Source organism: Microtus oregoni, unplaced genomic scaffold (genome assembly GCF_018167655.1).
Source record: "Microtus oregoni isolate MIOR12 unplaced genomic scaffold, Mior012 000007F_ref0000211, whole genome shotgun sequence".
NCBI lineage: Eukaryota > Metazoa > Chordata > Mammalia > Rodentia > Cricetidae > Microtus > Microtus oregoni.
In genome coordinates, this window is record NW_024543066.1 from 18530725 (window position 1) to 18602813 (window position 72089).

A 72089-nucleotide genomic window follows, 5' to 3' on the forward strand; every position below is an offset into this window, starting at 1 on the left:
TTTGAGTCTATCCTAAGTTTTTATCACACAGGACCATACTCATGTCTTCAGGCTTGGAGGCAAGTATCATTAATTACTGAGTCTATCCCAAAATTAGCTTTTAAGGGAGGAGACAATGACAATGGTATGCCATATCTCAACTCAGGGCCAGAGGCGGATTTAATTGTTTTGGACAGGAACAATAGTTTTGTCTTGCTAGGCTTCAATAGAGACCCGATGTCCTTCAGAACCATGGTACCATCCTTCCTTCTGAAGAGGTAACTCTAACATCATTTAGGAGGTTGAAACTGGAAGATAGATATAACCCATTTCCACCATGAAAATCCAGACCTCTAGTTCTAAAGTTATTCCCAAGATCATCTTAAATAGCAAGATTGCTCAAATGGTAGGTTTTACATCTTCATGGGACTGGAGCGTGTGTGTGTGTGTGTGTGTGTGTGTGTGTGTGTGTGTGTGTAATCATGCATGTGTGGATGTGTTCAAGAGTATGCAAGGGGAGTGAAGGAGTGAGATACCCAAGGAAACCAGAAGGCATCAGATCCCCTGGAGCTACAGTTGCAGGTCACAGAGAGGGGGCCTGGGGCCAGAGCTCAGGTATTCTGCTATAGCAATATGTATTTCCTGACACTCCACCCCACACATTTCAAATTAGGCATGTCAATAATTTTAATTTTTATTATACAGAAGATTCAAAACACAAAAGTAAGCATGAAGTGGCAGCATGCTTGTTACTGAGGTTTTATTTTTTTTTTCGGGATCCATAGAAACAGATTAAATTTTACACCATGCTATTTTCAAACTCATCATATAAGTTTAGAAGAGGCTAGCTAGCCAGAATTCTACTTGGGAAGTACCAAAGTAACAAACAGGTAACATTTTCCTTGGTTACCCAAATGACAATCAAGGTCTCTTTAACTCCCTTGTTCCTCCATCTGAAATGACTCAACAAATCCATAAAAAAGGGCAAACATTTCTTTATTTTTATGGCAGCCACCCAAATAGTTCATCAGAACACTGTATAAACTGTATAAACCATACCACTCTGTGGTATGGTTAGGGGAGATTTTTATTGTAGATATGAGAGAGAGAAAACAGCCAGAGGCGTCTGGATGAATTCAGAACAGAGAGAGAAAGAAGTAAAATGTACATGGCTGGCAGTCTGGACCTACTCAGAAGAGAAGCAAGAGCAGACTAGGGGAAGGGAGGAGACAGGGAGAGCATATTGAGAAATAGCAGGGTTATAAGAAGGATGAGCAGCTGTCGGGAGGGAAGCCCATGAGATGGAGGGAGCTTAAGGTAGGGGAGGAGGTGAGAAGAGCTAGGATGCTAGCTCATATGGACTTTGAAGGAATGTGTAACAGGTGCTTGTGGCACTGAGGGAGCCTGGAGGCACACATGTGCTTTGGTATGTTGATAGGCACCATATATATCCCTTCTGCCTTTTGGGATTTGGGGAAATGGAGTTTCTTTGGACATGGTAAACACCGAATGTGCTTCAAAAAGCCATCAACTTGGTGGAGCCTGTCACCAAAATAGAATGGTGTTGATGGTGTTGGATAGGAACCTACTGGACAGCTTAAGGACAGGAAACCAAAAGGAATGGCTTCAGGAGTACCGTTGCTCGAGACTCAAAATGCTCTGACTTCTGCTCTTCCTAAATGAATATCCCCTCCTGGAGGTTACATGTGAAGGTGTAACTGAAATCCAGTACAGACGCCAATGCCTCCTGGTGAAGAGCCTTAGAATTAGATCTTAAGATTTTCTCTGTGGAGATGGGATACATTTATTCCAATTTCAACCGATTTGGTAAATGATTCTGGAGTTACCTCCTCTACAATGGAAATGTTACTGTAGACTTAATAAGGTTCTGTTGATGTCCATTAAACCAAAGCTATTCCCTACTGGTTAAAATAATGGAATCTATTTCCAGGCTTAGGTGGAGACATACGATTCCAAGCTCCTAGAAACACAAAAATTAATCCATTTGGGTCTGTCAATCACCTAGCCAAGGAACCATTTCTCAGAGAAGCAATTGCCGAAAGGCGTGCTAAAGATGGGAGGAAGAATCACCCCTTAATAAGATGAAGGACTTTTCCTTTGCAACATCTTACCCTGGAATTATGGACCTGCCTTGAAACTCTGTCTGTCTTCCCAAGCCTTGTTGTTTTTTGTTTGTGTGTTCTTGCTTGCTTATTTTAGGGTTTTCAAGACATGGTTTCTCTGTATAGCTCTGGTTGTCCTGGAATGTGCTCTATAGATGAGCTTGTCTTCAAATTTAGAGACTTGCTGCCTTTCCTTCCCAAGTGCTTGCATTAAAGGCGTGTGTCATCACCTCCTGGTTTGTCTTCTCAAGTCTTAACTCAAAATGACATTTTTTTCTTTTTCTTCTTTTCTATTTCTTCAGATATTGACCAAAGTCTACATCTACATTCTCTGTAACTGAGGCATATTTACTCATTGTCAGAAGCTATCTCCTTTCTTCCTATGTGGCTGCTTGCTGAACTGTCCTATCTGGCAAAACCAAGACTTTCCTTGATCCTTTTCCACATCTCCCTTTCCCACAAGATAGAGATTTCCACCATGCCTGTCTGGTGGTTTTTCCTTGAAAATCTAATAAAATTATTCCTGAGCTTTTTTTCTGAGTCTGTTATTAAGTCCTTTTATTAATGAGACTAAGAACCCTGAGACAGGACCTCAGCTTCCCTGGTAACGCACGGCACCCCAGACGGGACCTAGCCCTAATAACAGCATTATAAGTGATATATTATTGACGAGCTTGTAGCCACCTGGGCAGACGTGCAGATGTTATAAGGAGATGCTGGGACCCTCCCTTTGAACATCAGAGGACTGGAAAAATGCTGCACCAAGAAATTAGAATTTCTTATGGTAACAGGAATCCAAATGGCTCAGAACTCTGAAAGGCAAAGCTGGTCATCAAAACTGTCAAGATGGCTCATAAAGAAACTAAGGAGGGATACAAACTAAAAGAAATTCAAAGTCTGACGTGCATCCATTGCGGAGTAATTTACCAAGGGTCTCTGTCAAGAGTCAAAAACAAAATCTCTGCTCCATTAGATAGAGGCATAGTTGGCTAACGTGAGCTGAAGTGGGAAGAGGAATGGAGCTGTTCTAGGTGGTGCCTGAGCCGTTCACTCTTTCCTCTCATTGTCAGCTTCCAAGTGTCTGACAACCAAAAGTGTCTTTTATCTTGACAATAGAAAGGGCAACTTTTCTCCTCCTCCTCTTCTTCTTCTTCTTCTTCTTCTTCTTCTTCTTCTTCTTTCCCCCCCCTCTCCTCTCTCTCTCTCTCTCTCTCTCTCTGATGCTAAGTCCTGTAACAACATGAGAGCACAGTCCATTACGGTGGGCAAATGGGAGCTGCCTCCCTGTGCCTGCTATCAGAGGGAAGAAAGGGGTAAATGCTGATGTTCAGATTTTTCTTCTCTTCCCTTCTGCACCCAGTAAGGAACCAAGACCATGGGACAAAACCTTTTCCATTCAGACTGGATTTTCTCTTCATTCCTCCTCTCAACAGCTCTGGAAACACCCTCATAGACACATCCAGAATTGTATCGCCTAGGTGATTCTAAAGTCCAGTTAAACTGACAAGGAAGACTGACTTGAAGGGGATTTTTTTTTAAGAAATCATATACATAACAGATAAATAAAATATCTATCTGAACCTCAATTCTGCACTACGCTTTGCAATTGCCTGGAGTTTATGATCTTACCATAAGAAGACAAATCTGTTGGTGGTAAAAGCCTGCCCTTTTCTGACCCCATTTGGAGCCAATCTTAAGAATCCTTGTGATCCCTGCCATATGCTCTTGGAAACTGGTCTACACGTGGGGTCCAGTGGTAAAGAAGGAATAGCCTGACTTCCCTGTCTGCTAGATACCTTATAATTTAGGTTACCATATCCTGCCTATTCTCATGGGACTAATTGAAGGTGGTATACCATGTAGGGAAATCTAACATCCTTCAGGGTTCAACTGTACAGTGACAAGCAGTGATTTGGAGGGGAGGGCCTTTTTTTATTTTCTTAACCTTTAGACCCAGTGGTAAGTTTTGTTTCAGAGATGCTTTGAAGGAAAAATGAGCAAACCTCACATAATTTTCTTCATGACCATGTGATGAATTTGAAAGGCATGTCTCTCCTAAAACAGCTTTCAACAAAAGCATCAACACCCCTTTCCGCCTCACCGCAGAGTGTAGTCGTAAGTGGCTTTGCCAGAACAAATTTGAGCAGTGTTTGTGGGGGTCTCATCATTGGATGTTTGCCCCCGATCTCGTGTCGTTGGCGAAGCTGAAACTTCTGTTCTTTTTTAGTAAGAAAGAGGGGGAAAGAGCCACGATAGAAAACTGGTTGGCTCTGTCCAAATGATTTGCTTCCTGAGTCCTCAGCTAGCAATTAGACTGTGTGGCCTTGGGTCAACTTCTGGTGTATCATCCCCCTAAATTGAAACTCTTCATCCCAAACTGGAGAGGAGTCAATAGCTTTGACCTTGCCTTCAGGACAGAAAAGTTGAACTCTGTCCCTGTCTCGCAAAGTCAGACCTCCACAGCTCAGAGAGAAATGGACCGGGTGATGGGTATAAGCAACTCCAGAAACACCCCAGCATGAAGAGTAGAGGACCACCCCAGGGGGGTAGGATGGACAGGAATGTGAGCCTGGGAAAGAGCACTACTCCAAACCAGGGTTAATGCCACATTCTTACAAGTCTAATCGGACAACCTCTCCAGAGCACTTAGTATTTTGCAAGGAAAAACTTGAAGCTATGTGAAATTAGGCACGTTTTAAACCTCTCTCTAGTCTTGGTTGCATTTGGTTGATGATAATGATGATGATGATGATGATGATGATGATGTCATCTGTCCTAAAGATAGGCTGATGATAAATTCCAAAAAAGGATGTGGGAAAACCTTGGTCCACAATAGGTATCACACAATCATCATATTCATTGTCAAACAAATGCCATATAGGTAGACATATTACATTCCTTCATATCACCACACTGATAAGTTATTGCAACTAATAAGTTACCCTCGGTGCAACTGAAATTTATTGGAAAGATGAAATAAAAACATCAAGTAAAATGCTTTCAAATGCAGCCCGTACCCTTGCTCTTCCTACTCACATCGTTGCCAGTCACCGTCGCTCAGACATCGAGACACAAAGACTGTGTTTTAGTTCTGTGTACCTGTGAGTCCCTGTGTGTGGTGTGGGGATATGCATGCGTGCCTGTGGTGCCTGTGGAGGCCAGAAGAGGCCATCAGATGCCTGGGAGCTGGAGCTACAGGTTGTCATGGGCTGTTTGACTGTAGTAATGGGAAACACACTAGGGTCTTCTCCATGAGTAGTAAATGCTCTTACTTGAAAGGTAACTACCATCCCGACCTTTGATCCTGATCTGATAGGAATTTGACTATCTCAGATTCTTCATGTAAGCATTCAGTGTTTGTCTTTTCGTGCCTGGTTCTGTTTGCTTCTTTTTGTTTCCTTAACATGTCCTTTAGATCCATCTGTGTGTGACTTGCTGAATTCTCTCTTTTGGTTAAATAGCCTTCGTCAACTATTGCATTTTAGCAATATTTGGATTTTTGCTGATTCCTTTTAATGGCAGTTAACGAGTTAAAGCACACTATAGCGTTACTTTCTCATTCTCTCTAGAATCAAGTCTCACGACTTTAAATGATATGCACATACCATATCACTAGATAAAGCCTTGCCCCAGCTCCTACAGGTTGCAATCAAATGTCTGTGCCCACACTGAAAAATCTTTTCAGAAATATCATAATTGGTTTTTCACATATATGTTTACAGGCTCCTATTTGTGTGGTACACACGTGTATGCAAGCGTATGTGCTTGCATGTTCCTGTGTGTGTATGCTTGTTTATATGTGCATATATGTATGTGAAGGTTCAGAATTCTTATTGGGAGTCTTCCTTGATAATCTCTATATTTTTTTTTAATTTTCTTAGCCCCCCCCCCTCCTTCTCTGAACCTGTTGCCTAATGACCCCAGCTAGCCTGGCTACCAGCTCGATTGGGCTCCTCTGTTTCCAGAGTGATACGATTACAGGTGCCATCTGTGCCCCCATCTTTATATGGATGCTGGGTATTCGAACCCTGGCAGTCTTTGTTGGGGTCACTATTACTGTGACAAAACACTGTGACCAAAAAGCAAGCTAAGAGGAATGGATTTATTGGGCTTACCTTTCCACATTGTCATCCATTACAGAAGGGAGGCCGGACAGGAACTCAAACAGAACAGGAACCTGGAGGCAGGAACTCATGAAGAGGCTGTGGGGGATGTTGTCTGCTTTTCTGATAGAACTCAGGACAAGCAGCCCACGAGTGGGTACCACCCCAATGGGCTACGCCATCCTCGATCAATCACTAAATCAAGAAAATAGCCTACAGCTGGATCTTGTGGAAGCATTTTCCTACCTGAGGTTCCTTCCCTTCAGGTAGCTCTAGCTTATGTCATAAAACTATCTGGAGCATGCCTGCCATGCACAACACACATCGTCTGCTGAGATAGTCCAATGCCTTCATGCTTGCCCGGACTCTCTGCCTACTGGCCTTACTATCCTGTGCTTTGCAGTTTCAAGTATTTTGTTGTTGTTTTGTCAGGAAATTGGGAAGAAGGCCGCAAACTTCAGCCAATCTGAGGCTGTAATATAATTCTGTTTGGGACCACGCCTTCCGTACTCATCTTCCAATGGCTCGTTTTTGTTTGTTTGTTTATTTATTTATTTATCTATTTAGTTTTTGAGACAGGATCTCACTGTGCAGCCTTGGCTCTCCCAGAACACACTATGCAAACCAGGCTGATCTCGTACTCACCCAGATCCACCTGTCTCTGCCTCCAGGATCAAAGACATGCAGCACATCCAGCCACAGTGGCCTCAAAGTGTGACCGTCTTGAGGCTCAGCTCTCATTGTATATATATATATATATATTAACACATTTAGCATCAGAGTCAGCTTGCTGATGAGCCCTGGAGTTACAAACAATCTTGTAACTTTACTGTCCCATGTTTCTATCTGCAATATCTATACTATTTTGGGGTTTCATGGGCCCCCTCTCTACCCCTAGTCAGGATTGGGGTTTATTAACCTCATTCTCCTATACACACCTCACATTGTAAAAAGACACAGATAATAAGATATCAATAGGCATTTAGTACACTCTGTTGGGAGCCCCGCTCCTTAGACCTACAGGATAGTTCTCAGTCCTTGGAAAAAGAGACTTCTGGATATCTCTAGTGACACTCACTCGTTGAGGCCCTTTTGCAGACCCTGCATGGTCTGAGTTCTGGGCAACGACACAGGGAAGGGTTAAGAAAATGTAAGATGAAAGGAGCTAGGGCATTCCTTCTCAGCCTTCAAGCTTCGCCTGCAGCTCTTTGGTTAGACCTAATGCACACAGAAGACTTGGACCGACTCACAGTCTAGATCAGTAGATACCAAAACTAGGGGAATTTTGATAAGCTTTAGATTCTTAAGTTTTCTTACCCACTTGTTTTTATTTACTTTTCAGAGTCCCGGAATTGTTTTTTTTTTTTTTTTTTTGCTCTTCAAAATGTAATTTTATTTGTACTTGTGTGAATGGGACAAGGAGGAAGCCCGTGCACGCGTGTGTATGACAGGGCATGCAGGGAGTTCAGAGAACAGCTTTTGAGAAGTTTCTGATTTTGTGTGGGCTCCAGAGACTAAAGTTAGGTCTTCTGGAGGCACCGACAATGCTGTCACCTACTGAATGAGCTCAGCAACCCTCAAAGTGAGTTAGTTTCCTTAGCTTGTCTCCAGGTTTTACGGCTGCAATCAGAAGGAAAGTGTCTCAGTTAGGGTTTCTTTTGTTGTGATAAATCACCCTGACTGGAAACAAATTGGGGAAAAAAGGGTTTATTCCAACTTACAGTTCTCAGGTCCATTGTCCGGGGACTCCAAGCCAGGGACCTGGAGTGGGTACTGAAGCCGTGTAATGGGGGAGTGCTGCTTACTTACTGGCTTCCTACTCACGGCTTATTCCACAACTTCCTTGGAGCATCCAGGGCCACCAGCCCAAGGGTGGCGCCGCTCACAGTGATCATGGATCATCAATCAAGAAATTGCACCACAGACTTTCCCACAGGTTAATCCTCTCAGTCAAGGTTCCCTCTTCCAACATGGTTTAGCTTGTAACAAACGGACACAAAGCAAGCAGTCAGGATTGTATGTGTTGATTTCATTTTATTTCAAGTATCAACCTGGGAATTCTATGAATGTTATTGAGAACTGGCTATGAGAACTGTCTGGGAGACCACACAGGGTCCATAAGGATAGGTTGGCAGTGTGTCCTGGAGGGATGGCACCCGTATTTAAATAGAAAAGCTTTGTTTATAGTGACACAAAGCATTGTGATCATTGTATTTGTTCAATACATATAAAACAAGAGGCAGACCGCATGGTACCATCAGAAAACAGCGCTTTGCTCTCGCTCCTCTGAGTCTGGTTGTTGAGCCATAGTCTCTGGCACATAGTTCTGATTATTCTCTTTGCGTTGGTTAATATGCATGAGGTAAATGATAACTTTCTGTCTTAAATGTAAATCTGTCATCTTCATCGGACCTAGCTATGGGAAACCAGACAATCTATAAACATGGACGAGGTGTTTCTGTTTTCACGTATCTACAGGTCTGAGACAGTGAAGCCGGAATCCTTGGGAGCACAGTTATCTTGGAACAAGATAAACCTGGCTGAACTGGCCAGAAGAGGTTTCTGAGTCCAAGATCTCAGAGAGAGGCTGGCAGGAAAGCCAGGGAACCCGGCCATAGTGGTCCAGCAAGTGTGGGTTCCTCCCCACTGCGATCCTTCCCACAAGAAGCTTCCTCCCAGCATAATTTCTACCCTCTGGTTCTTCTTTAGCTCTGAGATCTTTAGCACAGATGCTGCTTAGCACCAAAGCCCCGGTGGCTCTTACGATGTGAAGCCTCTGGGAAGTAGGAGCGGAGGAGCATTTCACACTGGCACCGAGAGGCCGGATGGCAGGAGCTGAGCCACTCTGCATTTGGACCTCGTGTGGTCCCCAGTGGATGCGAATCCTGATGTGTTGAGTCAGTCCATTCATGAGGTGCTGTCCTGTACTGCCCACATGATGAGCCACTCTGTTCTGACAGGAACGGTGGCGCCCAAAGGTCACACACATCCGCACCAAACTGGAACCCTATTTTAGCTGCAGGCCAGCTTATGAGAATCAGGCTCACCTTGCTAACCGAACAATGGCCTGGTGTTTAAGTGCATTGTCTTGTTACCAAGGAAGACTTAAACTAAGACTGCTCAGTCCGCATGCATGCAGAGGGCTAAGCAAGCAAACGACTCATACAAAGAACAAAAGTGGTACCCACTCTGTTCTTGCTGCTTACCAACTGGTGCGTGCTCTTCCGCCCCAGACTCTCAGCTTGGCAATTGCTGCCTTCCCAGTTTGGTGGCAACTGCTAGCCCATCCCTTGTCTCTTAGCTGGACTAATGGTCTGTCTAGTTAGTCCCTATTTCCAGTCCTACTTGCTCAGGGTAAGACGATCTACTTTGACTTCTGCACGAAAGATCTCTGGCAAAGGAAACAAGGAGAAATTGGAATTGGCGCCCTCCTGTTCCTAAATCTAAATCCTGCACAGGCTCTACCTTCCCAATGGGAGGGCTGTGTTCCCAATAGAGGTATGCTATCCACAGTTTAGGAGAGCTTGACTCAATTTTTCTGACGCTCTAAATGTCAAGATTGTATTTTTTTTTTTTTCTGGAGCCAGTGCCTTGTGATGTGACCTCCTCTTACAGGACTGAGCAGGACAGGAAGCACACCTGCCACTCAGCCCCTCAATCCCAAGAGGAATGGCCACCATTCTACATGGTACTGTGTTATCTGAACTGGAACATGGGATGAGCTCACTCAATGCATTTGTGAGTCATGATATTTTCTGACAACAATGGATTTCATGCGCATTATCCAGCTGCACGTCTAGAAACACGTACCTGGCCCATGCCTTCCAAGGACCCAGGAGATCCTGTCTATTCTGTGCTCTGTCAGCCTCACCGTTTATGTTATCCTTTCGTGGTTTAGAGTCCATGAAAAGACATATAGCAAATACTTCCTTACAGAAAATGTTTAGATAGAGTTTCAATCACTCATCTCATAAAGTAAAATCATATTTATCTGACTGAACACACACACGCTTATAGTATGCATTCATACACAGTGCAAAACAGGGATGCAGACAGAGTAGACAGTGCACACAGAGGCCTGCATTCTCTCTCTCTTTCTCTTTCAGGAACCCAGACAGAGTGGACAGCCCATGTCCACAGAAGCCTGTGTCCTCTCTCTCTCCCCGCCCCCTCTCTCTTTTCCAGGAACTTGGAGCCTAAACCATAGCCATTCTTCATTCCTGCTTCATTCCACTGCCTGTCAAGCTTTCTTGGTGCTGAGAGAAGGAACCCTCAATTGTCTACCAGCCTGATTTATGCATCAGGTTCTACCCATCAGCACCTCTTCTGGATGTTGGAGAGAAGGAGGTTCCGGGTTCCATGGCTGTTCCCTGAGCCAGATGCTCCTCCCGATGATGTCTCTCTGGTTAGGTCCTTTTCAGGGGATAAGCCCCCAGGGATAATGCTGAGGCAATTGCACATAAACCTGCGGGAGCGCTTCACCGGCATGTGATAGCATACCTGGGTCCAGAACCTGGAACCAGGCTGGACTGATTTTAAGCCTCTCCATGTGACTGTGGGGAGAACCCGGAGAGCTTTTTTGACAAGATACGGGAGAGATTCTGGCACTTGGAAGGAACAGAACTTAATTAAAATGAGTTTCAAGGTCTGATCAACCAAGGCAAGGTTCACGGCTGCTTGCAGTTCAAAGACACAAGGTCCATTGACATAGCTGGGACTCAGGATAAATATTCCCCTTCGGCTTTTCTTAATGATGCTCACAATGTCATCCGCATACACTGGAAACAAAGTAAATTAATGACTTTCAATGGGTACTGTTAAAACTTGAGTCACAACAACTTTGAACCTCCGAGAGATGCCTGACAGGTTTCTTCTAATTTGGATATTCTTGGGCAAAGAGATAAGGAGAAGAGTTTCCTCTGCCCTTCCATTATCTCCACCCTGGACTTTTAAAGATACACACCAGTACCCAGAGACGGTCCCCATATTCTGCCTCCCTAAATCACCATCTAAGCCACCTAAATCACACTGGACTATGACTGTGGCGTATGGTATAGCCCAGGCTACTTGTGGATGTATCTGAGCAGGGAAGGGTAGCAGGCCATCTGAGGCTTCATAGGTGGCATTCAGCTGACTTGCCTGCTGCACTGTATGCTGAGAATTTGAAGAGTAGAATTCTAGAAGTTAGGAAGGCCAACTGTTTGGGATGAGAGAGATCATTTCCCACAAAGTACACAGGAAAAGTCCCTTTGTCCTGGGGGAGGGGAGTCTTTCCAGAGCCTTCTGTTATTTATTATTCTCCTGAAAATAGATGGTTGTGGAAGACAGGGCATGTCTCTGGAACATACTTTTCTGTATTTCTGCCCAACATGATCTAAGCTAATAAAAAATAAATAAATAAATAAATAAATAGAGAAAGGAAAGAAGGAAGGAAGGAAGGAAGGAAGGAAGGAAGGAGAAGGAAGGAAGGAAGGAAGGAGAAGGAAGGAAGGAAGGAAGGAGAAGGAAGGAAGGAAGAAGGAAGGATGGAAGGAAGGAAGGAAGGATGGAAGGAAGGAAAGAAGGAAGGAAGGAAGGAAGGAAGGGAGAAGGAAGGAAGGAGAAGGAAGGAGGAAGGGAGGGAGGGAGGGAAGGAAGGAAGGAAGGAAGGAAGGAAGGAAGGAAGCCAGAAGATCCCAGAGGCTGCATTTCACACAGGGGCATAGAAAAGGTTTTGAGCTACAGTGGTTACTCTTGCTGTTCTAGTCAGTTTCTTGGCAGGCAAGACCTACCTCCTCCCGGGGTCACATCCCTTTCAAGCAAACACAGGGTGTATCCGTATTTCTTTTCTAGTACTTCAGGGAAAAGATTCAGGGCCAAGTGCTCCTCACTCGGTGAGCCGATGGCTTCACTCTCAGGAGAGCTCCAGTTTGCATAGGATATGAAGGCATCAAACTCCTTCTTGTCTGAGAAAAAAGAACAATGCATTGCCAACATCCCTTTTCTTAACTATTATGGTATATGCAGATGCTCAGAGCATATGCTAAATGGATGAGAAATAAGATTTGGGATCCTTACAAAAACAAATCATAAACAAAAGCAACAAATGAATCCATTTTAAAATCACACCACCGAGTGGTTTTGATTGTCCATATAAAACCCAATGATTAATTTATGCAGCGCCCCTGTGTCTTTGCTGGGGCTAGATCAAACAGCTGGGGCCTCCCGTGATTGCACTGAGTGTGATTGGGAGGGCGTCTTTCCTTGCATCTGCAGTGTTTCTGGCTCATTAGTTACACATCAAAGAGGAGTCTGCTCCATTAAAGCATGGTAATAACCAGAAAGCAAGTTCTGCTAAGACCAGAACCTCGTATCCAACCAAGAGATGACGGCACACTTAAAGCCATGCGCTAGCAAGTGACAGCTCAGTCCACAGTGGGCACATGCCCAGTGGAGGTCCTGTAAGGTGATAACGCACAGTTCATCCCTATATCCCAGTGATGCTGTTGCCATCACAACACTGCGATGCATCACACTCCTCTCAAGCACAGGGATGCTGGTGTGGTCCACAATATGTTGAACACACAGAAGCCTAGGTGTCCAACCACGCCCAGTATATCATGCTGGACAACATGTACCTGTGTGGCTGGTCTCACATCTACTGTGTTACACTAGCCATCACTGCACAATACATGCCCACTGCGAAACAGTGTTTGCTCTAAAACAGCAGCCCCGTATCGCTGGTATTTATCAAGCCTCTTGATTGGATAATTTTTCTCTTCGGCTTAATTGAATGTTGGCTGCTTTGCATATCATCAACCCGGGAATATTAGGGGTAGATCTATATGCATCTGCATAAATAGTACATGTGTGTGGGGTCATAGACTTATATACACACTCTCCAGAGAGCCCTCAGCCTACACCATCTAGATTTATCCAAGTACAGTATATTTGGTTTCCACAAATCAAAGGCGCCTAAAGGATACATTTGTTAAGTGCCACGTGACAGCACTTGATCTGAATTTGTGAGTGTCAGGTGAGGTCAGGAGAGGCTCCCCGGCGGGCTGCCAAAGGTTGCTTGAGGTACGCTTTTGCTCCTTTGGAGTCTCTGCTCTCTTACCCCGCCCTCCCCTTATATTTGAAAGCTACACTTAAAGAGAGGTCCCTTGTGAAGGTTTCTTGTGCTTCTGTCAGGCAGACAAGTTATGAGACTTGTTAAAGAACTGCCTAGAAAAGACAGAAGACCCCACAAGTTAACTCTCAGGCTCTGGGAGAGTGCGCCTGGAGTTTATATTCCAGCCCGGTTCTTAAACTCCACCCACAGTGTGGTTACAGGTAACTCATGTCCAGGCTGTGTGGGCAGTGCCCTTGCCCAGTGTGGATCCAGTGAGAGGCCTTAGGGATTGTCAACCACTAGGAAAACCAAACACCAAGAGAGAGGCACGGGGCCAAAGTTCCAGAAGCTGCTTTGATTGAGAGGTGCTTCATTGCCCATATATAGGAAGAAGACGGAGACTTTGGAGTCTGAGCTGCTGTAAGTGCTAATGTATTTAAGTGTGTAACACACCTTGACAGCCTCTGTTCCCCTCATAGTCTTGTAAACACAAAACAAAACAAACAAACAGGGTTTTCCTATAACGCAAAGGATAAAGTTATTTAGTAGTGAAATTATGGGATGTGGTGCTTGTGGTGACAGAGGGCCTGCCTATGTCCTCCTAACACTGTTTCTTTCTAAACTAACTTTAGATGGTCACAATAAACTCTTGGGCGTTCATTTTACAGACAAACACCAGTCTGACCAGCAGAGGGCGCTAAATCCCTGTGCCTGAAAATCCAATTCTGCCGTGCAAATCATTGCATTAAAAAGTAAAATGGCAAAGGACAAATTTGAATAATTCCCAGTCGACCGACCCTTCCTCATAAAGTCTAGACTCTTAAGGTTAAAAAAAAATAAACATTGCAGTGAAAGAAGTGTGACGTCATCCACGGAAGATTGGTTAGATGTTTGTTCCATTCCAATAAGGAGGCTAACTAAACAAACAAAAATTCTGAAAACATTCTTTGTGTAAGAATTTCAAAGAATATCATCAATAATTAATCTAAAGAGAACTGTGACATATACACTTTTCCTCCTTTTTTCTTAGTTTGGTTCTAGGTGATTCTGTTTTGTGTTGTCAGGGGTTGAACCTGGCACCTTTTTTTTTTAACTTCCCTTTCTGGGGGATGTTACTTCCTCCTGTAGAAGCCCCTGGCCTCTGGAAGAGCCTGCCAATGAGAGAGTTGTCTTTGTCTAGCACCCAGCAGGAAGTATTTCTGCTCCAGGCAACAGAATCATTCACTGAAACTGTAAACACACCGACCCAAGGTTTTCTGGGACCAGCAGAAATTAGAGCAGTATTCTGGTCCCGTGTGACACTGGAGAGTATTGTGATCATGGCTTGTGCACAAATGGACAGAAGCTTCCTCAGTAATAATGGGACTTGTATTTTGTGCAACTTCCCAAGTATTTGAGACAAATACCTGGCCTGGAATGTCTTCTTTTCACATGATACTACACAGATCTAAGACCAAGCAAGATACAGCTGTCTCTGGTGTTCTAATCTGAAGCTCACACTTCATCCTTCCCTGCCCAAGGGGGCTGTGAGAATGACAGTGGTCAACCCACAGGCAAGGCATGAGCTCCAGTTCTCAAGAGATACCCGATGCTGACTGCACTGAGTTTCCATACACTGCGGTGCATGCCTCGGCTGATCTCAGTGAGCTCACACACTATCCTCTGCCTGCTGCTGTGACAGTCCCGTTTTATGGATGAGACACCTAAGACACAGAGCTGTCGCTTGCTGTACTGCCTCAGATCGGTTAGCAGCGAGAATACTTTCAAGTTCCATGAATCCCACAAATGCTTTCTATAAGGTTCCTGGTAAGAGGAGTGAACTAGAACTGTTTCTTCCTGGAAGAAGATCTCAAACCTGAGTAATAAGAAGCCCCATGCATCAGGCATTAGCTTCCTTTGACTTCCTCTCTAACAAGCTGCTCGGGTCAGCAGGAGGCTGAAACCAGACCAAAGACAACGCCAAGAAAAGAAAGCTGGTAGGTAGGAAGTAACATGTGTCTTGTCTTGACACTAAGACAGGGAACAGCATGTTAGGTGATCTTACCCTTCAGAGTCTCGTCCTTGCTCCGGTAGGCTCGGCACAGCAGGACGATCTCAATCCAGTACCAGTAGAGGAAGGCAGCCGAGACCAGAATGCCCACCAGCGCCATGGCTGTGCCGAGGAGGATGTATACAAATACCACTGAAGGAAAGAGAACAGTGAGAGGGCCGGTCTGGACCAGCATGACCTATCCTGCTGCACATCCCTGCCACTACCTGCATTTGTCTCGCATCCGGGATCATCTTAAGTCTGCATGGGACTGTTCACAATTAACTTTAGAGAGCCAAGGGGAGTGGAAAGTTCCCGGTTGAGTGACCTTCAATACTCAGCCATTTTACTTATATTTACACCTATGAACGTCTGCAGAGCTCATTTGGACTGCTCCCTTTGCCTGTCATAGATTACCATCTTGTATTATCATCCTCACCGCCATCTAAACATTCCTAGCATGGGGATGACATCAGCCTCACTCTGCACCCTCTGTGATTCCTTCTATAAACAGGGGAGCTACAGAGAACAGCCACTGTTACCAGACACTTACTGAGGGCCAAGCCTGAACATTGTCACTCGATGGCTCAAAGACATGTTCATGTCCTTGATCATGCTACAATCATCCACTCACTGAGTGAATGAACTGAGGCCAATCTCATCTCGGGACATCTTGTTAAAGATCAACTGGCTCCTCGGTGGCCATTTCGACCAGCTGTTTTCTTATTCTCTGGAAGCCAGCAAAGGCAACCAACAAAGAGAGTGATGTCTGAACACTGGCCCTGCCTCAGTGGGTGTGGTAGGGTGGGGCTAGAGTTTCTTGTAGGTGCCAGTGGAGTGAATGAATGAGTTGAGTGTATTCACGAATGAATGAATGAATGATTGAAGAGAGTAAATGAATAGGTGATGGAATGAATGAACTATGTGAGCAGCGAGAGAGTTGAGCAAAATGTCTTCAGGCACAGATTAGTAGGTCAAAATTATGGCCATGGTCAAGGCCTTCAGTGAATTAGCATCGCTTCAGTGTCTGGAAAGCAATGGCTGCAAACACCGCCTCTTCTCTTTGGGAAACTACCCTCCCTCTTTCGGAAAGAACAGCTCTCAATCTGTAGGAACAAAGTTCTAGGCTTACCCCCCTTCTTCTCCCTCAGCTGGATGGTCCGTGTGGTGTTCCCAACGGAATTCTGGGCAAAGCAAACAAACTTGCTGCTAAGATCTCTTTGAGTGACTGTAGTCAGGACAACGGTGTATTCAATGACTGTGTTCTTGAAATTGGATTCAGGGCTAGGAAAAGAGGAGAAAACATGGCGTCCTCGCTCAGCAACATCAATTGCCAATCACCCAGGTGAGCTGGGAAGACTGACAAAGCTGGTGGGAATTTATCCGAAGACAAGGAAGAGCATGAGGAGATGGAGGAGGCTCTCACTCTTGAGCAAGTGACAGACTCTGTTAAGGACTTACACTAAGGTCTAAGTAACTTGTGGCCCTCATCTGAACTTTATTCTAAGAACTTCCCCCAGGAACATATAATACCAAGAATTTAAGAATAATTGCAGTCTGTAAAGTGTTTGCTTCCGAAGCACGAGTCCAATCCCCAGAACACACGTTAAAAAAAAAAATACATGTAACATGCATTTGTAAACCCAGCATCAGGAAATGCAGAAATGAGTGGATTTTGTAGCTCCCCGGCCGGCCAGGCTAGCTTAGTCAGCAAAAGACTCTGTCCCAACTCCTACCCCACCCCGAAAAACAAAGTTAGTAGCATTTGAGGAATGAAGCATGAGATTTACCTCTAGTCTCCATATGTAGGTACTCATATGTGTACACACACATACACACATGTGCAATTGCACACACAACTAATTCCTCTTGCAGTTTGCTATCAGGTACTTTACTGAGCGCTGACGCCAGATTCTTTAATTCCTTCCTTGGTGTGGGAAGTTCTTCTGTATATGTGTTGCTTTTATTGAATAGATAAATTAATGAATAAAGAAGATTTTTCAGCCAGTGGTTTAGCAGAATAGAGCTAGGCAGGGAAAACTAAACTGAGTAAAAAGATGCGAGCTGCCAGTTGGAACCTTGCCAGTAGGTCACGAGCCTCATGGTAAAATATAAAATAATAGAAATGGGCTAAGTTAAGATGTAAGAGCTAGCCAATAAGAAGCTAGAGCTAATAGGCCAAGCAGTGATTTAATTAATACTGTTTCCATGTAGTTATTTCGGGGCTGAGCAGCGGGAACCAACAAGCGGCCTCATACAACCTCACTGCACACAAACCCTGAGGAGTCATGCTGTGAACATCCTAACTTGGTAGCATCAGGGACAAGGCTCAGAGGATGGATGGGCCGTACTGGCTCACAGTGGTGACACCATCGTGAGGAAAGTCTGGACTCCAGCCTGGCTCCCAGATCTCTGCCAATCTGCCCTGCTGAGAAAAAAATGTGACCCTCCACATTTATCTGTTTCCTATTGCCTACAGCAATGGCATCCCTTGAAACTGTGTCCAAATGGGTATTTTAGGTTATCCTTCTGTGAGTCTACAGTTAGTCCACGGATGTATCCTGCCTGTCACACAGTGTGACACACGTGTGGCTTCTACTGCATCTGTCCCTTCCCGTGACCTTGCAAGGTGAAGGTTTTCAGTCACAGAATATACACAGGGAACCAGGGTCCCCTTGCCGTGCCCTGGAAAGCAGATAGAGACCTGCAGGAAGGTGACTTGAGACTGTGTCCTTGCCTCACGTGTCTTGCTCAGACTCTCATGCAGTGTCAATTTAGGATCCGATGACTTCCTCAATGTTAGGGCTTCTTGCTAAATTTCAGTTTCATTAGCAAAATCCTTCTTTTATCCTTTTTCTGTGGTTGTCAAAGCACACATTTGTTCAGTGAGCAGTTATAAAGAACTAGAGGGAACATTCTGTAGGTGCTTATTTTGGGTCCCATGTGGAAATGGGAGGACACATCTCCTAGTGACCTACCTAACTGGTCATGACTGAACCCCAGCTCTTTCGCCTAGGAGTATAGACTTGTTTTACTGGACATTGGATGGCTTGTCTCGGAAGATCTACAACTTCCCTTTCAACTGCTTCACTTCTCTCTCTCCCACAAAACTCCAGGGTTTGTGTTAGTCACAGACAACAATAAACAAAGTCTAATCATTATAAAGAGTTGCAGGCTGCTGGATTCCAAGACAGATGTCTCCCTTTTAAGGCTCCACCCCAGTGGAAGCTGCATCTCCAATTCTCCTTGGTCAGATTCTGTGTTGCAGTGCCATTTCCTTAAGGCTCTGGATGAAGGCACAGTTGAAGACTGGGTGGGGGCAGAAACCACCCTCTCCCATGTGTTGAACGAGATACTTCTAGACGAGTATTCTGAGTGAGTGTATTCACCTACTGGCTTATCTTGGCTTTTGAGGCAGTGACCTTTTCAAACACCTTTATGAGCTGAGGATGTAAGCTAGTGATGGCATGCTTTCTCAGCACACTGGGTGTCATGGCACCAAAAGAGAAAGAGAGGAAGGAAGGAAGGAAGGAAGGAAGGAAGGAAGGAAGGAGAAGGGAAGGGAAGGGAAGGCAAGGCAAGGCAGGCAAGGCAAGGAAAGGAAGCTTTGACTGTGGTTCAGTGTGTAGAGTGCTGATCTAGCATCTAGGATGTATTAGATGCATTAGATCCCCAGCCTCACATATAGAGGGCGTGGTGGTGCATGTCTGTAATTCAAGTCTCTCCTCATCAATGTAGAGACTTTGAGACCAACTTGAAATACACAAGACCCTGTCCCAAAAAAATTAAAAAATAAGTTAAGTTAAATACACTCGAACATGGTCTAAGGGTGTTTTAAACCCTTGTGAAAGCATCATGGTGTACTTAACACAGGCAAGATGTGCCCAACATAACTAAGTCATGCGGTCTTAGGGGGCCATTATCATACATGGTTCCATCATTGACTAAGTTCCGTGCATACCTGGTTCACTTTATGGTCTCATCAGAAATGGAGTGCTTGCAAGTTTTAAATTAATATGATAGATAAAAAATAAGAGATGATAGATGATAGATAGATGATGGATGGATGGATAGATATATGATAAATGGATAGATATATAGACAGATAGATAGATAGATAGATAGATAGATAGATAGATAGATAGCATCTGTGGCCTTTTCTTTTTACTGTTTTCTGAGGCTTTCTGTCCTGCCCGATTCCCGCAATCGTTAAGTCCCAAAGAAATCACACAGAGGTCTACATTAGTTATAAACTGGCTGGCCCATTAGCTCAGGCTTCTTATTAACTCTTATAACTTATATTAGCCCATTATTCTTGTCTATGTTAGCCACATGGCTTGGTACCTTATTCGGCAGGGCAGTCACATCTTAACCACATGGCTGGGACAGGACTGCTGAATAGGTCCTCTTCCCAGAATTCTCCTGTTCTCATTGCCCCTCCTCTACTTCCTGTCTGGTTGTCCTACCTATACTTCCTGCCTGGTTACTGGTCAATCAGCATTTATTTAAAATATAATTGACAGAATACAGACCACTGTCCCACTCCATTTTACCACTACCATTAACTATCTGTTATAGCAATTTCTAGCAGGTTGAAAGCATCTATTTTGGGTTTCAATAACTATAGTTCACAAGCGTTTTCTCACCGTTTCTTTTTAGATCCTAGAATTTCCTGCTCCTGAGTAGATTCTTTGGCATACCACTTCATTACAGGCTGAACATCTTTTTGGAAGCCAAACTGTGCTCTGCAGGATAGAGTCAAAGACTTTCCTGAAAATGCAGAGGTTGAGAGAACAGGAAGACAGCATATCAGAACACTCATATGACGGAACGACCAGAAGCTACATCCGGATGCAGCCAGGTGCCAGGCAGTGGGAACCAGGAATAGCCAAGCATCAACACATTCCACTTAGCAACATACTTCCTGTTATGGTTGTCCCTTGTGGCTAATCTGTGTATCCCAAATGTCCTTCACACGAGAATTTTACAATCATACCTCTGGGAGAGTAGGAGCTCTGGGAACAACTCAGCCTTTAATATTAGTGACGAGAGGTACGATCCATCAAAAAGATCAGTTTAACTAATTGATGTTTACACATGGAATAAACATGAGGTTACCATGAATGGAAAATCCTGAAGAAGAAAAAAAGAACACCTGTACACACCTTATCTGAACCCTCTGCAAGGCCAGTTAGTGATTAGGACCTCAGTGATCACAGAAAGCCTGGGATACTCCAGGCCCGCAGCCTCATCACAATGTGTCTTGGGCCTTTTCCCCTCCTTAGCAGTCATTCCTTGACCACCTCCTCAGCTGACTTAATGTCCTTATGGTTATTAGGATGTATTAGATTTCTTAGAACGTCTTAGTTGAAGAGGCCACTGGCTTTCATCAACCACAATGCTACACCTGGTCTGTGATGGCCCCTGAGCCTGCAGCTGAGGCCTCTCCCTGGACTGTGACCTGGCATCAGATCTCTTCCCCAGTGGATTGGAAGAGTGTCTTCGTTTACTATTTTCTTTTTTTTTTCTGTTACCATGTTGAAACATGGACTTGGGGTAACCCAAATCTGTGCTCCAGGGTCACAGCCACTCATACCCTCTTGTCACCTTAGAGTTAAAAGCTGGCCTTTCCTGTCAGCATTACAGTGCAGGGAGGAAACTATAGATTCTCAGCTGCTCTGCATACTGCACAATGGGTGAGCCGTGCATGCTCCTGGACCACCCTTCCTTTGCCCACCACCCCTGTGAGAATCATCCTCCCCTTGCAGTTGACTTCTGGATAAACAGGGAATCCATTTGAACTCCTCTTTCGACCTTATTCTTTTCCCAGCATCAATGCTTTAAATACACAATTTGGCGGTATATTTTTAATGAATTGTTTTTCTTCTTTCCATTCTCATGTTTTCCCCCCTTTGTCACTATTTCTAGCCGCAGAATGTGTCACTACCGCCACCTACTGACCTTCTACTGTAATAACAATCTGTTTACCTTTGCACAAAATGAAATCTTTCATTAGCATTTGAAATGGTAAATATGGCACTGAAATACCACGATTTGCTTTCAAATTTGCCTTCTCTCCTTGGCTACGTGTAAAGGAGTAAGAGGTTGAATTTGACAAAATAAAAGGCAATCAGATGAAAGTCAATTTCCCCTCTACCCTAAAGAAGGCACCATTTTGGAATACATTTGAGCATGAGATGCGGTAGTATAATTTTCTTGAGGAGTAGCCCAAGTAGCATATTCATAAGGGTTAGTGCTACATTTGCTGTAAATTTGCATGCATAACTCAAATGGAAGCATATGCACATATATTCATATATGCATGCTGCTTCTTGGGAAGAATATAAAACCTGTTCGTCTTGTTTAGTCCACCAGGCACTTAGAATATATCTCATCCCTCTCTCTCAGTGGAAGATCAGCGCGCGACAGTGAGGGGCAGATCTAATAATGACTGGGGCTCAGAAGGCTTACGAATCTGCGCATTTTGACAAAACTAGCTGGGTTCACAGGCACAACTCTAACTTTCAAGTCTAGTCACTCTTTCTGTCACACTTTGACCTAGTGCCTGAAGCATGGGGTCATCCGGCATGGTAATATTAGGCAACTTACCAAGCTCCGCTTCCAGGGTGTCCGTGATGGGCTCCAGAATGTCTGGTTTCTGGTTGCTGTCCTTAACTGCAAGATGAGAACAAAGATCGCCCTTTGCATTAAGAAGTCTGAAGGTGGGGCTAGAGAGATGGCTCAGAGGTTAAGAGCACTGGCTGCACTTCCAAAGGTCCTGAGTTCAATTCCCAGCACCCACATGGTGGCTCACAACCCTCTGTAATGAGATCTGGTGCCCTCTTCTGGCCTGCAGGAACATATGCAGGCAGACCACTGTATACTTAATAAATAAATAAATTAAAAAAAATATATAAAGCTCTCTCTCTGAAAAAAAAAAAAAGAAGTCTGAAGGTTTGCTTGCTAAAGACTTGGGAGTGTTAGCGCCACACCAGTTTAAGTTTCTAGTGCTCTGTTCGTTCATTTTACCCAGAATGCATCCAGCTGGGAATTGAGATTGTCACTTAGGAAGTTGTCTCTTCGGGGCTGGAAGGATAGTTCCGGCAGTGCAGTGCTTGCCACCCAAGCCCAAGGATCTGAGTTTGATCCATGGAACCCACAAAAGAAACCAAAAATTGGGCATGGTACACATGTTTGCAGTTCTAGGCTGGGGAGGGAGAGGTAAACGGATAGCCGGGGCTCACTAGCTTGCCAGGGTGGCCCACAATATCAAGTTACAGAAACCTTCAACAAACACGGATGGATTATACCTGAGACGTAAAACCCAAGTTTGTGCTCTGGCCTATACACACACACACGCACACACACACACTTACATACTTACATTTGCACACACACACAGCTCCCCGTACCACACTTGAGACATAAGCCTGTGTCAATTACAAGATTTCTTCTTCTTGCCATCTGGCTGAGTCACCAGCCAAGAGGGACAACCTGCCCAAGGAACTGAGATTCAAAACTAGCCACCCACAACCTTAAACTCGTGGTTTATCTTAGCATAAAGGGGCAGGCAGCCTCTGATTTTACTCGGCCCTTTTCTTTCCTGCCACAGAGTTTCAGAGATGCCCTCCTTGTTCTGCTTTCTTCTGAGGGCATCCTGTCTCCGGTGAAAGTGGCGGCCTGGACTGCCAGCATCACGACTCTCACTTCTCATCAGCTTCTCATCAACCCCATCCCTCTTGTGCCATCGGCACCCACACTCCTCACCGCATCCGACTGCTGACGGCCTTGGCCTCCAAAGGCAGTTGGCTAGCACAGCATCAACTCCTCCCTCCCCCTGACAGCGGTATGCATTCTGTTCTGTGAAGTTCTTGCTCCTCCACTCTCTTTCCATGTGTTGGAGAAACCCCAGGGCTCAGTCCCAGGCCCCCTCTTCACATTCAGCCATTCTTACACTCCTGACCCTAGCCCTGGCATCTCCATCATTGAGCTAAACAACCCTCTTCATTACAGCACTATGAGTCAGGTCCTTTCATATTAGCACTTACCGTCTCCCTTAGACTCCCTTCTCCTTGGCCTTCCTGGTTATTAAGAGGTGCTAGCATTTACTGACTTACCTCCTCAGAAAACTACAATGTCTGCTCTCTCTTTTTCCTGTTTGTTTGTAAAACACACCCTGTTCTGCTGACTCAGGAACACCACTCCCTCCACCTCCTGAGGTGTCTTTCAATACCATCGATCAAGTTCACTGACCCCCACCTACCTCCACTTTGCCCTGTATTAGCAGAAGACGACTCAACCCTGACTCTCATTGTTCACTTTTCCTGTTCCCCAGCCGTGAATTCTCATAGAAGCATCTCCAATATACGTCTAGATTCCCATCCCTTTCAGGTCATGCCCTTTGTTACATCCCTACTGGTGACTGCCTGAATTAATGATGTCTTCTCTGCCTCCATCCTTCTCTAGAAATTATTACTTCTTCATGTTAGATCTAGCTGGACACAACCTGTTCATGGTGCTTCCATGCATTGCAGTACTGAGTGGTCCCCCATTGTCTTTTGGCTAAAACTCCAAACTTGTCAGAAATGGTTAACACATGCCTATGATGCCAGTACTAATCAGGCAAAAGATCACAGGTTTGAGGCCAGCTTGGGCTACATGTAAATTATAGGCTAACCTGGTATACGTAGGGAGACCTTGTCTCGAGAAAAAAAAAACAAATGAACAGAAATCTCCACATATAATGAAGAATGAAATAAAAACTTGAAACTAGCTTAAAGTATGAAGTGGGTCTGGCTCTCAGGGTCCCACCCTCACCTCCAACCCATCCCCACCCCACCCCCCACCTGATCCCAATCCCCACTCCATCCCCACCCCCATCTCATCCCCACCCCCAACCCACCCCACCTCCATTCTCTGATGTGTTCTCCCTTATCTTTATTCTGTTTTCTCATGATTCCTGGGTGACAGTGGCTCTACTGCCTCTTCCAGAACAGCCAGCATCACCCCCTCTTCTCTTCCCAGTGGAGTGAGTACCATTGTTTATTCTTCTCTTCCCAGGGATCTTACTTGGATTTGCTGCACCAAGGTTAGACCTGGTGGACCTTACGCATGCCCACTGCTCCTTCTCCTTCTACACTGGGTGGTGCCCTCCTGCCTTCTGTCTCTCTGACCCATAATAGACTCAGTTCTTAGGGGTAAGAGCCCGTGTCCGGGCACTAATCCTTAATCAAAAGTTACCACAAAAGCTTGCTGTCTATTCTGTGGGAATGTGGGAATCATTCAATGAGAAGGACAAGGCACAGTGATGGGCAAGACAGGAATGACTGATGTAGATGCAATGACCTTCAAGCGGGAGAAGGAAGTAAATTCCATCACTGAGAGTTTAGGGATTGCAGATGACTGATTGGAATAACATTTACACATCACTTGTTGGAGAAAGTGATGCTGGCATGGTCTGTACACGGAACTTCTCTTCTCTTACACAATAAAGCCACGGGAAGAGCAAGGACCGGGAAATAAACAGAAGTGTTTCCATCTTAGTGTACTCCAACTGGACCGTGTCTTGCGGTAAGAAAACTGGATGTAAACTTCATTAATATTTTCACTGAGAATTGAGTCAGCTACCCTGTTGCTCTTTGGCACAAGCTCAAATGACAGATTCTGTTATGCTTTGCCCTTGGAAACCACAACTGAATTATTTACAACTACCATTTAGTTATGCTATTGTTTGTAGATCTGGTATAAAAAAAAAATGACCCAAGGGAAAAGCTGGGGAAGAGCCAATTTAAAAGGGTAACAACTACAGGATGAGACATTTAACTTCCTTGTTAGTCTGGGAAGAATAAATTAGGAGAAAAAAACAAACAAAGAAACAAACAAACATTAGTCAAAACATCCCATACCCCCTCCAATAGTATTTAAGAATATTGAAAACATTCCTGGCAAGCACCACCTTAGTCTGTGTTTAAGATGCAAAAAAAAACAGAATTGTATTTCATCAATGGATGCATCCATGTGTGGGAAAAGCACAAAGCCTAAATGCAAAACATCTGGATCAGTGTTTCTCAAACTGTGGGTGGCAACCCCTTTAGGGTCAAATGACCCTTTCACAGGGGTCACGTAAGACCATCAAAAAACACCAATGTTCACATTATGGTCTGTAACAGTAGTTCAATGATTTATAGCTGGGGGTCACGACAACATGAGGAATGATATTAAAGGGCCACAGCATTAGGAAGATTGAGAACCACTGATCTTGTGTATAGTCTATGGGTTTCTCACTGGAGGAGGATGGGGCACAGATCAAGCTACAACATCAAGGTTCCTTCTCTTTTATAAAACAACAAGATTTTAAACACGTGGAAATACATTAACACGCTTTAAGCAGGCGCATGTATGTCTCTTCAGGTTTCAAGTATGAAATAACTAATGCATACTTACATTATGAAATATCTAATGCATATTTAAATTTATTGCAAGAAGACATCTGCGAGAAAGGAATAGCCCAACTTTTGAGAGTATGAACATGACCCAAACTGAACCTCTTTGTGGGATGGGACCTCAGTTGATGGAAGCGCTGGTGCTTTTTCAACTCAGAGCCCTTTAAGGGTTCCCAGGGGCTGAACAAAAACAAATAGTTATTTTTCTTCTCCAAACAGAAATAATTATTTAACCAAAGGAAAATGATTTTCACCGGTCAGCAAGAGTTCAGAAAGAAAAGAAAGACCTCACTTACCAATGGTTTTTACATGAACGACAGCTCGGACTGTCCAGGAGCTCACATTATCCGACTGAGTATAATCACACACATACAAGCCCTGGTTATATATAAAAACATCTTCCAACTTAAGGATGCTGTTCTTATGCTCAGGCAGGAGTCTTCCATCCTAATCCAAAAGATAATAATTAAGTGCCTTTCTGAAACCTCAGAGTTTCTATTAACATTCATTCCACACTTAAGAAAAGTTTCGCCAATTTGATGCAGGTAAAGGTCAGTCAGTTTGAAACACGGGGTTCCAGTGGATGAGGATGCTATAATCTGAGATCACAGAAGAAGAATTTCCTGATGCTGCAAGGAAAGCTGACTCCAATCAGCTCACAGAGAGCTACTGACTTCGCGTTTCTTAGAGCATAATTTGGCGACCCAAGAGTGTTCTAGAATATCCAGTGTTCTCAGGAATGATGCCTAACTTAATTTTCACTAAATTATATGCACATGTGCTTGAGAATGGCAATGCATGTGTTTGCACACATGTGAGTGCATGTACTTTGAGAAACTTGTAGGTTGTCGATAAATGCAATATACAAATTATTCTCATCAGTAAATTTAATTTTAATATAAGAGCCAAGCATGGTGGCACACACCTTTAATCCCAGCCCTCAGGAGGCAGAAGCAGGTAGATCTCTGAGCTTAAGGCCAGCCCTGTCTAGTCTACAGAGCCAGTTCCAGGGCAACCAAGGTTACACAGAAAAACCCTATCTCAAAAAGCAAAAACAAAGATTTATTCTGAATATAAGAATAGATCATAAGTAAAACACACAAAGTTAATAAACTGGACTTACATAAGAATTACAGAGAACGAATACAGAGAATGCTAAGTATCATTATTTGACTCTGAACTCAAACAAGAACCTGTCTCTTAGAATCCTTCAGTGACTGCCTATGCCCTTCAGATGACGTCTATAGTCTTCGAAAACAGGCCTGGTCTCATTCTCTGGTAGAGCCCCTTTATACCCCGTCTTACCCCCAGGGTCATGCTCTATTGGATCCCTGCCTTTGCAAGTCCTCCGCGGCTTCCCCCAGAGCACAGGCTGCGGCTCCCTCCACAGCTCCACCAGAGCTCAGCTTTGGGAAAAAAAATCATCACTTGCTCCCAGGAGAATTGCCACTTCACACATCCTGGACCTTGTAGGCAAACAGCCGCTACAGGCACTGCCTTTTTCTAAAGTATGCTATGCAGCAAGGTCTACAGCTGTTAAGTGCAGACATGGTTTACAAGCAGTTAACAAATCCTGGGTACACGGGAAGGAATAAACAGGGGCCCCTTCTCTAGGCAGACTCTGAGCCTCCAGGCCCCGAGTCTTGGGCCTTTCTGTCACACCACATATAGAGTGCTCGGGGGGCAGTTGTTAGCAAATCTCCGAGTCTTTGCAGAGCTTTGGAGAATACAGAGGGACCACGTACATGCAACGGCCACTTTAGGAGGAGGTGACCTGTAAAGTGAAATACAGGTGTGGGGCTTGAGACCAAGGTGGGCTCTGAACATGTTTGCTTTATATTTGTTCTAGTGGACAGCTTCATTAAGGCTGTGTGAATTCAGGAACGCACCATTCAAGAAAGGTTTCCAAACAGGAGAATTGTATAATAGGGACATTTTGAAAAAGGTGCCTAGCAGTGGCTGTGAAGCTCATGGAGTCTGAAGGACAGCCTGTTTCGAACCACCTTCCTGTCACCAGGGGTTCTGGCACAGTAGGGGTCAGTCACTATCTGCAGAAGGGTGGGTCATCACTGCCCTGACTCCAGCAGCCTAACTCATATATGATATTTCTGTAGTATATGACCTTCTAGCTTCCCATGAGTCCCCAAAGCAGATCTCTGACAGTTAAAATCAAAAGAAAAGAGGTAGTAGAAATGATGAGATGGTGAGAATCTGTTCTCTACATAGACTGCAAAATTCTCTCATACGCGATCATCTATGCTTATCAGTAGATCACAAGCCTTCCAGACACCACTGTCTCACACATCGGGCCATCTGCAGTGACCTCCAATTTGTTTTTCTCCCAAAGGGCCAAACATCTCTGCTGCCTCCCGGGTGAAGGGCACAACACCTCCCCTCAGGAACCATTAGGAATGGACCCCTCACTTTGTCTTTGCAGACTGACAGCTCGTTCTTCAGAAGTTTGAGTATTGAGTGTGGTGTCGCCCCCTTAGTAAAGTGGTCACTTAAAGAACAGTTTATCTCTCTTGAACCATCTCTTCTCTTCTTCCCCATGTGGACGATCACTGGTCCAAAGGAGTCTCTGACTTGGGATTTGATTGGATTTTATTCTTTCATTTTACAGATGAGGAGAGAAATACTTCCAAGTGTAAAGGAAAGCCAGCACAAGAATGCCTAGTGAATGAGAGAACTGAATATCAAACATAATTTTTCTAAGAGTTTCGTTTACTGATCTAGGAATTTCCCTTCCATTGGCCTTCACACAGGTAGAAGCAGGAATTCCCCCCACCCTCCCCCACATACCTCCAAGTGTCTGGGCCAGTTCCTGGGGCCCAACAAAGAACTTCCCCTACGGTGTCACAGAGACTGAGGGGGCCACACTGATCGTTGAGAGTAACTACAAGACAGGATGGAGAGCCAGGGCAAGAGGCAGAGACAGCTCAAATTATTTATCAGGTGATGGCAAAGATCAAGAACGCTCCAGCCCGAAGTGAAGCTAAGAAGAAGGAGGAAAGTCCAGAGTTAAACTCTAGAAAACCCAGTAATATCATACAAAGAACAGAATGTAGAGTGTGGGCATGAAGTAAATCTGCTGAGAAGCTGGTGGAGCGAGGACACAGAGCTCCATCACTAAGACCTCAGTCAACCCACGGAGGAGCGTGGATGGTAGCCGAGTAGACCTCTTCCTCATTTTATAGATGGCGATCATGGCTTGGTGTGTGTCATCAAAGTCTTTGTGAGACAGAACTCACCAGAGATGTTAAAGAAATTAGGGTGAAAAAAACGTATGCAAAGAGATAGGGAACACACCTGATTATTCGATTGCAAGCAAGCCTGGCAGGAAAGAAGCAGAGGGTCCAGTGTGATGCTCAGAGGTGAAACATTAAAAAACACAAACACAGAGGAGGAGCAGCCACAGTGTGATCTGTGGGAAGAGTTAGAGTCCCAGAAAGAACAAGCAGAAAACCTGAGGGTACTAACACAGATGTTTAGGGGGCATGGAAGGGGAAGCAAAGTCATTCTTAGTAAGACAGCAGTTGCTGTGATCTTGTAATGTACTATCCGGAGGTTTCACTAGCAGGCAGCTCAGCACCAGGGAGCACCAAAATTGTAGGACTCTCTAGGACTGGTGCTCCCTAAAGCCAGGCAACACTGGAGTTCTTATTGGGGCTTCCTCCATCTGGATCTACGATTTTAGCCTATTTTCCTTGATGAACTTCAAATGGTTCCTCATCATTAACTCATAATCATGTCTGGATTTGAGCACATCATGTCTTCACTACCTATGAGTGAATCATTTTTTACTTTCTACAAGTTGATAAATATCACGAATATATTTAAAGCCAGGAAAATCTAAACTATTATGACTGTCTCTTTAATTAGTCTCTTATCAAAGCGTTTGATTATCTCCTTCTTCTGTGAAAATATTCCCACCTTCTTTCGATTCCCATAGCTAGTTCTGTGGTTCAGAAGACACACAAGGAAAGTTCAAGCATGTCAACAGGGCCCCAGTCCCCTTACTTCATGAGCAACCCACAGTTTTAATTCCCAATCCAGTAGAGTTCAGGCCACGCAAGAACGCGGCTTCTCTCACACTGAGCAATTCATTACTCTTTCGCTGAATGGACTTCTTATTGCTCTGTTTGTTACAATGATAATATTTCTCAGTGAACACCATCATACAATCCCTTGCTCCAATCACGTGACAATGCTAAACTTATTCCTCAATCCTGTAGTAATATTTCTTCTACTATACACTAGGAAATTAATAAACCAGAAAGTCGTAATGATGGGTCCGATGTCGGTACCTAGCCAAAGCATTGAGTAAATTATTAAACAGATGTTCTGTGAGCATGTGGGAAGGAGGTCATGGTTAATATCAGCCAGCTTGTGTTCACTAACTACCACCTCATGAAAGCCATCTCAATTTCCTGTGTGATTGAACACTTAGGTTAGAGACGCTCAAGGGACGACAGTAGACAAATTCTATCTTCACTCTAGAGTGTAATTGGGAAAACACTTTCATGATCTCCCTGTTAAACAAAAAGGTCCTTAAGAGCCGGATGATAGGACACGTGGGTGCCTTTTCAGATAATTGAACAGTCGTACTCCCAAGTGATGACAATGCGTAGCCAGAAGGATGGCTCCAGAAACCACGGCTGAGAATTCTATCTTGCAGGCTTGCTCAGCAGTTTTATGGGGTATTAAGAATCACAGCCCACCCCACTCCCACACATACACATCTACATACACTTTCTTTGACCTTGCAGGTTTTGCTTATATATTACATTTTGGGGTTCTGTGTTTTTAAGGGATTTCTGTGTGTGCCGGTGCGTGTGTGTCTGCATCTGTATGTGTTTCTAGTCATTTTTCTTAGGCTCTCTTTTTTTTCTGTTTGTTGTTTCATCTTATTCTGTTTTACTTGTTTTGGTTTTATAGTTGCCAGGTTGTTTTCTAATGAAAGAGAATAAGAAAAGGGTGTTTATGTGGGTGGATGGTGAGGTGGGAAGGACCTGGGAGGAGTTGGGCAAGAGGAAATCACAATCAGCAAATATTGTGCATGAAAAATGATTTTTAATAAAAATTAAAATTATAAAAAATAATTAACATGCCCATGTTTATGTTATATATGGGCTCCAAAACTGTAAAAGTGGTAACTAGTACACTTGGGTTATAAAATTATAAAATCAAAATTCCAATTTCTTAGCACACAGAATGACGAGCAAAAACCCATGTTTTAGAATCTAACAGGAGTGCGCGTGAAGTTAGGTGCGTGAGTTAGAAACTCTAATCCTAGGCACACAATTGAGAATGCCCCTCAAATTGCCAGGCAGTAGTTCTTAGGAAGAAGGCTGACATGCCATCATAGCTTGATTGACCCACCCAGTAGGGTTATTGAAAAGTTGAAGGAACTGCAGGCAGCATCCATATTCTGTTCAGGAGAAGGAATGGGGCCCTCCTTGCTCAGCATCCTTGCTGTGCAATCCAGGTGTGGCCTCAATTGCACAGCATGTGGCTAGCTGTATTCAAAGCTACCTGGGAAGGTGGGGGGATGTTTATGGTGAGAACAACAGAGCAGAATGGGCCAATAGATTGGCCTTGAGAACAGCTTCCAAAACTACAATCTAAGTCATTGTTTATCTTCACTATTTAGATACACTTCAGCCTGTGGGCCTGGCCAGTCTCAGCCTGCTCACCAACTCCCCATGGTAAGCAAGTCATATAGTATCTACATTCCAGTTCCTACAAGAGCTAACCCAAATGGAAACAAGAAGGGGAAGTGGCAAACACATGTGCAGAGTTTCCATGGAACACGGGGCTGAGACTCAACCCCACACCATGTACACCAGCCCTACAGCAAACCACCCCAGCCCTGGTGAGGGTGACGTAAGACACCAATAGGGATTTTATTCATGCTTGGGTCCCCTTAACAGAAGGTCACACAGAACCACAGTGATCCTGGTGTTCAAGGCTGTTTCTAAAGGAACTCTCTGACTGTCCTTCATTATGATTCTTCATTGTGTCAAGAAATTACTAAGATCATCAAAACATACTAACTTAAATTCAAATGCCTTTCTCTTAAGGAATCAGATTTACTAAGGATATTTTCTTTTCCCTGTATTTCCAGAAATCAAAAATAACAGGTGCTTTATCTTAATTCTTGATTTTCAATCATCAAATAATTAAGAATGTGTTAAGTACAGGGTGCTCAGCCTGGCCCCACTGCTCTCCTGACACCTGCTCCAAGCAGGGAAGCGAAGCACTGGAGAGCAGAAGCCCTGGCTAGAATGGCCAATGGAGCACTCATCACACCAACCCTCGCTGTTTTAGCTAAGAAGTCACTGCATAGTTGGAAGGAGAATGGCTCTCTGGGCTCCTATGTCTGGATGCTTGACCCCCAGTTGCTGGAACTGTTTGGGAACCATTAGGCGGTGGAACCTTTTTAGAGGAGGTGTGTCACAGATAGGGCTCTGTTGGGTGAGCATTCATGTGTGTGGGCAAGCACTAACAGCACACTGAAAACGTGGAACGCATTTGCTGTGTGTGCTTACTGGTTTCCTCCACGCCGTCATAAACTTTCTCTTGTGCACTTTCCCTTAGCACTCCCTCGCTCCCACAAACTTTGCACGAGCCACTTGTCGCACGTGCAGTGACTTGCTGGGCTTTCCTCGCCACATTCCCCTTTAGAAACTACTCCACTCCTCTGCTTCTTTTAAAACGTCTTCAAGACTTGATGGTAGGGCGCTCCCTTCCTCATCCTCACCAATGCCCATTACTCTTTATGACACATAAATGAATGACCAGACCAGAATTCCCAGATGCCTTTTACACCCTCCCACAAGTATGACGCCACCCACATGCTGGACTTGTCCCCTGCCATTGATCCAAAGGGTAACTCTATCGATCTGAATAGCAAACTGTACTCTTCATAGGCTCAAAGCACATTAGAATGTAGGTCTTTCACATACGCACAGACCAGTTTTTATGGAGCTCTGGGCCTCAAGCCGTCTAACTCGTGTTTCTGTAAAGAGTCTAATATAGAGACAAGTGCCACAAAACAGTGCTCTTACACCAGCTTTAGAAAATCCATTCATACCAGGTACCAGGTCATCTCTGGACTCTGGACATCACTTTGGCAGCTGAGACTGGGGCAGTAAATGGATCCAGTGCTACCAAGAAATAGGTATTGCGTGTGCTCAGCTGGGTTCCCACAGGATACATTTCTCTGAGGCTTAAGTTCTAAGATGGTCTTGATACAACAAGCCGTATCCTGGGGCCGCCTAGGAAATAGAAAAGGTCCTGTCAGTACTTGTCTAGGTAACAGAGAATTTGAGGGTATTTCTAGACTGGAATGCCTTTGAGACATACCTAAGTCTGGGTCTACAGATAAAAGACCCAACATTGTTTATCTGTGGGGCTGATAGCCGCAGCATGTCTCTCCTCTCGTTAGAAAAGTTTCTATGGATCTCCTCTAGTGGACCTCCACGCCGAGGCTGCTTGTACCACTGGACATCAGATAGGTTCTGATTACCACTGCAAGGTATGTGGGCGGGGCCTTGAGTTGGTGGCAGTTGATTTATATGGGAAAATTGTGACTTCGGAGGCTCTGGCAAATCACAAAATAGGACAAACTCCTCTGCACCCTTCACGGGATATATCCACAGAAGTCTTTTGGTGACGCAAGCTAAAAATGACAGTAAACGAAACAACACAAAGAAACAGGTTAGAAGGCAGACTTCCCATTGATATTTACAAAGAGACTCAGTATATATAACAAAGGACTAAGCTCTCTGTTCTATCTTCTGTACCATGCCAATTTCATAGATGAAAATGGCTCGTGTTCTGATTCGCTCCCAACAGGCTAGTGTCTTAAGTCCCTGTGGGTGACTGGAGGAACAATCATGCACTCGTCCTTAGATGTCCCCACTGAATGCCCCGTTGTGGTCACTGGGATCCCCCCGCTGAATGTGGCATCTGCTGAAAGCAGTCCTAACCAGAAACGTCTCCTCCTACTCCCTTTAACAGCGAGAAGATGTTGCGTACTCATAATTCAGGCTGCTGATGTAACAGATTATCTGGGACTTTAGACTGTGACCACAAGACTCACAGGGTTAACAGGCAAAGCAAAACCCCCTACCTGAATGATCAAATCCCGTGGTCTGCTCTCCTGCAACAAAGCAAAGAAACAGCCAGCCCAGAGAGAGCATGATGTTCCTCTGCTCTTGTCATGGCTTCAGTGACTTCTCATTGCCAGCGTGGAGGGTGTGGAGACTCGGGGCTCTTTCTCGGGCATCCTCTTCACTTAGGAAATGGAAAATGGAGAAATCAAAACCTGTGACCAAGCCTCAAGTCACACGGGAAACCCTGAAAGGGCACATCCCACCCAAACAGCCTTGGGAAGCCCAGAACCTGCGTGGGTATTTTCAGGGGCATGAAACAACTTCCTCAAGTGTCACCTCGAGCTCACTCAAAGGATGAACACATCACATGCATGGTCCCCTGAGGACCTCACATGCAGGGAGGGTCCCCTGAGGGTCTCACATGCAGGGTCCCCTGAGGAACTCACATGGACCCTGGAGTATCATCTAACACTATTTCTTTTCATGGAATTCTTCTCCTTTTTTCCCCTTATATTGCTTTCATCTACAATGTATATTTCTCTCAGAAATTTGAAAATATAATGTTTTATTTTTCATGAAAGATAGCCTAATTTATAAGCAAATGACAGATTCTAGAGTTAGGAAAACTGGTGATTGGGCTCATTTCTATAAAATCTGAGAGTATCTACATGGTACTAAACACTATTTTTTTTAAAAAAAAAAAAACCTATTAGATAAATAAGGGTAGAAACTTGTGCCTTGAAGATTGATGTATTGATCCTTTCAGATATAAAAGCAGAAAACATGTGTTCTTAAAATCGAAAGTCAGATGTGGGCTGGGTACATAAGGTTTGTCTTCTCTGTAGAGAGGGTGACCATGAAAAAGTTCAAATAACTTATAAGCAATGGGAGCTATGGGGAGTGTAAATTTGTTGCTTGTTTAATATTGAGCAGAATATGGAATGTTTAGTTATAGGGTGAAATTTTCTATTCTGACATTAGAAATGAACAAAATTTGAATGATAAACTATATTCAAGTGTCAAAAACTCCTGAGGAATTGGGATTATCTCTTTGGTGTGGCCATTAAGAAATGGGCAACCAGAGGGAGAGGGGGAAAGTCTCCAAATGAAAAGACAGTAGCGACCTCAGGGATAAAATGAGAGACGAGAACCTTCCATATGTGCCACGGTGAACGAGAAAAGTCAGGATAGCAAATACCAGCAGGGAGGGAAGGTGACGTCAGCCTCATTCCAAAGCTAAGCTGAAGACAGTTCTTCCAAAGACTCCAGTTTACTTGGGAGTGTAGGTGAGACGGTGACCACTCCTGAGGAGGTCAATGGTTTTATCCCACTAAGTACTGGAAAGCTGTAGCTGGATAGACAGACAGACAGACAGACAGACAGACAGAAAGAAAGATAAGATAAGATAAGATAAGATAAGATAAGATAGTAAGTTCTTAAAAGAGAATTTACTGTTCAATGCTGAGTTAGCCAAAGACCATGATCACAAGGAACAATCACAAGTCAGAAAGCCTGGAATCAACTTCCCACCTTCTCGGGATAGAAGATGCCTCTGCAAGGCAGGTGTAGAGAGAATGGGGATGCATACAGACTTGCTGAGAAGTGTAAGGGGTAGGAGGCTGGCCTCAGGCAGCAAAAGGATGGGTACAAGGGATCTCACTTTCTGTTCCTGGGAGCTGACCTTACCTCCTCAATGTTAGCTGTGTAGCCTGATAGTCCCACACTTGAAGCCGGGGTTTGGAGTCAGTTATCTGCTAGGAGGTTCATTGTGGGCAGGTCTCTGAGATTCCGGAGAGGCAAATGATTTCCACAGTCTCATCTCTTCCGCTAGGCATGAAATGCTGAGTGACTTTGGAAAGCACAGAGTCAGCTTTCATGTACAGAATTCGATGTTTGTTCATTTCTCTTCCTTTCAATGCACTTGAGAGTGTGCAGGAAACCACAAAGGGACTGTAGATTATGTCATCCCAGACTCCTGCTACCCTAAACAGACAAGGTCCCAAAGGGAAGGCAACTCTGATGGGTGCTGGACGCTTGAATAGTTCAAATTCAGCACTTGCTTAAATGGCAGGAAACATAGGAGCCCCTGCATCTATCAGAGCCTCCGTTTTCTTCCCGATAGACTTTAATTTTAGGAGTTGCCAGACATGATCCAGTTTTTCTTTTTATTAAACTTTTCATAGTATTTTAATTCTATATCTTAAAGAGTTTTAATGCTTTTATTTCTACCTCCTTATAATTACCTAAAACTATTCATACACTATTCCTTTACTGGGTTTCAGTTTCATTTTTATCCATTTGCACATTCTTCTCCCTTTTCATAACGTTCTCAGATCCTTTTCTTTAATTTCTCAAAACTTCCTTTCCATTCTTTCCTTGCTGTCTTACCTGACTTCTTCCATTAGCTGTTTTTATTTTCATGTAAAATAATGATTAGGTTCATGCTGTATTCTATGTGAACAACATGCCATTTTGTGTTTTATGGTAATTGCTGGTGTAGTAATGTGTTTGCATCGATTTTATGTGTATGTCTGCATTTGGCTTGGCCTTGAGGTTTGTTTGCTCCTCTCTGAACAGTCCTGGGGAGGCTTCCCCTCAGAGACTCTCAAAATCGGAAGAGAAATCTATACCAAACATGAGCAAATTACAACAGAGAAACTCAATAAACATGACTAGGTAAGGTAACATTACATATTCCAAGTAATAATAATACCTCAATTACTAAACCTAAAGACAATGGAATGATTGACATGGTGGGCAAATAATTCAAAAGCCAACATGTAAAAATAATCAGCTACTTCAATGAGGAAACAACCAAATACAAAGATGAAGTAAGAAAATAAATTCAGGATACAGACAATAAAGTGAACATTGAAAAAAGAGAAAATGGAGATGGATAAGAAAGAAAATAAAGATTTGGGGAGAAAATAAAGAAATTAAAAACTCAGTAAAATTTTGATAATAGAAACCATAACGAGTAGATGAAATGAGGCAGAATATCAGAGGAGTGGGATAAGGAAACATGACACTCAGGCGCTGGTGGAGTAGAAATAGACAATGTAAAACACTAGACAGAAACTATTCATTAAAATTGGAACAAAACAGTTGCCAAGTACTGCAAAGAAATGGACATGGAAGTCCATTGAGAACCCCAGACAGACCAAAGAATGATGTCTCCACAACACATTGGAGTCAAAAATATCAAAGTTCAAAATAAAGAAACGATATTAAAAGCAGCTAAAGAAAAATTACCAATGTGTTACTAAAGCAAATCTATCCAAAAAATATTGCACCTCGGGATAACCCCTGTGATGTGATAAACATGGGACGATGTACCACAAGCAGCGAAAGGAAGGTGAATGGTAACAGAAGGAACCGCTTTCAGTACATATACCTTAAATCAGGAAGAAATAAAATAGCCAAGACCAGCACAATCAAAAGTAATTCATGCCTACGAGACCACCACTGTAGAAGACACTTAGAGGAATCCTATACATCTAGAGGGAACAGAGGGTCTTAACAATAAAAACAGAGAAAAGAATAAATTTCACGAGAAGAACAAATAGACAAAGGAAAATTAGGAACAGCTCAGTCGATGACTCAGCAGTTAAGAGCACAGGCTTCTCTTAATTCCCAGCATCCTCGTGGAAGCTCACAACTGTCTTTAATTCCATTTCCAGGGGATCTGGCACCCTTACACAGATGTACTGCAGACAAAACACCAACTCACATAAAATAAAAATAAATAAGTCTAAAAGAATGCTCAAGTCATTTCCAACTCAGTATACCAACTAATGTCTAACATAAAAAGAAGAGAAAAACAATGAAATCAACAGGAAAACAATCATCATAAGCGTAAGAGTCAGGCTGGGCAATAGTGGCACACACCTTTAATCCCAGCACTTGGGAGGCAGAGGCAGGAGATCTCTGTGAGTTCACAGCCAGCCTGGTCTACAAGAGCTAGTTCCAGGACAGGCTCCAAAGCTACAGAGAAACCCTGTCTCGAACATCTTACCCTCAAAAAACATAAGAGTCAAAAAATCCCTTTCAATAACAACCCTAAATGCAAATGGTTTTAGTTTGCTGATTAAATCACTTAACCTGCTGAATAGATTAAAAGGTAAGAGCCAATAATTTGTTGCATCCAAAAAAAACCACTCCTGTATTAGTTATTATTTTTTATTGCTTTGATAAAAAAACATGACCAATGCAATAAATAGAAGAGTTTGTTGCGCTTATGGTTCCAGAGGGTTAGAGTCCGTGATGGCAAAAGCAGGAAACTGGGAGCCCACATCTTGAACTATAAACCAAAGCAGAGAATGTGAGCTGGATATGGCACAAATCTTTAAACTCTCAATGACATACTTCCTCCAACAAGACCATGTCTCCTAAACCTATACAAGCAACACCATCAACTGGGGACCAAATATTCAAAGGCTGAGTCTTTAGGGATGCCTCATTCAAACCACCTTATTGGCAAAAAGTACATACAGACTGAAGGAGGAGCATTAAAATCAACATATCAGGCAAATGGAGGGCAAAAATGGCAATAGCTTTCTCTAACAAAGTAGACTTCATGCCATAATGAGAAAATATAAAGCAAGTGAATTCACATTAATAAAAAAAAGTGATCAATCATGAAAATAGGATTATTATAGATGTGCTGAATATTGGAGTACCAAATTGAATTTTAGAAACATTACTGGACATACAGAAATATACTCAACTATAAGAACAGAGAATGATTTGAACATCCCATTTCCATCAATACTAGATCATCCAAACAAAACAGCAAGAAACAAACCTTGGCATTAACATGCACCATAGATCAAAAGGGCTTAATAGATAGCTATAGAATATTCCATCTAAAAGCTTCAGAATATATAACATTCATTATCAACAGTAATAGTAGCTACTGCCATTGCTGTTGGCCACATAACAACCCAAGGACAAACCCATTCTGAATGGTCTATTTATATGGAACAACACCTACAAGCTCTTATCTCCCAATGTCTGCTTTTAAAAGACCACCTAATATCTATTTCATTGGCCATCACCCAAACACTTCAGGGACTCAGAAGAAGCCATTCAAGTGCAAAACAGCTTACTCATTGAGCTTTGGCCAACTTAATCCAAATATGGCTGCAGATTCTGCTCCTGAGAGTAAAATGATTGACAGGTGACACTAAATGTATCACTTATTTACATTTGCCATTCTGGAAAACACATGTGTTGTATTTCTCATTTCTCAATGGATAACCAAAGGTCTCATAGCTCACAGCAATGGTGTCCATTATTAAATAAAAACCACATACCTGTTCAGTAGTAGAAGAGAGAGTCATATTCAGGCGGAGAAGGTTGCCAAGCTTCTCATATTGCCATCACTACATGCCATCATCTATGGGAGCAGGCAAAAGGCCAGTGAGATGGTCTGGAAATCTGCAAGGTCACTTTCCTAAATATTTCATATATATATATATATATATATATATATATATATATATATATATATTTCCCTCAGAGGCAGAAAGGTGAAAATGCTGAGTAAACCACCAGGGAAAGACACTCAGTCCTATCCACATCCTTAAAACACAAATTAAAAAGAGATGTGAAGTAGCCTATTCCAGTTTTCAAAGACTATTCGGATGATGCTCACATGGTCCATGGTAGTTTGTTCAGTGCTTGCTTTCAAGGGCAGACAAGTACAGCCGTCACTCAGATATGGTAAGAGTTTGAATCCCCCTTCTAAGCAAATGCAAGAAGCACTGTGAAGAAAGGTTTACTTTGTAACTAGTCCTTTTATTCAAGTGAAGATTCAAAAATACATTGAGATACAAATGTTGCTACCTAATCACTCACCTGTTATTAAAAATAGTCCCTAGAAAGTAACTGTTTAGCAATTTATTTTTTAATTATCTTAAACATTATGTGGGGTCAGAAAAATCTAGAGAAAGATATTCTGTTGTCTTACCTTTATTTCCTGATCTTATAAACACACACACACAAATAAGGAACTTCAAGTCTTTATGTCAGTGACTGGCGGCTTGTACGTCTGAAGAAAAGTGTGAAAAACATCCATTTTCAAAAAAAGTTCTACTGGTTTTTTTTCTTAGCAAGAGAGTTCCTTGGAGAGGATGTAAGAATTATCCCACTCATAGTCTGGAAATAGTGAGTTATACCTGGACAGAAAAAGAAAACCTTGGTATTTTGTAAAGAACCATTGGCATTGGAAAATGCATGGTCAAACCAGAGGAAAAACAAGCAAACTAACTCTATCCACAGAAGAAAAACCCCTGAAATGAGCTGTTTAGAGCCGCTCTCTGGCCAGCCTCCTTGACAAGTAAAGCTTTGTGGTTAGGTTTAGTTGAAATGGTGAGTAAACCAGCTTCCTTTACAGGAATTTCCTGTGTAGAATTTTAACTAGTGCTCAACACCATTTCTCAACAGGGGAGTTCACTGTTTTCTTCCCCCTCTTTTCCCCTTTAAAACTAGAACCACCATCGTTGCCTTTGATTCCAAATCTAAAGACTTTCTTCTGATGAACTTTTAAGTGTCCGGCTCACCAATATCTCTTATAGGAAACAACAGTTCATCAATAAAGAAAGTGAAATAATATTAAAATTGAGAGTTACTGAAGCTATTTATGTACTTGCACATTAAAAGGAAACCTGGGAAAGCATAATTGAGAACAATTTAATTTGTAACAATTAGAACAATTTAGAGTGCTAGTCACAAGGAATACTGTATAAAGCATCTTAATTAACTGCATTATCATCCTCCCTCAAGAGACCACTATCCCCACAAAGATAAAGCTGAAGCAGCCAAGCACAGCAAGGCACCGGGGTTATTTCCACACAAGACTAGAGAAGAGTTTAAAATACAGCAGCAAAGCTCATGCCAGAGTGAGTGTGGGGGAAGCAGAAGGCTTCAGGAGGAACTGGCAACTGAAGACAGGTCTAAGCCGTTAAAGACATGTGAACCTATCCTATCCAAGAGGATGCGAGATCTCCTTACGGCTGACTGCAATGTGTGACAGGTTCAGCAGTAAAGACGTGAGGGCATGTGAGCTATAGGCAATAAAAACCTAGAAGGGCTTGAAAGAGGAATGGTGAGGATAAAGGCCAAATGGAAAACAAGAGGGCATTGTTCACCATAGGTGTTTAATAAATGCTGAAGTCCATTCAAGATACCTGGGGCTTGGGGAGTGTCCTTATCAAGTCTCAGAGACCCTGACATCGACCTTAGAGCTGAGTCTAAAGTTATTGTCGGGATGGTCTCCTAAAATAAATTTATCAACAGCTCTTTCCGCGAAGTTTACCATAGCATTCATAAACTGCATTTAGAAGATGAAAGCAGGAAATCGTCGACAACGGGAGATTTGGGAAAGGTGAAGGGTTAGTCACTACAGAAAACTCATACATGTTTAACACTTTGTACAAGTCAAGCATTGTGGTGCTATCTCGTGGGTAGAAGACTGCCCCCATGGAACAGAAGAGATGATGTAGAAGCATCTAATAGCATATGGAAAGTCAGTAAAAATAGAAAAGGCCACCACAAATTAGCTGACCTTTAATAAATGTAGTGTGCTTACGGGGCAGCCGTATGGAAAGCTATGCAATGAATCTTTTCCTCACACCACACAACAGACTGTGTTCCAACTGGACTGGGATTTAAAGTGTGAAGAGGTGACTCTACACAGGTATTAGAATCGTAGTTGAATTCTCTATGATCTAGCAATAAAGAAATCCAGAATTAAAGAAAAATGATACATCATATTCTGTCTCCCACTGCAGTTTGGGCTCATTTTTGCTCTATCTTTTTATACTAGGGTTTATCACTGTGCACACTACAGCATATATCATAAGAAATGAGTGCTTTTTTTACACACGGCATTTTACAAATGAACAATAATGTACTGACACTCCAGTTGTCCACCGTAGGCCATTTTCCAGTTTGTCCTTTGGTATTGCTGCTGAGTTTTGATCACTTGCTGTTATGGAATGGCACACGAGCTGGGAACTAGGCTGGAGATTTAAAAGCATACACACACAGATGAAGACATGGGTCATCCTTGAAACAAGAATGCCAACTTTAGTGTGCTCCAGGGAAGCTTATATAGGGACCCTTAACTGACAGTCACGCCCCAGCTTTTGGGAATTCCAGCTGTAAAACCCACCAGAAACCACTCCCCTGCCATCAGGAACTCATGAGGGTCTCGTGCTCAGAGCAGCTGCAGGCACAGGTAAACAAGTTGTTTTGCTCAGTTCACTCCAGCAAGCAAAGGGTCTGAGGCAGGCAATGAAAATCAAGGGGCCAGGGGTCTGCAGCCCCCAACAACTTGCTTTTTCGGTTACTGTGGTTTTCTGAGATAAGAAGATGCTCCAGGCCTAAATGGCTTTAGCCTTTTTCTTAGACAGCTCTCTATGAAGTCATATCTCTTTCCAGGGCAGAATTATATTCAGAGTCCACGAACCAGCCCAAGATTTAGTGAGGTTTAGTCCTTTCATCATGGAACAATGGTTTAACTGCTGTGTAATGTGCTTGCATGAGTGAGTGTGTATAAGTGTATGTTTGTGTATGTGTGTGTATATAGATACATGTGTGTATATATGTGGTTCACATTAGGTGTCTTTTTCAATCAAAGTCAATTGACATGGCCACGATCCATTACTGAGCACACATACCAAGTTGTGGCAATTATATAAGCAAAGAATTGTGTCCTCTGAGTACACACATCAGTCACAAGAGACACTAGAAATATATTACAAAGAAACATAGCTGTTGTCTGAAAGTTCCCAGCCCAGGCTCTGATTGCTATCACTGTGGCCTGCAGACACAGCAGGAAAGACCCTCGTCCTTCCCACACAGAACACACATATACCATTTCCTGTTAGTTCTGTGGCTTGGTCACTCTGAAGAGTCCCCCTCCCCCACTCTGCTCTGCTGCACAAAAGATCTCACACTCAGAGCCGTTTCTCCTTGAAAATATGACTTTCTCCAGCTTTGGTCTCTTCTGCAGAGCCACACTTCAGGAGACAACAAAGGGTCCTCCTTTCCACTCTCTGCACTGGAACATTTAAAAGCACAGTTCAGCTTAGCTGTGTTAATGTTCCCGTTCTGACACCACGTCAGTGCCCTGCCCCTTCTCACCTTTTTTCTCAGCACCTTGGCCAGCCCACCTAGCTAACCACGGAGCATCAGTGCTCTTCCCTCCCTGTGTCTTGGCGATGCTATCTATATATGGTCATGCCTCAGCCGAGGGTGTACTTGGGTCTGGCTTTGTCTCTTTGCTTGGGAAGCCTCCATCAGCTTATGTCCTTTCATTTTACAACTGGCTGTTTTATTTCAAGGCCAGAGCTTCTCCCTTCAAATTGAGAGTAATCCCAGCACTCGGAAGGCAGAGGCAGGTGGATCTCTGTGAATTCGAGACCAGCCTGGTCTACAAGAGCTAGTTCCAGGACAGGCTCCAAAGCTGCAGAGAAACCCTGTCTCGAAAAACCAAAAAAATAAATAAAATAAAAAATAAAAAACAAAACAAATTGAGAATAGTGTCCTGGCCACCCCTGATAAACGACAGATGTGAACTGAGTTAACCTTTAAGAGATAGAGATATGTGACCCCTGGGTTAGACACTGTCTCCATTATGGAAAACTGGCGCCACCAAAGGGGACATGGAAAACTGGCGCCACCAAAGGGGACGCATGGGACTTCAGTATACACCTGGAGGTAGCAGGAGACAGTGGACAAATACAATGGTTTAATTACTAAGCTCTGATAATGAAGATTGTAAAGTCTGGCAGTCAGTATCTAAGTTTTACCTTGAGATAGTGTGAAGAATTTTCTGCTATCTTCTAAGTTCTCAAACTAAGAACCAATTAATTCTAACTTATCAAACTTCTAGTATTACTAGCAGTTCCTTTTCTGACTATTGTTAAAGACATCTGTTTTCTTGCAATTAGTGAATTTTGCTGTAATCTATTCTGAAACATATTTCATGATAGCTGCCTAGTTACCCATTGAGGTTAGAACCTTCTCCCCTCCTATGTTGACTGACTCACAGGTCAAAGCAAGATCGTAAAAATTCCTTTGTTCAGAGCTAATACTTGGTGCCCCTACTATAAAAAGTGGGTTCAGAAACCAACCTTTTTGGCCACAGCCTAACAAACACCATCTCTGGCTGTGGTCTCAGCTAGCTGATAAGCTTCTGTGCCCCACGGTGTTTTTTTTTTTAAATTTGATTTTTATTTTCTATTTTTAAGTTTGCTTCTGGTTTTCCTAGATCTTGTTTCTGGAATAAAGTTCGCTTCTACTTTATTAGACTTGGTGGTGTTCTCATCTTTGTGCGACCCCCCTGGACCCAACATCCAGCATTCATGAGGCAAAGACAGGCTGATCTCTGTGAGTTCTGAATTCAAGGCCAGACTGGTCTACAGAGCAAGTTCCAGGAGCAAGCAAGCCGGTGTTGCACAGAGAAACCCTGGGTTGGAAAAAGGGATGGCTGTAGGAGGGCCATGTTGAATTCCCCTTATCTTCTTAGAACAGCTGGGAATCTATGTTGAGAATGAGGGAATGGAGTCTTAAATGAAAAGGAAGTCAGGAGACATTTCAAGTCTAATGAACGCATTAAGCAGATTTAATATAAAAATATATTTCATATGAAATAAACTTCATGTGTCAGAGAATGAGCAATAAAAAAATAAACTAAGTCATTTTATTTACCAGAACTCCCAAAGCAACAAAACTTCTGACTCTATGTTTTCACGCATAAAACATAAAGCTTTTGTTGAATTTACTTTTTACTTTTTGTCAGCCAATTAGCACATGAAGGCTTGAGCTACAAAACTTACTTGAGAACCCCTATTTGTGTTTGTTTGTTTCTTTCTTTTAAAATCTACCATGTCTATTCTAAACAATCTCTGCTTCAGACTTTTCTGGAACATCCTTGCTGTACTCAGGCATTGCAAGCGTGCAAACACTCCCAATAGCCCACCTTGCTGAACTCCCTCCCCTTTGAAACAGCTAATAAAAACAAGCAACCATTGTTTGTTTATCGTGGTTAGCTTTTATGATCCTGCATATAAATATCTATATAAAGTCAACAAAAGCCTTAGGTCACTAACCCTGAGAGACCTAAAGAGTTCTCTGAATTTAAATTTTTATCTGACATGGATGAAACAAAGGTGTTTAGGGTTCCCTTTCAAAGGTCTTATGGAAGATCTAAAGAAGAGGTAAGACATCTTGCCTAATGTCTCACTGAGCTTCCAAGAAATGCCAACTTGCATCACTAATCTCATGCTGAAGAAGCCAAGTCCCTGGAGTCTTCCCTCACCTTGTTTCCCTGCTCCACACAAAGGTCTTCCAACTACTCCTTCCACCTCCCAAGCCTGGTGGAGAACTAAGTACCCCTGAGAGGTAATAAAAACTTGTTCTGGGGCATCAATCAGTTTGTGTGTCTCGTCACCCCCTTGCTGAATGTGGGGTTAGAGTACAGATAACTAACGGGCCATGGTTCTCAACCTTCCCAAAGCTGCAACCCTTTAATGCAGTTCCTCATCTTGTGGTGACTTCCAACCATAACATTATTTTCAATGCTACTTCATAACTCTCATTTTGCCACTGTTAACGAATCATAATGTAAACATATTTGAACATAGAGGTTTGCTAAAGGGTTCATGACCCACAGGTTGAGAACCACTGCTCTAGGGGAAAGAAAGAGTAACAGACTGATTTCTTGTGAGTCCCAAAGTCTCCTGGGAGTTCCGGCTCTGTTTCCTCTATGACAACCCAATGACAAATCTTATCTTCTAACTGGGAGTGGAGGGGATGAACACAGAATTTCAGTATTTTGAACGACAGCCCCTGCTATGATTAGGCACACGCACAGCCTCCAGCAGGCTTTTCTGTTCCTTCTGACATAGAGCCTTGCTGAAGATCAAGGTGTTGAAAGAACGGGCAAAGCTTCAGATTCGTCTCTCCACGGCTTGATGGCCTTTGCGGGCATCAGGTAAAGAAGATTCTTCCAGAACCTCGAGTTGTAAGGAAGCGATTTGTCAGCCTGCCATTTCAGAACCCTGCAGGGCTTCAGGAGCTTCAGGGACGGGGGCAGAAACGTGAAGCTGCCAGCCGGAGTAAACTCGATTAAGATGATCTTAATCTTCCTCTCCACCAGTGCTTCGTGGAGTCCGCTCTCCAGTTCAAGCCTGGTTTCATTGGTCAGGTAACTTTTGCTGAGGACGATGATTAGCCTCCGGCTCTTCTCTATCAGTGACTGGATCTCATCAACAACAGCTGCAAAGGCAAGATACGGCTCAGTTCAGCGAACTACAGGGTGGGCATGGAGGAAAAGCTGTTACCACGCTCTTGTTTTACAGCGTTTAGCTTTCGGCTGCACTAACAAGGTTTTCTTTAAAATAAGCCAATTTTGTCTGTTGCAGGCAAAATAACCATCTAAATCGCAAGAATCGTGAGCATCCACTTTAGCCCTTACCGATGCTGTACTGATGGACGCTACACTCTTTAAAATTTTGTGAAAAAATGACATTTGTGTTCTTCTTTCCTCTTCCTCCTCCTCCTTGTCCCCCGCCTTCTCCTCCTCCTTCCCCTGTCGCTCCTTCTCCTCCTTTTCCTCCTCCTTCTTCCTCACATTCCCCTCTCTCCTCCTCTTTATTAGTTAACTTTTTAGCATGCGTATGTGCCACACCGGCACACACGTATGTGCACAAGGAGGTCAGAGTTTGACACTGAGTACCCTGCTCAGTCGCCTTCCACTTTGTTTATTGATGCAAGGTCTCAGAAAGAGAGGCCTTTGTCTTTCCTCAGAGGTCAGATTTATGATGCAGAATGAAGGGGTCCCGGAGGAGAGGCTGGAGTTATTTTCTCAACGTCTATTACTGTGGCAGTGAAAATCGGTGGAGCAGACTGACATGAGTAATGAATAACTAGCTGCCGACCGACTGGCCTCTGCTGCCCTAAAGGACTTTGGCCATTTTGTACATTTTTAAAATAAAAAGATAATCAACCATCTCATAGAAAATGATCTCCACTAACTATCTGTCCGGGATTCCTTTCTTACCTCCACCGGGAACCACATCTCTTTCAAATATGCACAGCTTATACCCAAATTGTTTCTCCAGGACCCCGGGTAGCGTCTCCACAGCGAAAGTGTGTTCTTCTCCATTCTCAGGCCGACACTCTTTCAGATAAGACACAAAGGCGTCGTATGTTTTGCCATCTAGGGGACAAGGTGGACTCTTTCAATTCATGATTAAGAAAAAATTTTAAGTAAAATCTTGTGTGAATGCCATATATAAAGAAGATAAAATTATTGGTTGTCAAATCTCAGCTGCATCCCAAGCAAACAATGTTCTGAACATCTATTTAAGCATTTGCTTTGAGACTCCCATCATGGGAGGGGTGGGGGACAGTAATCAGGACATTGAGACATATGAAGACAATAAGATGCTAGGGACCCCCCAGAAGACCCTCGTTCCAGGATTGGGGAGTAAGTCACACTTTGGCTCATTCATTTCATTCAACTCCATCACAAACCACAACCTCAAGTTTTACTTTCTAAAGACCCTTAAAGAGTAAAGTCAAAACAAAGGAAAATAAAGCAAGACACCCAAGTGAAACTGAGACCATACCCCCAGAGAGTGGAAAAAAATCATAAGGATGCTTAGAACAAGATGCTAACAATAGAAAAAGAGATTTAAAAGAGAGGATTGTGAAGTATATGGAAGAGTCTGGAAATGTAATTAAATCATAGTGTAACACACACACACACATACCCGTAGGGTGTCAAATGTCCAAAGGGAAACCTATTATCCATTGAAAGCTTAACAGTGATCCTCAGGTGTGTTCCCATCAAATTCTTTATGACAGAAGAATTTAGATGGCTGAGAGAACAATGAAGAAGAAAACAGGTCACCGAGCTTACAAAGACAATTCCTTCTCCCCACTGGGTAACTCAAAATGCATGTGATATCTTTTAGCTGCATGCAGTCTATTGAGGAGACAGAGGAAACAAAGACAACTTGGGATGAATTAAAAGCAGCTTGCTCAACTCTCCTCAAGTATTCTGCTTTGCTGATTTAAGTCAAGATCTATTGCTGATATAGAGCAAATGTTTGTGCAGAATTGCATGAATTGCATGTATGAGAAAACTTTGATAAAGATTACAGAATCATATGCTCATCAAAGCTATCTTATTGTCTTTATATGCCTCAGTGTCCTGATTATGAGCCCCCAACCCTCTCCATGGTGAGAGTCTTAAAGCGGATGCTTAAGACAGATGTTTAGAAAATTTCCCCTTTCCTAGCAGATATCCATTGCAAGTAGCTTCTTGGTTAGGGATGGCAGTTCGTGTCCACTTCTCCTTCCCAGTGTTGCATGGTTTGAACCTGTGCAGGTCTTATGTGTGCTATGGCAGTGTCTGTGCGCTCATATGTTTATATAGATCAGTCCTGTTATGCCTGGAAGGCATGAATGATTAAATCGTATCTTTGATTCCTAATGAATGAAGCTATCATTATATAAATGGCTATTTAGAATAATAACGAGTCAGTTGGACCAATATATGTATTGTATTACCTGGTGTGTTTTAATTCTCTTTGGCTGATTGGTTCTTTACATCTCTGTTTTTTTTATAAACCAACACCAAGCATACACTTGGCTACCACAGTGCTATAACTATTAAAAAGTTTTATTTTCTAGATGCATCTTCATTTCTGCCATTGCCACAGATTGTACCTGTTTGTGTACTTCATGTGGAGTGGAGTTTCTTAGGGCATGCTCCTGAATACTTCTGTGTACTGCCATGCTAACAGTTAAAAGCATGAATTGGGAAAAATGATTGGGGTTGAAAAGATGGCATAGGGTCTGTGAGTTCTTGTTGCTTTGCTGAAAACCTGGGTTCGATTCCCAGTGCTCCCATGGTGGGTGACAACCATCTGGAATTCCAGTTCCAAGAAATCTGATGCCCTCTTCTGACTTCTGCAGGTGCTTGCACACATGAGGTGTGTGTTCAGACACTCGGGGACCCGCACACCAAACAAAACCAATGTATTTAAGCAAGTTTCAAAAAACCAAAAAAGAATGTCCAAGTTGGGTCTCAAAATTTGACACAGGGAAAATAGTATGAAAAATCAGAAGGAAAAAGGTAACCTCGGGCCCATTCAAGTCCAAATGTTCATCTCTCTGAGCAGAGACCGTGCAGAAAAGACCACATACAGACTGTCCACATGGCTGCCTCATATCTTTCCAAAGCAGGGTCAGACACCCAAGCTGAGAGTCAACTTTCCTGTGCCTGTTAACTGCTAATACTAAACATTGTAAGTGTGAAAAATGATGATGTCATTCTACTATAATCTAAGATAATAAAATAAATAAGCTTTAAAAATCCCAGAGGAGCGGATATGAGAATCATTTTGTATCGTGAGGTTAAGGGGAGCTTTATATGTACAATGCCCAGACTGGACACTGAAAAAATAAAGATATATTTGGGTCTCCCACATAGGCATAGCACAACAAACAAAGACAATAACAACATGGGGATATTTATCTTATATCATTATAGATACTATACATTATAGATACTAGATATAAACAGTGTGGTGACTGCAAACAAGAAGAAAGCATGGTGACAGAATGGGCCAAGAGTGGATATGCTGAAAAAGGAGACATAAATTTTAAACAAATGGAATGCTTGCTTGTATTTTATTACATCATAAAATGAAATACAAATTAAAACTACCCAGCTTCAAACCCTCATCTATCAAACTGGCAGACATCCAAAAGTGTGGGTAACTAAACCAAGATTGTTCTTCTATAGGCAACATGAAGTAAGAATCCATGTCAACAGTTTGATGCAGTAGCCCGTGGGGACCTTGTGGGATGCAGAGACACGGGCAGGACAGGAAAAGGTCTCCTGCTTTTCATTTACAAATTTTGAGTTTAACCTTTATAAAGGTTGTTTTTTTTTTCTATAAACATTCACAACACATACACACATAAACAAAAGCAATGATTTAGGTTAACTTTTTAAGGACATAATTATCTTGAAATCTGGAGATCTCTTATCACTTTTTAAAACATTGAGACGCATACCCCAATAGACACTAACAGCTGGTGCGGTGGGTGTAGCAGACTAAACTTGAGATTATTTGGCTTCTAACCCAGAGTTCTCCCAGGTTGATTAAACAGCTTCCTTTTCCCAGTGAAAATAATGAGCAAGGATGACAGGAAATAAAATGAAAAAAAAACTTTATTGAGTGTATAAAGTATGCAGCGGAGTGTGCGTGAACACAAACACATCAGTAGCGCAGGGTGTCTAGGAGGAGACAGCGTACAGACATGAAACACCAAAAGAAAAACATCTGGAAAGTCACAAACAAGCACAAGACTGCACAGCACCCATCGTAGTGCTACATACAGAGTAACCCCTGACCCCAGCCTGGAAACCTGTCTTACAGAATATCAGTGGTGTCATCAAAATTAGATGAAGATTACTGTTTCGGTTTTAGGCACAAAAACATAGACTAGGATTTCCCAGTTTCACAGTATGTTACCTGTTAATGTCTCATCTCTTTCCGCCAAGCGTCTATAGAACAGAACCAAGTCGACTTTATAAATGACACACAAAATCACCACACACACTGCTGCCACAGAGATGAACACTGCCATGATGATTCCTCTCATAAAGACATGGCCCGGGATATCAGCCATTTCTGCAGGGAGAGAGAGAGAGAGAGAGAGAGAGAGAGAGAGAGAGAGAGAGAGAATCATAAATGAAAAGAAACATAGCCAGAATTTCCCATCATAACATTGTGGTTGCCAGTTTCGTCCTTCACTCTGATTAGGTTATCTGTTTCCCCAAGTGCTTCCATAGGCCCCTAGTTCCCCACGCTCCTTCTGGTAGCCTGCAGTGGGGATCTTTCTATTTCTACTCCAACTTATAAATGTAGGCAGGGGCTGGGCGGTGGTGGCACATGCCTTTAATCCCAGCACTCGGGAGGCAGAGGCAGGCGGATCTCTGTGAGTTCGAGGCCAGCCTGGTATAGAAGAGCTAGTTGCAGGACAGGAACCAAAAAGCTATGGAGAAACCCTGTCTTGAAAAAATCCAAAAAAAAAAAAAAAAAGAAAGAAAGAAATGTAGGAGATACCCAGAGATGGGACATAAAAGCATGGTCACTCAGCCCATCTGTATCTGTCGTATTTAATTTTCTGAAGCAATAATATGCTAGGGTGAGACGCAAAGGTCTCCAGCACGACCACAGTTGGTGGAATGAGCAAACAGTGCATGGTCTTCATCTGGGGAACACTGGCCAGAGAAGCCTGGGTTTCCAGTCTGACTCCATCAGATCCTTGCAGCTTCTCATTCCTAATAAATTCATGGGCAGAGTGAAAATAATGAATGAACCTAGTTGCTGATGAATGAGACACTCCACACTCCACAGAGTGCTTCACAGTGCCTGGTACATAGCACTCGGGCTTTAGGAAAATTCTAAACAATATGCCCCTCAAGACAAGTCATATTCCTTGGATTGATTCAGTTTGTATTCACCATAGATAAACATGAAAGACCACAAAAGAGTAAAAAGAATCAAATAATTCTGAACAGCCATCCAAGGAGGCGGTGATGGCCACACAGCATCAAAGCCTTCTGGGGTGATAGGGGGTGGGGGTGGGGGGGCTGGAGAGATGACTCAGTGGTTAAGGGTACTTGGTACCCTTGCAGAAGACCTGGAGGCTAACAACCATATATAACTCTAGTTCCAGGGTGGGATCTGACTCCCCTTTCTGGCTTCTGTGGTCAGTAGGCTCACATACGGCATACATGTTTATTGTTCATACACATATACAAAAATAAATAAATTTTCTTTGACCTGAAATTTTTATTATATGGTAATGCAATCAGTTTATTTCCTCATGAGACCAACATCGTTTTACTGGTTCACAATATATGCCTTTATAATGATTCTAATATTTTATGTTTACACAATGCTGCAGTGATTATTTACATATACATCACCTTATTCCCTTTCTTCTTTTTTCTTTCTTTCTCGTTCCTTTTCATTTTCCTTTCTGGTTTCTTTCCCAAGAAGAGATACTGATGATGTGGGGATTTCCACATCAGACACTATGAGCATGACTAAGACTTTTGCCCTCTTCTGTAACATACTTTTAGAGACAGTTATTCCGGTAATAGCAGCCGTTCCATTAGATATGATATTAGGTGTATTTCAGAAGCTAACTCTTAGAAGTCATACCCCGGGGGTTCCTACAACATTGAACGATCTATGGATTCCTGATGCACCAGTCATAGGAAGATCCCACTCTCCAGGTGACATTTGTAAATTGAGAGAAGCAATGAGAGGCAGCTGCTTCTGGGGCAGGGACAGACTGGTTCTAAGGATGTGAGAGGTGTCTGGGGATGAGCAGTGCCCAGGAAATACAAACATAGCCTCAGATAAGCAAAGCTGTAGGTTGGAGTGCCTCTACTTCACAAACACACAGACCACATAACTGGTGCTCACGTGACAAGAGGGGACAAAGGAGGCAATCCCCATGAAGCGAAAGCATGTGGATCTAGACCTACAAGCTGGAGGACTTGTCACCTTCTCAGCTCTGTGACCTTAGATGGCTTTCTTTCTTTCTTTCTTTCTTTTTTGATTTATATTTATTATGTATATAGTGTTCTGCCTGCATGTGTCCTTGCAGGCCAGAAGATGGCATCAAATCTTATTACAGATGGTTGTGAGCCACCATGTGGTTGCTGGGAATTGAACTCAGGACCTCTGGAAGGGTAGTCAGTAATCTTAACCACTGAACCATCTCTCCAGCCCCTCTTTCTTTCTTTCTTTCTTCCTTCCTTCCTTCCTTCCTTCTTTCCTTTCTTTCTTTCCTTCCTTCCTTCCTTTCTTAACATACCAATCCCAGTTTCCCCTCTCTCCTCTCCTCCCATTTCCCCTACCCCCCATCTCCTCCTCAGAGAGGGTGAGGCCTCCCCTGGGAAGTCATTAAAGTCTGTCCCATCATCTCCTTGAGGCACTGGATGGGTTTCTTCACCCAGGAAAGCTTGTTACAGAGACTGGGTGAAATCCCAGAGAGCTAGCAAAGGTTGTCAAGTCAAGAAGAACAATGCATCTCTTACCTTTTCTCACCAACATGAAGCTTTTGGTGTCTGTGGCTTCCTCATTGGTCACCGTGCAATTATATAAAACGTTGAGATTTGTTTCAGCAACATTCCGAAATGTCAGTTTCTTAAAGGCATGCAGTTTGCCCTCAGAAGTCCTGTAATGTAAGCAAACAGTTGATCAACAGGCTTTGTTCATGACCAGCAGATCTACTCAGGAGAATTTCTAAGTCTAAAATATTTAAAGGAAGAATCAGCTGTGTCTTCCACTTCTGTTGTGAATTAAAATTAGCTACTTAGCTTCCCCACTCTTCCAAGGAGCAACAGAAATTACAGGATCACGATCTCTTTCTCTCTCTCTCTCTCTCTCTCTCTCTCTCTCCCTCCCCCCCCCCATTTCTCCCTCCAAACTACTTGGACTTCATCCTACACCATCACCTCCTCTAACCAAGACCATTCAGTTTTATATTCTGAATCTTTCATTGCTATAAATGAATTCTTGGGCAGCTGGACTCGATGAAGAAAAGAAGTTTGTTTAGCTCACAGTCAAAAGGCATAACCGAGGCTTTGGCAGGGTCCCTGAGTCACATCATATCATGGCAGAAGCATCTATGTACTTATGGATGGTCTCTCTCCCACACTATAAAGCCATCAGTTCAGAAGGCAATCACAGGAACTTCGCTGCTGTGGTGATTTGAATAAGAACAGCCCCTAATGCACGCATAATGGGCTCATAGATTTGAAAAGTTAGTGGGTCACCAGGGAGTGGCACTATTTGAAAGGAGGTGTGACCTTGTGGAAGGAAGCATGTTATTGGGGGTGAGCTTTTAGGTTTCAAAGAGAATTCATTTCAAATCCAGAGTCTCTCTCTTCCTGCTGCCTGCAGATCCTGATGTAGAACTTCCAGCTACTTCTCCAGCACCATGTCTCCCTGTATGTCCCCATGATCTCTGCTATGAGAATAATGGACTAAAGCTTTGAAATTGTAAGCAAGCCTCAAATAAATGGGCTTTTTTTATATGTAATAGTTGCCGTGACCATGGTGTCTCTCTTCACAGCAATAGAACACTGACCAAGACAACGATCTAATGCAGTTAAACTTTGTTTTGAAGGACCCACCCTCTTAATGACACATTTGGTTTAATCTTCCATTCTCAATACACTGGGAGGAAGACTCCTGTAGGAGTTCAGGATATGACATATCACATCTGAACTACATCAACTGCATGTTGCTCGGTGGTTAAGAGAAAGGACTGCTCTTGCATAAGGCCTGAGCTTGATTATGGATGCCATTTGTGGTTTTGTGACACATTAATAAGATCAAGGCACTTGACATAGTTTTCAAACTTCAAGAAACTATAGTTCCATTTGATTGCTCTTTTAGAAGGAGTTTGGTGACTTAGAGCCTGGCTAAGTAGTATCTTGGTAAAGTGATGTTAAAATCCCTCACCAACATTGTTATGAGCCTTCATTTTCAGGCTTAGATCCTTACAGTAAAAGTACGCGTGATCTGTCACCATGGTAATGATAATGATAAACAAATTACAATTACAGTTAAAGCTTAAACATCCCATCAGCCACCCAGAAGCCCAGCCTCTTTTCTGTTGTGTGCACACATGAATTTCTATAGCATGCTCACAGCATCTCTTACATGTCACATATGCATACCAGGTGGTCATGTTCGTGTCTTCGTGCACATTAGGGTTTGACCTGTCTTCTTTCCTGATGCTCCAATAAAACAGGTCATTTTTATTCAGTAAAGCGGTGCAGTTAAGTTCCACCTCTTCTCCTAGGTAGAAATTGACAGTCTCAGTCTTGAATTTAGAAACTCGGTAGAAGTAAATACAATCAGTGTGTGATATTTGAATGTAAAATCGTACCACATCCAGAAAAAAAAAAAAGTGGAAGAGATGCTTCATTTTAAAAAAATACAATAAAGGGGAAGAATTATATAGCAATGACTAGTCATCACCAAGTAATGAACTGACTTCTATTTAAATATCCACTTTTAAATCAATTATTAAAATTTAGGGGGTCAGTGCAATTTTTTCAATCTTTAGCGTCAAGCCAATGTCTCTCCTGAACTACTCAGAAAACAAAATAGGTTTACCAAATGAAGCAATTACAAGAAAAAAAAATAAGGAAGGCATTGTAGCGCAGGGGAAAGAATGAGAGAGAAATAGTGAAATGGAAAATATGGTTAGGAAAGATGCCGTGCAGGTAAGTATCCATGAGCAGCCGTCTCATCTAGAAATAGCATCTTGGGGTTGCAATGAGCAGGAGTCTCATGAAGCAGAGAGTCTAGTCCATTGGCTCTGCGGGAAGCTATGCAGCTCACAGGAGTATCAGTAAGAGATAGGAGAACATGAGCTGCAGAACTTGGTGATGTCTCCCACAGGCTCATGGACCATAGGAGAGCAAGCAGTGCTCTACCAGAATGTTGTAAACTTTCTCCATGCACCGTTGCCTTACAGTCAAGACTTTTTTGCAGTGACTTTAGCATATGGGTCTACTAAATAGATAGTAAATTAGACATTGACTGAAAATAAGACATGAGGAAATGTGTTTTAGCGATTTTTTGTTATACACATAATTTTATTCCTTATTAAGGACAAAAGCAAACCTGCATGCCAATGAGTGGGGTGGTTGCTTGGATTTTAGGTGAGGGATCACCTACTGGCTGAATGATTGGTAATTCACGATGTGGAACATCTTCAATGGTATTTAGACATGTTCAAATTATGATTTTGTAATCATCAAAGCTGAGACCACTTTACATAAATACGTAAAACAAAATGGCACAAGTATATTCAGGGTCATTTCGGAATTTCTATCCTGATCCCAAACTAAAATTCCTCTAACAGTTATTTTTTTAAAAAAATAAAATTGAAGTCTGCAACTCCGAACAGCCAATTTTAAAACAAAATGCTGACACCATACAGTCTGAGGGTTCAGTGATTTGATACAAGTTGATATAAAAACTAAAGGATTTTTGTCTTCTGTCGTTAAACCATTGTTCTTCTATAGACCAGAAAGCTTCATATGCACAGTAAAGCGTGCACCTCCTAGCTAGCACACCCAAGTCTTGAACCTGGGATGAAGCGAATCAGTCTTTTCCCACAGTGGTACATGGGAAGAAGGTACAGCCAGTGTGAAGTGTGCGCGTGTGTGTTTGGAACTGAGGCGGCAGTGAGGTGGTACAGGACAGCGCCTGGAGACACTGGACTTGGAAATTTCTGGCATTGTGTATTCAAAAACCTTTCACTTTTGCCAGATTTGTCATGACCCCCCACGCTCTCTTACACAGTCCCCTACGTGGTCCCAACACTTTGAGAAGTTGTGTTCTAGCAGCAAAGGTCAGCTTCCAACATGACTGTGGTATTCTTTCCAGCCCCAGCTATTTAAATGCAAGGTGGATCAAATACAGCACATCTGCTCCCAGCCACCCCAGCTGAGTTCTGAACAGACTGAGATAATTATGAGTTCCTTCGTCTGTGTGTCAGTTATTCAGTCCATACCGTGGAGACAATATCCCTCTACCTGGGTTGGAGAATGTATCTCAAAAGTCCCAAATCGCTTAGCTCAGTATCTGGATTAGCATATGCAAATTTATTCCATTCCTTCTTTGCTTTTATTTTTGGAAGAAGTTACCTAACTGTGCACATTAATTCTTAAGATCTCTCTAGACCAGTGGTTCTCAACCTGTGGGTTGTAACTCCTTTGGGCCATCCTACATATCAAATATTTACATTACGATTCACAACAAAAGCAAATTTATAGTTAAAAAGTAGCATTGAAAATAGTTTTATGGTTGGTGGACTCACCACAACATGAGGAACTGAATTGAAGGGTCATGGCATTAAAAGGGTTGAGAACCAATTGCCTAGACAAATCCTAAAAATATAGCCAGTTCTATCCATGGCCAAATACTCAAATTACAGAACAATTTTGAATCTTACCTCCAGAGTATTATCATCAAATTTTCATATTTTGAAAGGTCAATAGAGAAAATTAAAAAAAAAAACCAAATGGCATGGCAGAGACCCTAGTCTACAAACCATAGATAGTTTCACTGGCTTTTAAACAGTCAACTGGTCCAAAAGTGACAAGAGTCAAACAATGACATGTTCTTCCTCATTGTGTAACAGTCTCAATAATGGCCCCACTTATAATTCAGAAAACACATGTTGTAAACCATACCTAGATCTACTTCAACAGTGTCAAACTTTCGTCCCAAAATAGCTGGAGTGATTTTGCTGTTCCCTGAAAGCAAAACAAAACAAAAACAGACATTGGAATTACCTTGAGCTTATCTAGGTAACTTGTAAACTGTATGCTGCTGTAAGTTTTCCATCCCACTCCATCCAAACTAGGACCTGAATTGTCCCCTTGTTCATGGTACTCATGCATTATATACTACGAGCCCAATCATCATGACATCAGGGTACTTGTGTTCCAGTAATGGTTATTTTATTTCATCATGACCACAAAGCACAAAAGTAGTGACATTGACAATTTGTGACAAGTAGTGACAAATTACCCTAGCATATTTTGTTTTATTATTAATTATTGTTGTTAATCTCTTATTGTGTCTATTCTATAAACTAAATTTTACTACAGGCATGTATGTATACAGAAACAGCATATATCAGGTTTGCTCCTCTCATGGTATCAGGCACCCGCTAAGTCTTGACTTTTATCTGTGGAGAATGGCAGTCATTGCTATATTTTTACTTGTGCCATACTTTTATTAACTATTTTATTAACCCAGCTCAGATTACTGAAGCTTCATTTTCCTGGACTTATACATTCACAGCACTGTTGAAAGCCTGTTCCATCTATCCTTTGAAGTCAAACATTGGCTTCTGCCCAGTGAAGCTGAAGTCAGAGAAACATGTTCGTCCAGGGAGACTACCGCCAGGTACTGAGAGGACCAAATGTTTAGGACATAGAAGGTGCACAATCACTAGGAAAAACCTTCCTGCTCTGTATCACTTCCCTCTGTCTGCCTTCCTCATTCTCTCACTGATGTATTTAACAGAATATAATAAGACTAAAAGGAGCCGTGTGAGGCACCTCTCCCAGATACCAGTCCTACCCTTGAGGGTGTAGAGTCTTTTGTCATAACCATGTCTGACCCTGCTTTTCAAACCTGTAGATCCAGAACTATTGCTCTTCCTAGTGATTTCTGGTTCTAACAAAAAGTATACAAGCATCTCCATAGCTCCCTTACTTAGGAAGGAACGTTTTGCTCAGAAATGTACACATTTATTGGGAACATAGCATGAAGATCCTATGCCTACTGATCTCCAGAGAAACCAGGAAAGTTAAGTACACAGGATTATCTTCCCAATGGGGAAGATGAAAAACCTGTTCTTCCATCCCGAAAGTCAAGACCTAGAAATGATGAACAGCCTGATGGTCTGTGTTATCTCTTGGACCAGACCAGATCAAGTTCTTACAACCAAGACCAGAGGTGGCTAGTAATCTAAATGACCTTGACAGTCAGAGGTTCCCCAGGCTCTCACAAACAGGACCAGAGTAAGGCTAATAGCCCAAATGACCTCTATCACTATGACCAAGACCAGACCAGACCAGATCTTTGGCTCTTAAGCTAGTACTGGTAGCACAGCTCTTGAAACCATCTACCTGGAAAAAATGACACGAGTTGAGTTTCAATGTAATTACACTCCCTTGTGCAATGCGATTGTATTACACCAGGAAACTTTCCCCCAAATCATAATGGGCTTAAATACATTGGGGAGGGGAGCCTGTTATTAAACTCCCCAAAGACATCTGACCCAGGCTGATGAAGTCAATCTGCACCAGATTTTCATCCTTATCTTTTCGTGAGGTTCACTTCCCTGTATGACACCTGCAGGGACCCCTGACACACTGTTACTGTGCCTGGCCTATAGCATCCGATAACCAGAGAGCCCCAAAAGCCACCATTGGCCCATGGGCTGAGGGAACCCGAGGCAGGAAGACGCTAGACAAGCATTTGTCCAAGGTCACAACATCACAGAAACTATGAGAAAGAATGAATGAGAGGTTCCAACTAGAGCAAAAGGTGCCATGTGTTGATGCTGAAGCGTCTTATCACTCCTTCAAGGAAGAAAAGGAAGAGTGGCAAAGACCGATAAGAAAAAGAATAGGGGAGAATACCAAGGAACTAGAAGGTACACAGATTGTATATGTTTATGTAGTATATGATGTATAAGTATATGCATGCAAACTGTGGTTGAAGAAATCAAGTGATCACAAATAGATTGCAGGATTTTTGGAGCTGAAAAATTCAGGGATGGGATTCCTAGGTTGTAGTTTTGGTTAGTTGTTACGGGAGTGGGTTCCTGATTAAAAGGGTAAGCCCAGCCCAGGTTTTCTGTCTCACACACAATCACTTACACTCAAGTTAAATGTGATGCAGCATGGAGGTCTTCTTAGGGGTGGGGAGGCTGCTCAGCAGGTGGGAGTACTTAATGCTCTAAAGTGGAACCTGGCTTTGAATCTCTAAAAGCATGACTGTATGTGTCTGTAACCCCAACACTTGGAGAAAGAGAAAGGCAGATCTCGAAAGCTCCCTGACCAATTAGGCTACCCATATTAGGACTCTCCTTATTTGGCTAAAGATCCTGTCTCAAGATAAGGGGCATGGTGATAAGAGAAAGACATCCAATGTTCTGAACCACACAGTGCATAATAGATATACACTCACAGGTGGCCCCTTGGTCTGGGATTTTCCAGAACTGAGAGCCAAATAAACTTCTATGGTTTATAATTTGCTCAGTCTCTGGCACTCTGTTCTAGCAGAAGAATATGGTCAAAGAATTTTGTAGCTCTGATTGCTTAAGGACGTGGAGAAAGGGAAGTTGTCTTGCACTATCCCAGTTAGCTGTTAATATGTCCTCATAAGAAAGTCAGAAAGGTCAGACAAGTCAGACTCCGAGACATGCATGTAAATGATGGGATGGTGGGAAAAGAAGAGAAAGAGGATGAGGAGGAGATGGAGAAGAGGAGGAGGAAGAGAAGAAGGAGAAGAGGAGGAGGAAGAGAAGGAGAAGAGGAGGAGGAAGAGAAGGAGAAAAGGAGGAGCAGAAGGAGGAGGAGGAGAAGAAGAGAAATAATGAGAAGAAGGAATAAAAGGAAAAAGACTAGTAGACAGTGTGTTTTTTGTTCTAAAGATGAAGTATAATATAGACAATCTCCAGATATTGACAGATGGTAGAGAAATATCTTCTCCCCCATACTGTCCAAAACTATACAATGCTGCTGAACCCTTGATTCCAGCCCAGTGAATTTATTCAGACATGTGACCTCCAGAAGTCTAAGTCTAGATTTTTCAGGATACTAAGCCTTGGGATGTGCTGCAAACACAGCACATGGGCAATAATGTAAGCATCGGGTGAAGTGCTGAAGAAAGATACCATAGAGTAGATGTGTTGGAGCAATCTAGTCAAATGTCATTCACATAGGCTTTCTGGAATGATGGTGGAGAAAGTCATGGTCATACCACAGATCTTCAAACAACTGGAGGAACTTTCACATAGGAAGGGAACAGACATTCTGCAAAGGTTTTGAAAGCCAATGAAGAGCAGTCACTAAAAACTAAAGAAGACAAAACAGATTCTCGGGTATTGAAATCTGTACTTGGCTGCGTTGTGATTTGGAATTTCCCTGTAAGTTCCCAAGAAGGTACTGATGTTGAGTTATATTGACTGTGCCATCTGAAGGATATCTCCGTGGGGTGTGGTTCAATTAAAGTACCTCACAGGTCACTGTCACAATAGAATTCTAGGCCTGTTTGGCCTCGGGGCTCAGGGCAATTCATGCATGCAAAGACTCCCCCTCCAATTGGCACTCTGAGACCTGGCTTTGCCACTCGGGCTGCTGTGCTCTGTGTGTGCTCTGCCCCTTCGTGACACTGTCCCTCCAAGACGCACATCTGGCAAAGCCTTTAACATTTGTCTTTTTTTTTTTCGACTACACGTCACATCCTTCCGCCTCTCTGACAACCTCTCACACAGCTGCAGTGTTCATGCTAGTGGCCCTCCAGACCCTTACGAAACTCCCTGAGAACTCTGTATTCTTCGCTGTAGTGCGTTCTCTCGTGTCCTCTGCCTCTCAACACTCAGTACAGATTCTTGAATACAGCCACCGATAAATATTTGTGACCCCAATAAATATTTTCTCAAAGCAAAAATGGAAGCCTAACAGGATTCTACAGTTTACACAAAGTCTAAACAAGAACAGGCTGACTTAAAAGGTTCAACCATGAACTTTCCTCTGCGGCTAAGAATATCTGGTTTTAGTCAGTTTGGTGGGAGCCCAAGGTAAAGGTTTTAAACCTAAGATTTGAAGTAGGTATATGTTCTGTTGGGGGATATTCGATCACACTGTGAGTCCCGAATTTGTATTTGAGTTAATTAAATAAAATTAACTTTGGGACAGGAGGATGCATTAGCAATTAGTTGACAGCAAGTCATTATAGAGCCTTAGAGGGCATCTGGGAGAGAGAGAGAGAGAGAGAGAGAGAGAGAGAGAGAGAGAGAGAGAGAAAGTAGTAGGGTGAGTTTGGGATGACATAGATTTTTCTGGTTTGGCAAAGTGGAAGGAAGGGTCTTCACTGGATGCCAACAAGGAGAGACGGCAAGATAATTTGCGCCTCAGCCTCTCTGAGCTCGCAGGTTTTCACCCGAGCCCTTGACTCTCTAGTCATATTCATAATTATAATGATAGAGATTTAGTTAAAGCTACCTTTTAGTGGCAGCGACTCAGCTGGTGCCTGCAGGAGCAGAATCTCACTGGCTGTCCCATGAGAAGCCCAGCCGCTGCTAGAGAAGCAGGCTGGTAACTGTGGAGTTTCTGGCTGAGGTAGCATTAGAAAGTACAACCACTGCTCCAAAGTTAAAACAACAGTATTCCTAACCTCAAGGTACCCTCTCCAGATCCAAGTAACTTCACAGTGAAAGAAAGAGTCTGCTTTCCTCATATGCATTCACTCCTTCCAAAAACTTTCTCTTACCTTCGATAACGGTTATATTGTAGGTCTTGGTGAGGTTGTACTGTTTCCCATTATGGTGGACAGAATGCACGCAAGTGTAATAACCCCCATCTTCAAACTCAGCATCCTTCTGGATCCCTCGTAATAGTCCCTGTAAGACTATTTCCTTACAGTTCTGGGTATTTAAAGGCAAGTTAAAACACTTCAAGTCAGTAAAGGCAGTATTCTATTTGCAGCCCTTCACTTTTCTAAAGCTTAAGATCTTTAGCGATAAAGGGAAACAGAACAAAAAACCATCAACTCACCTCCTTCCCCTGGAGCAGTGAAGCTCCCTGTTATCATCATTGTCACTACTGAAGAGTAGTGGCATCCCCACTATTGTCATTTTATCTTAATCTCTTGTTCACACACAATCAAAGAGAGAGACGGACAAACAGAAACAGAGCCGAAATACTTGAACAACAAAAAATCCTGCTTAGGTGAAGAATGTCTCTGAAACAATTCTACTGCATGACACTTTGGGTCCAGTTCTGTATTTAAGGGTATGGGCCTTGGGAATGTGGACAGAATGACCCAGAAAACTGAGTAGATGTTGCCCACTCTGGATTCTTAATATCCTGTACCAAAGGGCATAGATGGCCAAATTCATAGATATACTTTAATCTTTCTGTTTCTCCCACAAATGTCATAGAAATCAATAATAACAATAATAAAGCCACTGTCTGCAAACTAGCCCTCCGTCACCCACTGATAGGTTCAGGCAAGTGTAAGACTGTGAGAAAAGGAAGTTGACCAACTAACTCTGGTCGTGTGACACAGTCCCTCCACATGCCTGGCAAGGGGAATAGAATGCCCACAGACTTCTCCTCATGCTGGCCACTGCTGGTGGCCTCCGGAGCAAGAACCAAGCAGTTACCCAAATGTCTTGCAAAGTCCCATGTGTACCTCATGCCAGCAAAGTGTTTCTGAGTATAAGGAGAATTGTATAAACTGAAGCAAACTTTCTCCATGGTAGACAAAATGCCAGAAGGCCTTCATTTTCTGTTCCAATTAGACTTTTTCTGACTAAGCTGTCTAGTACCATTCCCCTCAGGAAGGTCATGGACCAGCCACTAGATTTTTCATGTGACTGCTCATGTTATAGATGTTCAGCCATAAACAGAGCCAGATCATACATCTTCTAAATTTAGTTATCTGTATACTGGGGCTTTCTAAAACCCACTAACCAAACCTCCCTAATTTACATGTACTGCAAAGTACGTATACTAGACAGCAAGAGAAGGCAAGCCAACCCAAGACTGAGTTATATGTTTAGAAAGTATTCCAGATAAGAAATCTCCTTGAAAACTCATACAGAAACACTGCGACAGCAAGAACGACCCACATACTTCAGGGAACTCATTAATGGTTCAGCTTCCCCGAGTTCCCCTGTCTAGTTTTTTGACGGGGTCAGCAGCTCAGGTCTGCTCTTCCACAGACATGATATGTCATGTCACACATGTGCATGCATGTGAATGCAAACACCGTTTTCTACATGATAAATATGAGACAGAAGTATGACGAGCTTCTCCACAGCATCTTTGAAAGGAACTCTTACAACCTGGTAAGAAAAAGGCTCGCCAATGAAGCAAACAGAAAATGCACAGGCGATCCACGAAGAAAGGCTACAATTTACTCATTTCTCTTACCATTCCTAAGAGAACAATAGGAAGAAATCCCCCGTTTCTGAAGTGTTTTCTGTTTTCTGTCAGATTTTTAACTTTCTGAAAGTATTGTTTCCCATGTTGGGAAGGTGTAAAGGGGGGTGGGGCGGAATTGGCTAATGTGTATCAAAAGCTGATCAATTAACCTCCCACTGGCTCAGTAATCCTACATCTAGGCATTTTCCCTGAGGGTTAATCATATAAGCACGCAAAGATTTATATGAATATATATCATTCATTATAGTCTGTAAATAACAGTAGGACACGGGACACTCACACATGTCTAATAACAAGGAGATTAGGGGGTTTAAACCAAATCCATAGAAAACACATTCCCTGTTTGAAAGAGAGCTGCTCACAGGTATGGGTGAATAATTAGGAAGGAAAAGACCAGCGAACAAGCAACTTTTCAGGACAGATGTTTCTCTAGGTAAAGGAACAAACACAGCTGTGGGAATAGGAATGATTTTTCACTTCACTTTTTTTTCATTTCCTGTCTTCCTGCTTTATAAAACAAATGTATGTATTCAGAAAACACACGCAATTGTCTTTCAGCATTTTGAATGGGTGTGGCAAAAGAAAATGAAAAACTCTAAATTAGCATTCCCAGAACTTTATTTTTTTTTTAATAGAAGGAAAAAGAAGGAGAGGCAGAAGAGAAGAAGCCACCATCATGTCCTGAATACCTACTACAGTACAGGGCGGCTACATTGCTACACATACTGCTTAATGGTGCTTGACGATAGCCTTATGGGACAGTCTCTCACACAGGCCAAGTAAGTCGTGGGGAGGTAGACCACTTGTTTGTTTGTTTGTATGTATACAATATTCTGTTTGTGTGTATGTCTCCAGACCTCATTACAGATGTTTGTGAGCCACCATGTGGTGACTGGGAATTGAACTCAGAACCTCTGGAAGAGCAGGCAATGTTCTTAACCACTGAGCCATCTCTCCAGCCCCTAGACCACTTGTTTTTGACGATGGCAAAGTGTTCAACTGTCTTCCTATTCTCCATCTGTTTTTTTTCTTTCCTTTCGAGTTTTAAGGGGAAGTTCTTTCAACTTCTTACCTTATACAATGAAGTGTGGTTGATCAGTTCACCGTAGCTAGAATTTTCACATTTTATACTCAAAGATTTCTTGACTTCCACGTTTCTGTTTATCACAAGTTTTTCAGAAAAGCAGCTGTGTTCATTTCTTTTAATGACAGTTAGGGTCCAATTTTGATGATCATTTCTATGAAACACAGGTATAGAGAGGGATTTTGTGGTTACTAGCGAGATTCTGCAACTACCTCCAATCTTCCAGTTTTACCCTAATTTCTATATGAAGAGATTTATTCACTGAGATGCAAACTTTTCTCTGCCACCCCTTAGCTCAGGTCAGAGAGTTTACAACTATCATGGGGTGAAAGATTACACTCCAGAGCAGTCTAGGAACACACAGAGACCATCACAACACACACTGCACATGTGCACACCACAAACACACACCACACATACATACCAAATATACCACATACAGTCATCCATATGGCATGGATAGGAGAGCAATAAATGGTTTAAACTTTATCTTCAGTGCTGGATGGATTCAGAGACTCACAGGCCAGGAGAGAAGGGTGGCTTTAGTTTCAAGAGAACGGCCGCCCTTGTCTCCTGAACGTGTATGCATATGTACTGTGTCTTCTGTTTCTCAAGGTAGTTTATTCTATGATCTTTCTCCTTACTGTTGAATAAACCGGAGTTTGGCCCAGCCCTTGCACAACTGAACAAGGGTGAACTTCATTCAGTATCTCTTTTGTCTGTGATTTCTTTTCTCAGAAATCAGCCATCTTGAAGATGATAAATGGCATGTTTTTAAACAACAGTGTTTTTTAAAAAAAAAAGAAAGAAGAAAGAAAGAACGAAAGAAAGAAAGAAAGAAGAAATAAAAGTAAAACCATTTGCAATTGTGTGTTTGTTTTCACCATACTAGGGACATATCCGTTCCCATCCTAAAAGTAGTAAACATGTTGCTAAGTTGTCCTGTGACCTGGGAAATGTATTTATACCTGGGCTTTCCCAGGTCCCCTTTATATCTATGAGGAGCTGGATAGAAGAGAATGAAGTGTTCTGTTGCTCACTGACTCCCAGATACTTTGCAATGTGTGGATCCAGGAGAGCCTGACCATTTTCCTCAAGTTCACATAAGAAAGTCAAGGATTCAAACAACCAAGTAACTTGTCCATGGTCACATGTGCGTGTATGTGTGCGTGTGCGTGTGTGTGTGTGTGTGTGCGCGCGTGTGTGTGCGTGTGTGTGTGTGTGTGTGTGTGTGTGTGTGTGTGTTGGAGGAGGCTGCTTGTTCATTCCTGGCTGCCCAGACCCAAACTAATTGCACAGAAAACTGTATATCACCGCATTGCCAATAGCTTAAGTGTCTTTCTAGCTAGCTCTAATCCATTTCTATTAATCTGTGCATCACCACAAAGTTTGTGGTTTACCAGTAAAGTTCCCCAGTGACTGTCTCCTTAGGCGCAGCTACATAGCGTCTCCTTGACTCCACCTACTTTCTCTCTATATCTCTGTTCGGATTTCCCGCCTGGCTTTACTCTACTAAGCCTTGGCAGAAACAGCTTCTTTAATAACCAAGGGTAAAAAAAAACATATTCATAGCCTACAGAGGGGAATTCCACATCATGTGTGTGTGTGTGTTGTTGTTGTTGTTGTTGTTATTGTTGTTGTTGTTGTACTGAATGGGACCAGGATATAAATGCATATTGGGGCAGGAGTAGTTGACATAATACTACATTTTCACATTCTATGCAGCTCTGCTCTTTACCTTTGGTTGAACATAGAGAAAACCAGCCAGGGCTGGAGAGGGGGACCAACTGATCTTCAAGGGAGCTCAGGATCATTGGCAGAATTCTCTTCTTAAGATTCCTCTTGGCAAGTCACACTTAATTCTCAATTCCTAACACTCGGCAGATCTTGACAGTGCCTGTCATGTGTGGGAACCCCTTAGAAATGCTGAACCAGGCAACACTCTGCTTTGCTGCCAAAGAGCGAGCTCAAGGGCTGATGTGAAGTTGAGACTAAGGGAGCCAGCATCTAGGATCCCCACTTCCTTGTAACCTATGCCCATGGATCAATGCTCAATGTCACTCTTATTATAGTGGCTCCTCTGGCTGAGCGCTGTGTGGGTTTAAAAGAAAATAAAATGCCTTAAAGGCTGATTGCTTAGTTGTAGAGCACTTGCCTCACAGGTAGATAATCTTGAGTACCAACAGCAGCAAACTAAAACAAGATGAGAGAAGAAGAGAAGGAGAGAAGGGAGGGGGAGGGAAGGAGGGACTAAAAGAGGAAGGACTGCTCTTCTCTTCTCTCTGGCTCCAAGATAAGCTTTCTGTGCATCAGCCTCAGGCTCCTTTCCCCCGTTTATCCACCTCCACCACAGAAACATCTCTCTTCTGTTTGACTTTCCTTCTTAGCTGATTTCCTACTCCCTTTAAAAGGTTTTCATTTCTAAAATACTGTGTGTGTGTAAATGTGTGTGCCTGTGCATAGGCAAGCATAGGGGTCTGCACAGCCCAGAAGAGGGCATGGGTACCTAGAGCTAGAGTGACAGGAGGTTATGAGTCACCCAATATGGGTGCTGGAAACTGAACTCAGGTCTTCCGCAAGAGCGGTGCATTTCTTAACCACTAAGAAGCTCTCCTCTCTCTCTCTCTCTCTCTCTCTCTCTCTCTCTCTCCCCTCTCTCTCTCTCTCTCCTCTCTTCAGCCTCCAGTGCTCTCAAAAAACACCAGGCCATTTCCTCCACACTGATTTCCTTCTTGAAATATGACGCAGACAAGGGGTTCTTCTACCTGTACTGTATCTGAAGATGTTCAAGGTACCTGCTTCCCCATGAAAGCTCACTTACAGTCAACGCCATTGACGAAGCTCCTTCCTTGTCATCAAGTCATGTTTGTCCAACCCCACCTTCCAGCATCCTTCAGGCGTTGTCTCTGAACTCTTCGGTGCCTCTTTGGGTCTCCCTGCTGCTCCCTCCTCCCTCATTCTGATTGCCCTTCTACTGCTTCCTAATGCAGTCTGTGTCCTCTGCCCTTGACATCAGAAAAATCAAGAGCAAATACCCTCTGTCTCCATCTACTCCCCAGGATGGCCACAGGTGCCTCTTTCCCTCAAATGACTCTGTCCACCGTAACCAGAATATTCATGTCTTTAAGTTACATCTATACAGCTTGGACAGTGGAGACACAGGTTGTTTCTCTTCTCCATTCATCTTTAACTTGCTCTAGAAAGATCCAGTGGCGGCCAATTTATTATGTTTTTCTCTCTTAAAGTGTCGTAAGAACTGAGCTGTTTCAAAACACAACAGTCGTACGACTTGTTTCTGAGGCTCACAAGTTTCTGTGTCTAATAAACAGCTATGACCTCATTTTGTGAGAAACCACAGGAGCGAGAAAGAGGCTTTGCTGCGAAATCTCACTTCTCTCTCGAAGGCTCACTGATAACGATCAGGAGTCACCCTAGAATAAAGAGAGATTTCTAAAAGAAATCTGCTACTTCTCACAGCACAGTGGGCACCGCCCAGCGAGCCTAAGTGAGTTTTCACAGGTCAGTGGCAACTCTTTATAAATAAGAGATATTTTCCTACCCATGTGTGCATGTACCTCTGTGTGAAAAGCCTCACTGACCTTGGCTACTAGCTTGTGGCTGGGTGACAACTGTACCTTTCCCCCCAATAACCCTGCTTCTTGTTTCCCAGTAACCTCTGAAAGCTAGACTACGGTTATTTCATAAACCCTACCTTGTCTCTGAAGCCTGAGGAGGCCGTGTGGGAAGCTGCCCTTTGTAGCTCCTTTCTCAAGTGCATATTATTCTTAGACAGAACTTTAAAACCCACCGAAATTCCACCTTTTCATTAACAAGGAACCCCTAAAAGGAAATCTCATTCATCATTCTTTGAGGTCACTAAGAAGATAAATATAGGTGAATATAGAGTGACCAGCTCAATTTTCCTGCAATGAAATGTTGGTTTCCTGTTGAAGCAAAAGCAGAGGAGGAAAACAAAATGCATGGGTTATCTGAGCTTCCTGATGTAGATTTGAATTGCTGAGCCAAAAGCCAAGAATCCTAGGAAATATGCTGAAACCAAATGGCTAACTCACCCTACTTGGGAAAAGTATGTTCCATTGTCTTCCAGCTCCACTGGCCAGAACTCCAAATAGTGACTTTGCAAAGTAATTCTGGGTGAGCTTTGAGTATTCAGCTCTACATATCCATGGGAAGCATGGACTCGGAACCATCTTATGGCGGCTGTTTCGTTCTTGTGCACAGATGAAGCTATGCCGCAATGCTTCAGATAAAAGGGCTCTCCTTCTAGTGTGTGAATTTTCTGGCGTCGGATGCAATTTCCTACAGCAGATTAACCAAGGAAAAGGAGATAAAACAAGACAAAAATGATTTTTTTCACCCCTCAGGTATAAAAGTAAGATCGGTGGGAAGGCTACAAGAAATCTCAGCATCACATTCCTGTACTGGATTTTTTCTGAAAACAGACCTACCGGAGACAAGACATTTTTGGAACAAAGATGAAGATGAAACTGATGGCTTCTCCTGGACAGAAAGCTAGCTGCAAGAGCATAACTGGTTCTCCCTCAAGACAATGCACCATGGCCACATCTTAAAAGTTACGACACTAGCCTGGCAGTGGTGGCACACGCCTTTAATCCCAGAACTTGGGAGGCAGAGGCAGGTAGGTCTCTGTGAGTTCGAGGCCAGCTTGGTCTACAAGAGCTAGCTCCAGGACAGGCTCCAAACAAATTTCTGTTAAGGAAAGACACAGAAGTCATAGCGTCGCCACATTGCCCCAAAATGTCACCACTGTAGATGCCTCATGGAAAAGACAAGAAGTCTATATGTGCATCCTTCATCTATATCACAACCAGCCTCGTGTCCCTTGTGCCCAAGCAGTCTGCCTACTTACTTCTAGGAAGGTTTGGGAGACACATTGGAGCTCTTGGGTAGCTAAGCCCCTGCAGCAAGCTTCCATAAGTAACCAAAGAACTGACAGAGGCAGACCATTCCCATTACAGGGTCTCTTTCTCCTTCCATCTCCATTTCTCAGCTCAGATTTGCTCTTCGAAGATTTACCTACTTTATTTTTTTCCATCTCCACAGAGCGGACCTCCATTCTCAATTGAAATTGTCGAACCCTTCTCCCACCCTCTGCCCTCTTAGTCTCAAATGCCCGTAATCTTTATTTAGAAAATTGCAATCTCTTAAGTAAACGGAAATATTTCCTTGCGACTACATACAAAACGCTGTGTCTGTCGTTAGGGCTTCTTGCTCAGAGCAACATTCTGACTTTAACTTAAGGCTAACCACAGCTGGAGGAGGAAGTGGCTCCAACGTCAGATCTACTTCAAGATGCGAGAATGACCGTGAACACCAGCTTCTTGCTGGCGGCAGTAAGATAATCTCTATTTTACATTTCTCAACACAGTTTCTCCTTGACAGTCAAAACAAGAGTAAGTTTCTTAACATTTTCATAACGCTCCTGCCTTACGGAGTCGTATGTAATAAAGTGTATAGCTCATACAGTCCTTGTGCTCCTGTGTCCTGATCCTTTTGCACATCATCGAGTCTATGATTGCTGTTCGGTTTCCTACATGCAGCCTGTAGTGTGTATCATTCTTTCCTCGTTATCATGTAGTGTATATTGGGGACTTGGATTATTATAAAAGAATCTATTGGACATTTGAAGTTATTTTAGGTTTCCAAGTGTTGATTCACTAAGGGGGGGGGGGGGGCAGGGAAGCACCTGCCAGGTGATGCTGTTGTATGTCTTTAATCCCAAGAGGAGGCAGAGGCAGATGGATCTCTGTGAGTTCGAGGCCAGCCTGGTCTTCAGAGCTAGTTTCAAGACAGGCCCCCAAAGCTACACAGAGAAACCCTGTCTTGAAAAACAAAACAAAACAAAAAAAGGTCTTTAGTTATATAAGTGAACAGAGGTCAAGAAAGCGAATAGAAAACCCACAGCTAACAAATTAAAGTTAGTGTTTGGCCTGCCCTGATACTTGCTTTAGCCTAAAGCCAATAAAAAAGACAATTGTTTTCTTTTCCTATTTCAAATCAAATGAAGCAGTTTTCTTTGAAAGTGAAGTTTCTATGCCCCTGCCTCCGTATAGTAAGTGCTCTCTAGTCCTTTATTTGGCCCATCCCTGCCTCTCTTCCACTCTCTATCCCAGGGACACCAAATATTTCCCCACCTTCTAAAGTACAATTTTCAGTCACTGACTATTACATAAATTCAGCATCTTCAGTAACCATATCAGCTATAAAGAAAAAAAAGCCTCCATAATTTCCCTCCAGTTGCCTAGTGACGTCTCTTTGTGAGTGTTCGTAAATCACTTACTTGAGGCACTTCTAACAGCGAAAACACAGAGCAGCAAAAACAGCTCTCCACGATGCATGGTTGTGTTTCTGCAGCAACTGGTGTCTCTAGACAAAGAACAGCATAAATTTAAACTTAAGCCCGCAAGCAACCAATTCCACCTTAAAAAGGGCGTTTTAAAAACTCTCCTGATGCATAAACAAAAGGCAGCCCAGCAATGCTTCATATCTTTTAAAATAGTCACCAGTTTGCCAAATGTTTAGTGACATAGAATGATTAAGTTTCAAGGCAATAGATTTTAGGTCCTATAAAACATAATTGTTTAGCATTTTTAGTAGAATAGAGCCCTTGACTTTTAGCTTGACATACCACATCTTGCTTGCCTTTAGGGTCAAAGCAAAAGTCTAGAGAAATTTATGATTTTACAGACTGAAAATCCATAACATATTGAGGAATGCAAGTCCACCATGCAGCCTGCAGTGTGTTTGTTCATGTGTGCTTGTGTGTGTGTGCATGTATGTGTGTGTGTGAGAGAGAGAGAGATTCCAAAACCGTTCTAAGTATGTGAACTAATCATCTCATAAAGAGAAAATCCTCATTTTGACTCACAGTTTCTGAAATTTCTCACAAGTTTCACAAGTCTAAGAATTATGTTATCTCGTCCATTAGCAAAGCTTACACAATGCCTGGCGCACAGTAACCACTATCACTGAAGAAGAGGTGTGTGTGCCCGGGGCATGAGTCAGCACTGGCTGCCCCCGTTTCCTTTAGGGAAACTGAGGAAATAAGTCGCAGGGGTCCCAGTCATGGCACTGATCCCCCTTACATTGACTGTGACCCCAGGTCACAGACCCACTGCTTTGAACTTTGATCCTGGAACAGTTCACCCTTGACCTTGCTAACTGTGAGTGACAAGTGTAGAATGGGAGAAAGCTCTTTCTTGGTGGAGTCTGCATAAGTCTAACTATTTCACAAACGAGCC

At 42.9% G+C, this 72089-nt stretch overlaps 2 protein-coding genes across 2 annotated transcripts in view; both read right to left on the reverse strand.

Moving 5' to 3' along the window:
• Window positions 1-10519: 10519 nt before the first annotated feature.
• Window positions 10520-33976, reverse strand: LOC121450275 (interleukin 18 receptor accessory protein). The gene is made up of 10 exons (XM_041655094.1): window positions 33907-33976; window positions 33138-33453; window positions 32866-33049; window positions 26066-26216; window positions 21937-22002; window positions 19974-20097; window positions 16460-16611; window positions 15343-15480; window positions 11977-12150; window positions 10520-10983 (listed from the first exon to the last, which is right to left on the reverse strand). The coding sequence occupies exons 1-10, from the start codon at window positions 33974-33976 to the stop codon at window positions 10520-10522; spliced, it is 1839 nt and encodes a 612-aa protein (XP_041511028.1).
• Window positions 33977-44579: 10603 nt separating this feature from the next.
• Window positions 44580-72089, reverse strand: part of Il18r1 (interleukin 18 receptor 1) — a 31919-nt gene continuing 4409 nt past the window's right edge. The window contains exons 2-11 of the mRNA XM_041656037.1: window positions 71129-71214; window positions 68880-69126; window positions 64795-64960; window positions 62044-62197; window positions 57222-57284; window positions 54690-54810; window positions 53040-53179; window positions 50455-50613; window positions 46962-47120; window positions 44580-46177 (exon numbers count right to left, since the gene is read on the reverse strand). Of these exons, the coding sequence (XP_041511971.1) occupies window positions 45822-46177; window positions 46962-47120; window positions 50455-50613; window positions 53040-53179; window positions 54690-54810; window positions 57222-57284; window positions 62044-62197; window positions 64795-64960; window positions 68880-69126; window positions 71129-71186 (1623 nt within the window). The 5' untranslated portion in view covers window positions 71187-71214 and the 3' untranslated portion in view covers window positions 44580-45821. The remainder of the gene's footprint in view (window positions 46178-46961; window positions 47121-50454; window positions 50614-53039; window positions 53180-54689; window positions 54811-57221; window positions 57285-62043; window positions 62198-64794; window positions 64961-68879; window positions 69127-71128; window positions 71215-72089) is intronic.

What these genes read in the sequence shown, in the direction of transcription:
- LOC121450275 (XM_041655094.1), bottom strand. Translation starts at nt 33,976, where the DNA reads ATGCTCTCTCTGGGCTGGCTGTTTCTTTGCTTTGTTGCAGGAGAGCAG. An exon ending in CACGGGATTTGATCATTCAG is followed by an intron (nt 33,454 to 33,906) that starts GTAGGGGGTTTT and finishes TGTCATTTTTAG; the next exon opens with CTTGCGTCACCAAAAGACTT. An exon ending in ATCTGTAGACCCAGACTTAG is followed by an intron (nt 33,050 to 33,137) that starts GTATGTCTCAAA and finishes TCTATTTCCTAG; the next exon opens with GCGGCCCCAGGATACGGCTT.